Source organism: Pseudonaja textilis, chromosome 2 (genome assembly GCF_049901715.1).
Source record: "Pseudonaja textilis isolate UNSWEBS1 chromosome 2, rPseTex1.2, whole genome shotgun sequence".
In the NCBI taxonomy this organism is placed as follows: Eukaryota; Metazoa; Chordata; class Lepidosauria; order Squamata; family Elapidae; genus Pseudonaja; species Pseudonaja textilis.
In genome coordinates, this window is record NC_141991.1 from 12810186 (window position 1) to 12879365 (window position 69180).

Consider the following 69180-nt stretch of genomic DNA (forward strand, 5'->3'; position numbering starts at 1 on the left):
GCTTTGTGCCCGATAACAGGAATCTTCCATCCAGGCTGGGAGAGACTCATCTCGGTCTTTTTTTTTATTTTTTTATTTTAAACAACAAACATAAACAAACACAAACACAAAACAACAAATAAAACCTTATACAGTGTGTCAGTTGGTACATATCTCATATCTTATCAACAGTCTTTCCTCTTAAGTTTAGATTAAATTAAAGTTTAGATTAAAATTCATATAAATCAGCTATCCATATCATATTATATTATTAAATCATCATTAGACTTTAATTACAAGTGCATATCATCCTTTTTGAGCAAATCTCAGCTTTTACAAATCCTAATTCATATTATAATTCTTTCCATAATAATCAATTGCAACATATCATTTCATTGTATTATCTTTACTATTGTGTTATATTAATATTGTAAATGTGTTTCGTTTCTCTATTTTCCTATCTAACCATTGATAAAAATAAATCCCATATTTTATAATATTCTTTTTCTTCTTGCTTTCTAATTGCCTATATGTGTGTGTGTGTGTGTGTGTGTGTGTGTATGAAAGATCACATCTCACCAACTCAAATCCCCCAGCAACTAAGGCTAACCTGAGCACAACCAAGCCCCCACCTGAACAGAACACGCCTCCAGCCAATCAGAACACGACCAACCCCCAACCAATCAGAACACAGCCAAACCCCACCAATGAGAACACACCCTCACCCAATCAGAACACAGCCAAGCCCCCACCCAATCAAGTCACACCCCCACTAGCAGTTAAAAGGAAGAAGCAGCTGCAACCTCATATCACTCTGAGAAGCACAGAGCCGAAGACACAAGCCTGAAGATGATGAATGAGACTTCATCGAAACGTTGCCTAGATACTTCCAATCTTACGTGGGAGAAAACCCAAATAACCAAAGACCCACATATATATGTGTGTGTGTGTATGTGTGTGTATTTGTTTTTGTAGATTTTCACGGGTACAGGTATGTAGGTCTAGGTGTGTTCGGGTCTTTTCCCATGTAAGATTAAGAGTATCTTGGCGACGTTTCATAACATGAATAGACGGGATGATACTTCCCACCTACCAGACATCTGGAAGCTAGCCCTCACCAACAAATGAGTCCCAGCCACGAAAACCAACACCAGACCCAAAACAACACGGGACACCACCGCCAATCCCCCTCATCAGACCCAGGGCCAAGCCCATCCTATAAATGAAGGACAACCACCATCCAGAAAACAGACCACGGCTGCTTCACCAGCTGTCGCACCCCCCGACCCCAAAACCAAACAAGCTGACACACGCCAAGAACACAGACCCAGACCGCAAACTCAAAGCCAGACTAAAACCCAGAATGCTACATCACAGCTCAGGATATCACATCAGAAAACTCAGGAAATTACACCAGAAGAACTCAAGAAGTTGCAACACAGCAAATGATCCAGGATATCACAGCACAAGACCAAGGATACCACAGCAATAAATCTCAAAAGGTCATTACCCAACCCATTACCCAAACCATTACTACACAGGAGGCTAATGGAAAAGAGATCAAAACACAAAGGACCCAGGAGATTACAATGCAGGACCCAGGATACCACAACAAAAGAACTTGCAACCCTTCACACAACCCATTACTCAAGCCGTTAAAGCACAAAGAGACTAATGGAAAAAAGATCACTACAAATAAACGACCCAGGAGATTACAGCACAAGATCCAGGATATCTCCACAACAAAACTCACAAGGCCATCACACAGCCCATTATACCAACATTAACTCAACCAGATTTTCTGGTCTTTGTATGGAGGTGATTTAATAGGAGGGGAGACTTCATTTGGAAATCCTCTCCCACTGCTCTCTCTCTCTTTCTCTCTTCGTACTTGCCTAGTTGACTTGCGCGTTTCAGTAGGTGTCTTGTCGTCGACCGGTTCGGACGGGCTCCGCGTCGCTCTCAAACGCTTTGATGGAACCGCCTGGAATGGTGAGCCGGGCACATTGCTGCAACTCCCACCCGGTCTACCCGGGTCGGTCAACTTGTCGGCTCCGCCATTCCCACCTGGTCTCTCCGGGCTGGTTGAGCTAGCTCGGCTGCTCCTTCCAGGCGAAGCTCCCGTCTGCAACGGCTCAAGGTCTACTGGTGAGTATGGCTGGTTTATTGTTTGGGTTTGGCTTATTCTGGTTGGGGGGTGTTCTGCTTGCATTTTAGGCCTTTCTTCTTCCCCTTGTCCGGCATTTGGGGTTTCTCCCCTGCCCTCTGATTTCTTCATTAGTGGTTGTTTGCGGGGTGTTGGTGCTGTCAGCGGCTAGTCTTGATCGTAGCTGGTCGATGTGCCACTTCCAGCTCCGTCCATCGGTGGTTTGCTGTTGGTACGACTGGGGGCCTGTTACCTGGGTTATCTGTGCCGGTACCCAGAGTGGGTCTCCCATGAAATTTTTTGCGTAGACGGTATCTCCGATGTTAAATGTTCGGTGTTTACTGGACGAGCCTGGGGGTTTCTCCGGGTTGTACTTGGGGTATAATTGGTCTAGTGGGGACCTTAGTTTTCTACCCATCAGTAGTTCTGCTGGGCTTTTATTTGTAGTTGTGTTGGGTGTGATGTGTTGTATGAGTAGCATTCTATTTATTTTTTCTTGTATGTTGCCGGTTTCTATTTTTTGTATTTCGAGAACGCTGTGGACAGCGTTCTCGAAAAGAAGGCAATGGATGCTTCTTTCCCGTCCGGTAACATGTGGCTGAGGATCGCCCCGATGCCAAAGGGCGATGCATCACATGTTACGGTCAGTGGCAGGGTCTCGCTATATTGAATGAGGACTGCGTCAGACGTTAGTAGGTTTTTGGTCTGTTGGAATGCGTTTTCCTCCTGCTTCCCCCAAGTCCAGGCGGCTGTTTTGTCCAACAGCCTATGCAAAGGTTCCGCCACGGTTGCCTTTTGGGGTAGGAAAACATTATAAAAGTTAATAAGTCCCAAAAACGCCTGCAGTTCAGCCTTGTTTTTTGGTCTAGGGGCTTCCTTGATGGCTCTGAGTTTTTTCTCGGTGGGGTGGATTCCGTGCTTGTCTAGGAGATACCCCAGGAATTCAACCCGCTCGGCCAATCGTGGTAGATTCTTAGCACGCCAATCATGGTCGCTTAGTTGGCCAATCAGGTTGTGGTCCGTGCGGACCAATCAGAATTTAGGATTTGGAGAATGTTAATATAGAACAGTTGCGATCCTTCCTTCCTCTTTGGCTGCTCCCCTCCTGCCTGGGGAGGCTGCAGTGGGGGGAGGAAGAGAGAGCTGAGGGAGGAGAGAAGAAATAGCCCCCCCATACATATGGAGATGTTGACTTTCTTCATTTTCCCCCTCTTTGAAGCACAAGGCATCCTACGGAGTGCACAGGAGTCAGAGTGATCCAGGAGCCTCAGTTTCACCATTGTGCAGGCAAGAAAAGGGGAGTGCAAAGTGGAAAACATGGGATGGGAGCCAGCCAAGCACATCCGTGAACACCAACTGGCAGTCAGAGGACATGATGAAAAGTCCTTACTCTCACAATATAGGGATAGACTCAACCATCGTTTCACCTGGGAAACTGTGAGCAAGCCAAATCCAGAAAACACTAGAGAATTCCTGGAGGCTTGGCACTTACTGTGGACAAATTGGCCATCAACAGGCACATAGAGATAAACAGCATCTACATCCCACTTAAAAGAAACAGTCCAAACAGCCAAGGGAAACAAAAACTTCCTTTTAACCAGCAATCTATATGAGCAGAAATGAACACCAAGATTAACACTAGACCAGCAACCAAGTAAACAGCATCCCAATCGAACAATTACCAATACAGGCAAAGAAGCTAACATTAAACAACAGCTTAATCAAGCAACTCCAAGAGGAGCCCCACCAGCAGTGACAGGGCAAGTCACTAGGATCTAAAAAGAGAGCAAACCCCACTCACTTCTAGCTCTGATGACCTTACCTAAGGGCCCTGGTGGTCCAGTGATTAGAATGCAGTATTGCAGGCTGACTCCACTGACTGCCAGCAGTTCGATCCTGACCGGCTCAAGGTTGACTCAGCCTTCCATCCTCCGGATTGCTGGGGACAATGTGCTGACTCTGTCAACAGCTTAGAAAGAGCTGTAAAGCACCGTGAAGGGGATGTGAGTCAATGTAGGTCAATATAAGTAACAAGAAGTGGGGGTCCTGTGCAGCCCCTCCCAGCCTTGCTGTGTTTGGGGACGTTTACAAAAGAACCTGATTCTTGTCCTTGTATTTCTTCTTGCTGCAGTCAGCATAGATCTCATTAAAGGATGAGGTTTCTTTTGTGTCCTCCCCCCCACCCCCCCAGATTACCCCTAGAAGATCAGCTGTGGTTTCCTTTCAAATCTAAATCCCAAGATTTTTTGCATTCCACTTTCTACACTTTTGTCGTCTTCTATGTGTCCACCGTAGGAGACACCACATTCCTTCTGCCTCATGGCATTTCCAACATCCGTTTCTGTCCCGTTTCTTCATCTTAGAGATCATTAAAGGAGTTGGGTGCCAAGTGTGATGATCCAGGGTAGGATACAAAATAAACACAGTCACAAAAAAACAGGTAAATCCCCTTTTATGCCTTCCCTTTGCTTCCATGCTCCAAATATTCTTGGCTGAAGACAAAAATACTCCCACACAAGCAGTTACAAGGAGGAGGAAATGCCATTTAAATTATACAAATAAAAGACAACACAAACCAGGCAAGATAAGGGCTGGAAGATAAGGGAAGGGGCAGGGTGCAATCGAAAGGAAAGACAGGCGGGGGGGGGTGAGGGGGAGAGCGGTTCAGGTGGAAAGTCACCGTCCCAGGAACAAACAACTCCTGCTCCTCCTCCTGCTGCTCCCCCTGCTCCCCCTCCTACCCATCCTGCTCCTGCTCCTCTTACTCCTCTTCCTCCTCCTCCTGCTGATTCTGGTCCTGAAGTGTTGCTTTTCCCTGCAAGGAGAAACCAAGACCTTCCCCTGGAGATCCACCAGCCTCCCCTCCCCCTTTGGACCTTCCCAAGGACCCTCCTGATCTCCCTGTAGCCCGAAGCGCTGGGTACACTGAAGCCAGAGGAGAAGGATGTGGAGTCTTCTTTTAAAAATTTCCTTTTATTCTTTTTTGGGGGGCTTTTACTGTTTTTCCTTTAGGGGCACGCATGGGGCGTCCTTGACCTATGACCACCATTGAGCCCAACATTTTTGTTGTGAAGTGAAAATGTGTTAAGTGAGTTTTGTGCCATTTTACAACCTTCCTTGCCACCGTTCTTAAGTGAATCACTGCAGTTCAGAAGTCAATAACTCGGTTGTTAAGTGAATCTGGCTCCCGTCCATGGACTTTGCTGGTCAGAAGGTTGCAAAAAGGGATCGTGTGACCCAGTCACAAGTAGGAACCAGTGGCCAAGCACCTGGATTTTGATCCCTTGGCCATGGGGTGCTGACTGTTATAAGTTGAGGACTCCCTGTAGCGCAGGGCGCTGTCCCTTGGGCTCCCCTGAAGCACTAAGCAGAAACAGCAGCTGGGAGTTAGAGAGCCTGGCTCCAAGGGGTCTGGGGCCACCCCTCCAAGGGGCTCTGGCTGGCTTGTCCTAGGGGGAGGGGAGGGGACCGAGGCCCAGAAGTGGTGCTGCTTTCCCAAGCCCTCTGGCATAACCACCCCCCTCCGCCCAGAAACCAACCTGGTTGGCATCCAATTGCTATTCGCGGAAGGGTTGAAGGTAGCAATAGCCCTTAGACTTAGATACAGTTTTATTGCCCTTTCCTAAGCGGTTTATAGAGTCAGCCTATTTGCCCCCTACAATCTGGGTCCTCATTTGACCCACCTGGGAAGGATGGGAGGCTGAGTCGACCTTGGGCCTGGTGGGATTCGAACTGCCAAATTGCAGGCAGCCGGCAGGCAGCAGAAGTGGCCTCCAGTAATGCACTCTAACCACTCCCAGCAGGGCCCAGGATAGAATAAAACACTTGCGGGTTCTCTCCAGTTGTGGCGCCTTTGATTCCCGTGCAAAAGAAAGCAGACGCGGAAACTTTGGACGGGCGGAGAACTTTAGCGGAGCTCTCGGGGCGGGCAGGATAGAGGCCGAGAGGGCGGGCGAAGGAGGGAGGGCGGCGCTGTCCTTGGCGGAGCGAAGGTGCAGGTTGTAAAGGCGTCTCCGTAGTCTCGGCCCTCGCGCTGCTGGAGCGAGAAGCAGGGAAGGCAAACGGGTGCGGCTCCTGTGCGAGTCCACCGGGGCCCCTTGGCGGAAGGAAACTGTGTCCGGGCCGGACGCTGCCCAAACACGCGGCCATCCCCTTCAGATCATCGACGGGCCGCCTTCTGCCTAAAGCTCCCCGAAAGCCCGAAGGGGCGAAGGGGGATCGATCGGAGAGCCTCGGAAGAAGAATGAGCGAGGTGGTGGCTGCGTTCACACAACGGGCGTTTGAGCGCTAACCTGCCGGTTGCGGGCAGCGTCTCCCTTCCTTCCTCCACGGCCCGGGAAGGGCGCAAGGGAGCAGCGCTGTTTTGGTTCTTCGGGGACGGGACGGAGAAGTTCAGCAGAGTTGGGCTTCTTTGCGGATCCGGACGGGACCCGGACCGGGAGAGGCGCCTAAGCGGCTTGTCCTTCGCGAAGGGCGGATAGACGGGGATGCCGCTGAACCGGCCGCTCCTTTTGCTCTTCGGAGTGGCGTTGGGCTCCTTCGGGCCTGGGGCTCTTTGCGGTGAGTTGGCGGCGGCGGGGGTGGGGTGGGCAACAGACGGGGGTGGGGAGCGCATGTCCTGGGTCGGGTCTCTCTCTCCCCCATCCCCCCTCAATGCCAAACTCCATTCGCACAAGGAAAACTCTTCCTTTTCCTCCGTTTCACCGAATCTGGTTTAAAAACGTTGGTATCTGATTTGTAATCGGTTCTCATTTACAGAGAGTAAAAGTAAAAAGCGAAGTTTGGAATTCAGCCCTTCCTTCTCCTTCCTCCTCCTGCCTGGGCATTGGGCCAAGTCCTCGCCATTCAGCTCCCCCCTTATCAGCAAACTTTGCCCTTGCTGGAAAGATGCTCAGCTCCCTTGTTAGCTTCCATGTAAATAGGGCCCAGCTGGCTCTTCCCACTGTGGGGTGTTTGGGGTCACCATGGAGGTCAGGCCCACAAGCAGCTGCCTGGGAATCCCCAGAGCCCAGAGGAGCAGAAGGAGCAGCCAGATGTGGCCCTGCCCAGATGATCCCAGTGTCTTCCGAGGGCTGCTGGGGGCTCTTCCCTCCAATGTATCTTCCCAAGCAGAAGAGAAAAGGGGGAGAACCAATTTCTTCCACTTTAGAGAACTTGTTGGGGAGAGACTGTTTGTGACAATGAACTGTTGAAGGGGGTGGAGCTTCAGGGCTGAACCTCCCCCCAATTCTGCTCTTCTCCTCCCCTTCCTTCTCTAGGCCCTCCCTCACACTCCCTGTCCTACTTCTACCTGAAACTCCCAGAGTCCAGTCAGGGGCTGCCCCAGTTCTTCATTAAGGTCCACCTGGATGACCATCCCATCTTTCGCTTTGAGAGCCTCACCAGGAAGATGGAGCCTCTGGTGCCCTGGATGGAGGAGGCAGGGAAGAAGTTTCTGATCCCTGAGTGGATCTTCAGGGCTGACATGGAGACGTTATCAAAACTGGACCAGGAGGCTGGAGGTGAGCAGAGCCAGGGACATCAATGCCTGCTGGAAAGGAAAGAAGACCCCAATCCCCCCACCCCCCAATTCTCTCTCCCACCCAGAAATTCTTCATGGCCTGACCTCAAACAGGGTTAACTGAAGTAAGAGACATTTCCTCTTGTCTGAAAAAGAGGAGAAAGGGAAACTGGGTTTCTCTCCCCAGGGGGGAAGAGAAGGTAACTCTATTTATTCTCTAAGGAGAGGAATCCTGCATCCTTTTCATTCACCTCCACCTCCTCCGGGTCTCTTTTAGGGCTTCGTACCTGGCAGGTGAATTTGGGCTGTGAGCTCAGGCAAGACGGGAGCAAAGGAGGGTTTTTGCACTATGGCTACGATGGGATGGACTTTATCAGCTTCAACAAGGAGATCCTCTGGTGGGTGCCAGCTCAGCCCCTGGCCCAGAAGGTGAAGGAGGAGTGGGAGGAGGATCCAAGATGGTCCCAGGGAAGTAAAGACTTTCTGGAGGAGACCTGCATTGTCTGGCTGCAGAGATACCTGTCCTACAAGAAGACGACTCTGGAGAAGATAGGTGAGTGGCAAAAAGGGGGCTCCCCTGATCAGGTTTCTATGGGCTCCCCCTCCCCCATTTTATCTCTGTCCTACATAGCCAATCCACCCTCTGCAGAAAAGGGTCAGGAGGTATCTCACATCCTATTACGGGAGGAAAATAATCTTCAATGCCCCCCCAAATAAAGACAAAGAAACTGAGCAGGAAAATAAGATCTAGTCCTATTGCGGTGACGATCACTCCAATGTTGCCATCTTTGTGGGTCTCACAGGTTCAGAGGAGGAGAGGGAAGAGAGGGAGAGGAGGGCCAAGGAGGACTTGATATTTAAATCATCTTGCCAAAAACTCTAGAAATTCTGGGAACTCTGGTCTTGTTGCTGTTTCTGCAGAGCCTCCAGTGGGGAAGGTGACCCATAAAGTGGAGGATGAGAGGCTGGAGGTCCTCACCTGCCAGGCCTTTGGCTTCTACCCCAAGGAGATCTGGGCCACCTGGAGGAGGGACAGAGAGGTCTGCAAGTATGAAGCATTCCATAGGAACATGGCCCCCAACTCAGACGGGACCTATTATCTCAGGCTCAGCATTGAGATCGACCCCAAGGAGAGGGACCATTTTCGGTGTCACCTGGAGCACAAGGGCTTGCAGGAGCCCCTGGACTTGGCTTTCAAGGAGGAAAGAGGTGAGAGGCTGAGAGGGTAGAAATAGATTTTAGAGAAATGTTTGAAAATCTGTGTGTGGGGGGGTAGTTTTCTTCTGCAACATCTCATGTTTTCAGATGAAGAGTGTTAGATCGGTGGATCGAGTCACATAAGAGGCGAGACGCAAAAGTGAACAGTCAGCTCTTTATTGGGACTTCAGAACAAGGACAGCTAAAGCTTGCGAGCCGCTTGGCTTTATACAGCCGGCCGGCGGCTCGGCGGCCAATGGCAGCACTTTGAATCTCCCGTGATGGCTCGGCCAATCGCGGTAGATTCTTAGTGCTCCAATCACAGGCGTTAGGTGAACCAATCGGGTTGCGTTCCTGACGGACCAATCGGAATGCGAGTTTACAAGAATGTTAATACAGAACACCCTCCCCTCATGGTTTCGTCCGATGTCGTGACGTAGTCGCGCAGGTAACTGGGGCTCCGAACCTGCCTAGTTGACCTGCGTGGTTCAGTCTGTGTGTGATCGTTGGCCAGTTCGGACGGGCTCCACGTCACTCTCAACTCTGTTGATGGAACCGCCTGGAAGGGTGAGCCCGGCCTGTTGCTGCAGCTCCTGCCCAGACTACCTGGGTCGGTCGAGTTGCGGTTCCTGTCGCTCCCGCTTGGTCTTTCCGGGCTGGTTGAGCTGGCTTGGCTATACCTTCCAGGTAAAGATCCCGTCTGCGACAGCTCGAGGTCTACTGGTGAGTATGGCTGGTTTATTTGAATGTTGCTGTCTTCTGGTGGGGGGTGTTCGGCTTGCCTTTGGGGGGGTGCCGTTGACGATTCTGGCCTTTTGTCGTTCCCCAGCTTGGTTGTTGGGGCTTCCCCTCCTCCTCTGCTTTCCGCGGTTGTTGTTGCCAAGGCGTCGGGGATGTTGGCGGCTAACCTGGACCGTAGCTGGTCGATGTGCCGCTTCCAGCTTCTGCCATCCGTCGTTTGGAGTCTGTATGATTGGGGCCCGGTTACCTGTGTTATTTGTGCAGGTACCCAGAGGGGGTCTCCAGTGAAGTTCTTCGCGTAGACCGTGTCCCTGGTGTTGAATGCCCGGTACTGGCTGGAGGAGTCCGGGGGTTTCTCCGGGTTGTAGGTGGGGTGTAGCCGGTCCAGTGGAGACCTCAGTTTTCTTCCCATCAGTAGCTCCGCTGGGCTCTTGTTCATGGTCGTGCTAGGTGTGATGTGCTGTATAAAGAGCAGTTTGTTTATTTTTTGCTTGGATGTCGCCGGTTTCGATTTTTTGGATGGTTTTTTTTTGTGTGTATTGAACCATCCGTTCCACCCTACCCTTCGCCGCCAGATGAGCCGTCGAGGTTAAGGCGTGTCTGATGCCCCGTTCGGCCAGGTATCTTTCAAATGCCAGTGCCGTGAACTGCGGGCCATTGTCCGACACTAAGACATCTGGTAGCCCATGCGTTGCAAAGAGTCTGTTGAGCTTATCGACGACCACTTCTGTTGTTGTTGTTGCCCTCATGGTGCTTACCTCCAGCCAGTTGGAGTAGGCATCTACGGTGATGAGGAATGTATGCCCCTTGGTTGGCCCGGCGAAGTCTATGTGTATTCGCGACCATGGTCCTCTGAGGGTTTCCCATTCCAGGACTGGAGCGGCGGCGGGGGGGGGTGGATCTTGTCTCTTGGCACCTGCTGCACCCAGCAACCCATGTCTCGATTTGTTTGTCCATCCCCGGCCACCAAGCGTAGCTTCTGGCCAGGGCTTTCATCTTGACAACCCCCGGGTGTCCCTCGTGCAGCATTGCCAGCACTCTATTTTGTAGTGTCTCTGGTATGACTACCCGGTCTCCCCAGAGTATGCACCCCCTTTGAGTGAACAGCTCAGTTTGGAGGTTTCGGAAGGCTTTGAACTGTTCGCCGCCCTCGTTTTCCGGCCACCCCCGCTCTACCCAACTCAATACCCACGCCAGCCATTTGTCTTTATTTGTTTCACGGGAAATGTCTGGCGCGGTTAAGAGTGGGCTGGGTAGGGTCTCGATTTGCAGGATCGTCATTGTGGGCACTGGGTCGTCGTCTAGGTCTGGTAGTGGTGACCGGCTTAATGTGTCTGCGTGCGGAATGTTCTTGCCGGGCCGGTGTGACAGTTCATATGAGTACGCGGCAAGGAACTTGGACCACCGCGTCATCCGGGGCGACAGGATGTTTGGGGTGGCTTTGTTCCCTGCGAGTATCCCGAGTAGGGGTTTGTGGTCCGTAATGATCGAAAAGGTCCTACCGTAAAGGTACTCATGGAACCTTTTCACTCCGGCGACGATGGTGAGGGCCTCTTTGTCCAGTTGGCTGTAATTTCTTTCCGGTCTGGCCAACGTTCTGGAGAAGAAGGCGATGGGTGCTTCCTTCCCATTGGGTAGGGTGTGGCTGAGGACCGCTCCGATGCCGAAGGTGATGCGTCGCATGTTACCGTGAGTAGTAGGGTCTCGCTATACTGGATCAGGACTGCGTCTGATGTTAGCAGGTTTTTTGTCTGTTGGAACACAGTCTCCTCCCGCTTTCCCCAGGTCCAGGTGGCTGCTTTATCGAGTAGCCGGTGTAGGGGTTCCACCATGGTCGCCTTCTGGGGTAGGAAAACATTGTAAAAATTAAGCAGTCCCAAGAATGCCTGTAGTTCCGCCTTGTTTGTTGGTGTGGGGGCTTCTTTGATGGCTCTGAGTTTCTTTCTGGTTGGGTGTATTCCGTGCCGGTCCAGGAGGTACCCCAGGAATTTGACCCTCTCGGTGTGGAGTTGGCATTTGTTTCTTTTGACTTTAAGGCCGGCGTCTTTGAATTTGCTAAGCACCGCCCTTAAACGGGTTTCCAATTGTTCTCTGTTGGCGGCTGCGACCAGCACGTCATCAAAGTAGGGGACCACTCCTTTTATTCCCTGGAGGAGCCTTTCCATGAGACTTTGGAAAACTCCTGGGGCGACGCTGACTCCGAATTGGAGTCGGTTGCATCGAAAAGCCCCCCGGTGTGTGACAATCGTTTGCGCTTCGGCTGTCTCTGCATCGACCGGCAATTGCTGATAGGCTTGCGCCAAGTCGAGTTTTGCAAAGACCCGGCCACCCCCCAGTGAGTGCAGAAGGTGCTGTACTACTGGGACAGGTAGGCGCTTTGCTGTAGCACGTGATTGAGGGTTGCCTTGTAGTCACCGCAGATTCTTATGGAGCCATCGGGTTTGATGGGGGTGACTATGGGCGTTTCCCAGCGGGCATGGTCGATGGGTTCTAACACCCCTTGCGTGACGAGCTTGTCTAGTTGCTTGTCGATTTTCGGCTTGAGCACAAATGGCACTCGCCGAGGTTTGAGGCGGATTGGGGCGACATTAGGGTTAAGGTTGAAAGAGATAGGGGGCCCTCGGTACTTGCCTAGCGAGTCATCGAAGACCTCCTGGAACTCCTTCACGAGTGTTGCTTCCCAGTCGGCCTCGTCCGTCTGATGGATGCCCGTCACTTCGATTCCCAGTGGGGAGAACCATTGCAGGCCGAGCAAGCTGGGGCGGTCCTTGTCCACGACGGTGAGTGGCAATATTTCGGTGTGGTTTTTGAAGGTGACTTTAAAATGTCCGATGCCGGCCACAGGGATGCGGTTTCCCTGGTAGTCTTTCAGGATTAGCTTCTGGTCGTCTAGTTCGTTGCGGCGGATGGTCGGTACTAGGCGCTTGATTGTGCGCCAAGAGACCATGGAGAGGTAGGACCCCAAGTCCACTTCCATCTCGCAGGGCTGGTCCTCGATACTCAGCACCACGTGTACCTTTCGGGCGTCCATGGTTGATGAATGGCCGATGACGACCGTCTGGTGGGTTTCCTCACGCCACTGTGCTTCGCTGAGTCATCTGCTGCGGCTGTTGCGGCTCTACCAGCTCTCGGTCTGGCGGTCTCAGTGCCTGGGGGGTGTTGTCTCGTTGTCAGGGGCTGTTTCCACGTCATTGTGGGCTGTAATTCTTTTTGTTCCGGCACACCTTGGCGATGTGCCCCCGCTTCTCGCAATGCCAGCAGACGGCGTCGAGAAAACGGCATTCGGAGCGGGGGTGGTCACTGCAGCAGCCAGCGCAATGGAATCCCGACTTATGTCCCCTTCGGTCCCGGCGGTCGCGCTCAGTCTGTAGCCGATGGATCTCCTCATCTTCGTCCTCGGTGTCGGATTGGGGTTCGATGTCACCATGATGCGTGGTTGTTTCTCAGCAGCTGGCTTCTCCGGGCTTCGCTGAGGCTGGGGTCGCTTCGTTGGTTGGTGACCGTTCGGTCGTGTTTGCTTGTCGCATCCGGGCTGCTGATTGGCGGATGGGCTCAAGGTCAGCCCAGTCCATCTCTTTTACGTCGGCGGGCTTGGCCAGCGCCTTGGCCATCTTGAATACCGTGGGGCCACAGTGCGTTAGGAACACTGCCCCTTTCCTCTGGCCGTTGGCGTCCTTGAGGTTGCTGCATTCCAGGAACATCTGGAAGCGATCGGTGTACGACTCCCAGTCCTCGGTGGCTGGGTCGAATGGAGCGGGTGGCGGGGTGCTGCTGGCCATCTTGCAGGTCATTGCGCACCGTTTGCCGCATGCTGGTTGGTCCTCGCCTCACGATCCCACCTTCGTCGCCAGTGTTAGATCGGTGGATCGGATCACATAAGAGGCGAGACGCGAAAGTGAACAGTCAGCTCTTTATTGTGACTTCAGAACAAGGACAGCTAAAGCGTGTGAGCCGCTTGGCTTTATACAGCCGGCCAGCGGCTCAGCGGCCAATGGCAGCGCTTTGAATCTCCCACGATGGCTCGGCCAATCGCGGTAGATTCTTAGCGCTCCAATCACAGGCGTTCGGTGAACCAATCGGGTTGCGTTCCTGACGGACCAATCGGAATGCGAGTTTACAAGAATGTTAATACAGAACAAAGAGCAGGAAAGGTCCTGCATTTAGCAATGGGAGAGAAGTGGTTTCTGTCAGAAGAGTTGGAAATGGTAATTTAATAGCAACAGTATGAAGATATGTGAGATGTTGGTGGTGGCTCCTCCTTCTGCCCTTCAAGGCCATTCCTTCCTCCCTCTTTAGCCTTGGAGGGGAGGGGCTTCCTTCAGGTGGGGGCACTTCCTAGAGGCCAATGAAGGTTGGGAAAGGCTTCCACTCTTCAGCATCTCCACTTCAGGGAACTCTGGATCTGCCTAATGATCGGAACCATCTTTCTCCTTCTTTATCTCTAGGGTGGCTGATTCCTGTGGTAATTGTAGCAGGCTTACTCCCAGTAGCTGCGATTCCCTTCCTGATATGTAAGTGAAACAAACACACCCTCCAACACCCACCCCTGGGTCCTTCTGGGTTCACTGAGTTGGGGTGGATGGGCAAGAGCTTCTCTGAGAGTTGCAGTCAGGGCCCCCACGAGACCCTTCCCCACAAACAGCATTTTGAACAGGAATTGGAAAGGAAGAAGAAACTACGCAGCCCTTTTTTCAACCCTTGTAAGCCTCAAAATGTTCCACATTCCTCATATCTGGGAGGAAGCCTCTTTGGCCTCAATGGACAGAGGAGCAAATATCAGGAGTCCCCTAAATCAGTGATAACCAACTGCTGGGCCACAGCCAACTGGTGGACCAGGAGAAAATTTGGGTGGTCTGCAGAGAAATGTCACCCCAGAGCATCCCTCAAAGCAATTAATCCAGGCTGCATGGGAACACAAGGCTGTGCCACCCACATGGCCCACGGGAACCCTCCCCACCCACTCACTCCTTACCTGGCAAACTTGCCTGCTAAGTTGCTATTTTTCCTTTTTTTTCCCTGACCATCATCCGTTCTGCTTTGCCAGGAGATTTAAATTAGCTAGAAAGCAGGAAATCATTGGATTTCTTGCCTTCTAACTAATCTTAAGGTCTTTGGCTCTGCTTTTAAGCAGAGCTCAACCTTCCTTAGGACTTCCTAATTCCTTAGGAATTAGGCACGTAAATCACATATACAAATTGATGGAAATGATCCCATCCCCCACCCAACATAGTTCAAATGATTCTTCCAATTAAAAGTTGTGAATATGATCATGTGGACATCTTCAGGTGGGGATGAGGCCTCTGTCCGTTGACCTTGGCATACTTTGATAAAAGTTTGCAGTTGCGCAGAGGAAAGAAAGCAAAGCAAGAAATAGAAACCTAAGCAAGAATGTCCTCTTCCCCCTCCTCATTTTTACAACACTAGAATGTAACACCTCCAGCTCACTTCCCAGACTTTTCCCCCCTCCTCCCCCCGTTACTTATGACAGCCAAAAGGTGCATAGCAATAGTAGAAGATCTTGAAGGCTGACACAAGGAGAGTTTCAACTTGGTTATTCCTCAATAACCCCCAGGAGTGCTCCATTTCATTGTCATAACCTGCTGGGAGCACTAAGGCCTCTTTTTCAAGACACGGGGTTATAATCCGGCCACTTGGACCACCTGGAGGCCTTCAGCTTGAGTCCTTCTCTATCCCAGGCAGGAGCTGCTCCCCCAAAATTAACTAGCTGTCCCCTCTTTTTGCAATCTCTCAGATCAGTGGAGGAGGCTCAGGAAAAAATTCCTTTGCAATGTGACAACTTGGCCTGATCAAGTTTCTCAAGAAAAGGTTCCTTCTCCAGCTATCTATGGCACAGAAGATGAGACTCAGTCACAGGCAATGCTCCAGCCTAAAGGGAGCTCAGAGGTGAGCCAGACACTTGCTGAACTCTATTTAAGAGGCAAAACTCCCCACTTGGACAATCCATGGAGGAAAAGACGGTGGGGCTTGTGGGTGGGGGAATCCACCCCCTAGTCCAAGTCGTTCCAAGGTAGCCATGGAGAGATCATGGGGCTCCTCTGGGGCTCAGCCCCTCCTGGTTGGGATCTTCTGATCTGATGCTCTGCAGGGAGGATCCAGGCCAGCTCAGTCTCTCCAGCCCATCAGCTGTGAGGGATGAACGTGGGTCAGGGAAGGGACCAGGAGGACTGAGGGGAGGGCGAGACAACGAATGGGGGCTAGGAAAACATGGGGCCTCCAGGAAAAAAGCTCCTGCATGAGGATGAGCTGGAGGGGTAACAGGAAAGGAACTCTAAAGGGGAGAAGTGAGGATCCCTCCCCCAGAATTCCTGTCTCCAGGGCGGGGCTGAGAATTGTAAGCCTTCTCCAATTTGCTTGCTCCCTATGCCTATCTGGGGGTGGCTGTGGGGGAAAGGGGGAGCCAAGGAGAGGAGAGAAAGTGCCCTTCCTGTTAAGCAACAGGGAAAGCAGAAGGTCCAGGCTGTCCAACGGGGCATAAAGATGTATTGCTCTCTGCAAGAATCTGATGGACTAAAGGTCCAAGCGAATGGGACCTAGATAAGAGACAAATGAATTCAAGGAGGGCTGGACTCTTTGGTCTCTGGTGAAGATGAGGGGCTGGTGATGCGCTTGATCCCCCTCCCTCAGGGTCAGCCTCTCCTACACTCCCCATTACAAATCAGGGCCTTGACTTCCTCCCTTTCCTCCCTCTGCAGCACGAAGCAACCACCCGTGGGGGGCAGAGGCCTGAGGGAGCTCCCAATGACACCGTTTCAACGTTGCCCAATGAAAAAGTGAAGCATTTATTATTGCTGTGGCCGCTGATGCTGCCGGCCGCTGATGTTGCTGCTTCTGCCGCCGTTAATTATGATGGTGGTTATTATTATTATGATGATCACTATGGTTATTATTCTAATTATTATTATTACAGTGATTTTTATTAATTTTTTTTTGTAAATTTTCAGTTTTCACAAAGAGAAAAAAAAATACAAATAAAACATCTTTTTTGAAAGTAGCGTAATCCCGGGTTACATTTCTTTGTACAGACACAAATTCAGATTCATGCTCATTTTTATATTCTACTCCATATATTATTACTATTTTACATTTTCTACATAGCTTCTCCCCTCTTTTAATTTTCTCAATTTTATTTTAATTATCTCATCTCAATTCAAATCTTTGCATTTATATTTTTTGTCTGTCCTGTTTCAATTATCTATTATCTTTTCTCATTAAACAAAATTTCTCCTGTAGTTACTGATTGGAGTATGACGCCTTTATATCTTTTCCCTAAAGTGGTAACATTCAATATAATACATAACTTCCATTCGGATTCTGTTTGGTACATTATTAAAATGCACACTGTATTCTTAAAAAAAGAAAAAATTATAAATGTATATAATTTAAAGAACATTCCATTCCAATTCAATTCTATCATTAATATTAATATTCATTAAAGTCTTAACATTTTTAACATCACTTTTCAATTAGATATCATACTTCTATGGGAACAATTATAAGCTTTCCATAGTTAATTCCCTCCCCTCTTCACTTATATTTTATAAAACATTAACTAATTAAAATGTTCCCGTTCCTTCCTAATTCAATTTTCTCATTTATTTTATTTCACTTATTTTATTCACAAACATTTCACTAAATTACACTATTTTATCCCTCATTTTAATCATAGGTTGTTTCCAATTTTCTAAAGTTATTTCTATTACTAACAATGCAATCTTATGTACCTTTACAGAATCCCTTTTTCAGTTAGATTTTCACCCATTATCTCTAAATAGGTCCTGTGTATCTTGCTCCAGTCCTATGTAACTTCTTTTCCTTTCCGTCTTCCGTCTCTTCTTCTCTCTCCCCTTTTTACCCCTTTGTCTCTCTACCTCTATTTCTCTCTTCTGTATTCCCCTTTTCTGTTGCTTTCCAGTATTATACTTATTTTTCAAATTATTTTTCTTTTCTTTGGTTGTTTTTTTAAGTCTTAAATTCTCCATTCTCTTTCCCCCTTTCCTTTTTCTTCCCCACTTAAAATTGCTTGTTCATTAAAGATGGCTTCTTCTTTGTCCCAGTCTTCTTGTTTTGCAGTCTTTTCTTGTTGTTTCTCATAGTTCCAAATCTCCATTTCTAAGAATTGAAAAAGGAAGCTGAAAGGACCCTTCCCTTCTTGTGCATCTTCTTTGTACTTTTTAACTTCCATTTTCAATTCATCCAGAAGTGGTGCCATTGCATATATTTTTAAACAACCACCCGATTGATTTTAGTCATTCAAATATAATAACCAAGAATCCAAAGATCACCAAATAATACAAATACACACAAGCTGTTTCTCTTCCTGGTGTTACTATTTAGTTGCAAAGTTTCAATTAAAATGTATCTTTTAGAAGTCTTGTTGAAGTTTTACTATAGATTCTTTTCAATTCCCGGCAGTCTCCTCCCTCTTCCAGATCCTGCTGTTATTCTTTTTCTCTCCCTTCCTGCTTATGAGAAACAAAAATTTTAATGCCCAGAAATCTTTATTATCCCTTTGTTTTATCCCATTTTGTTTTATTTTCAGCTTAATTGCCTACTGATGTCAAAGCAGATTTTTCCAATTTCTTATTTAAGTCTCTTAGTTGTCAGTACAGGAAAGGAGAGAGAAGAAAAAAAAACCCAAACCTTTCCCTTTTCACTTTCCTTCACTGCTTCCAACTCTTCTTTGGGAGTGATGTTATTTTTTGTAAGGATCTTTTCTATCAATGGTTAGATAATAAAATACAATAATGAAATATGTAGAATCTTAGAAAATAATAAATATATAATATGTTAATTCCCCCCCCACCCCTTTTGTAGAAATAATCTTTTTCACAGTTTCCCAGGGCACATCTAATTTTCCACCACCTCCTTTTCAGAACGAACTTTTCCAGAGGTTCCCAGGACACATCTCACTGTGGAATTTTTATGGTCTTCTCACCTCCTGGCTGTGCCTCTCAGAGGTGATAGGTTCCGCCACCTGAGTTTCCTCCTCCATTGTATCATGTGTAGGTTATACAAATTCGATATAAGATTGTATATAAGATATATTCAGGTTACATCAAGAAAGGATTTCTTTATCAGTCTCTCCTCGCGCCCTTTTCTTCTTCCACTGAAGAAATAACAGATACACGGATCTGACACCAGGCTTTAGAAGCATAAATGCTGCAAAATATTAAGTAACTAATCTAAAATAAAACCAGATAAAGGATTAGGTCAACCTTCCCTTGTCTTAGAAAAATGCTGACTGGGGACTCCAATCACCATAAATCTGTACCAGCATCAGATTAAGGCAGTGGTGGGATTCAGCCAGTTTGCACCAGTCTGGAAGAACCCGTTGTTAACTTTCTGAGCAGTTTGGTGAACTGGTGGTCGGAAGAAATCATCAGGGCAGAGAACCAGTTGTTAAATTATTTGAATCCCACCCCTGGGCTGGTTATGCAGGCGACCACGGAGAGGATCTGGGGCAGCCCCTGGTTGGGCTCTGACATCCTCCAGAAGGACTAGCACAGGGAGTCCCTGGAGGAGCCTGGAAGGGGAAGAGGGGAAGGGTAGAATTGAGTGGGGTCTGCAGCTCCAGCCCCTCCCTCCATACTGGTGAAAAGCAACTCCTAAGAGAAGTCCAATTGCCTTCACTTCAGAGGATCCCAGTCATGAGATTAACCCTGGAAGAAGTTCTCAAGCAACTCTTGGCTGGCCCTGGAGACAGCTGGACACATCTGGTGGGGGGACCTCCAGGTTCCACAGCTGTTTGTGGAGCTGACCCCCCCCCAAACTCCTATGCTTGGAGTCTTACAGCTGAGTAGAGAGAATGGAGACTTCCGGCTCCCAGGTCAGAGTCTCCTGTAGTTTGGTGATCAGGAAACAGCTGATTAGAGGCTCAGCCTTTACCCAGCTGTGGGGTGGAGAGAAGAAAGGGTCAAAAGGAACCATAAACATTCCTTTTTTAACTTCGACTTCTTCCTCAGATAAGACCCAGAAGGAACAGGTGGAACTTTCCCTGTAAACTTGTTTACTGCTTGCTCAGAAAGTCAGTCAGCATTGAGGCCAAAGTCAACACCAAACATTGTAAAATCAACTGTCTCACAGGAGCCACGACCTTGTATTGTGAACCTGTCCCCATCTCGTTCATAAGTTGATAACAAATGAAAATCAATCAATCAATCAATAAATAAATGAATAAATAGAGGAAGGAAATTTCACTAAAGGAGATGTTGGGGCGTAACTTTGTACATTTATTTTTCACTCAAATGGCCATTGGTCAGTTTTGCTGTTATGAACATTGAACAGTCACTAAAGCAGACTTTGTTGTAAGTTGAGGTCTCCTGTAGCGCAGGGCGCTGTCCCTGGGCTCCCCTGAAGCACTAAGCAGAAACAGCAGCTGGGAGTTAGAGCCTGGCTCCAAGGGCCCTGGGGCCACCTCCAAGGGCTTTGGCAGGCTTGTCCCAGGGGGAGGGAGGGGAGGGGCCGAGGCCCAGAAGTGGTGTTGCTTTCCCAAGCCCTCTGGCATAACCACCCCCTCCCCCAGAAACCAATCTGGTTGGCATCCAATTGCTATTCTCGGAAGGGTTGAAGATAGCAAATGGCCGCCCTTCGACTTAGATACCGCTTTATCGCCCTTTCCTAAGCAGTTTACAGAGTTAGCCTATTTGCCCCCTTCAATCTGGGTCCTCATTTAACCCACCTGGGAAGGATGGGAGGCTCAGTCGACCTTGAGCCTGGTGGGAGTCGAACTGCCAAATTGCAGGCAGCCGGCAGGCAGCAGAAGTGGCCTCCAGTAATGCACTCTAACCACTCCCAGCAGGGCCCAGGATAGAATAAAACACTTGTAGGTTCTCTCCAGTTGTGGCGCCTTTGATTCTCGTGCAAAAGAAAGCAGACGCGGAAACTTTGGACGGGCGGAGAACTTTAGCGGAGCTCTCGGGGCGGGCAGGATGGGGGCCGAGAGGGCGGGCGAAGGAGGGAGTGTGGCGCTGTCCTTGGCGGAGCGAAGGTGCCTGCAGGTGCTGGTTATAAAGGCTCTTTTGCCCGGCGCTCTCGTCCTTTCGCTGCTCAGAGGCTGAGAAGCAAGGAAGGAAGCAGGTTGGCTCTTTGCGAGTCCACCAGGGCCCTTTGGCAGAAGGGAACTGTGTCGGGCGGACGCTGCCCAAACATGCGGCCATCCCTTCAGATCCTCGACGGGCCGCCTTCTGCCTAAAGCTCCCGAAAGCCCGAAGGGCGAAGGGGGATCGATCGGAGAACCTCGGAAGGAGAATGAGTGAGGAGGTGGCTGCGTTCACACAATGGGCGTTTGAGCGCTAACCTGCCGGTTGCGGGCAGCGTCTCCCTTCCTTCCTCCGGAGCCCGGGAAGAGCGCAAGGGAGCAGCGCTGTTTTGGTTCTTCAGGATGGGACAGAGAAGTTGAGCAGAGTTGGGCTTTGCGGATCCGGACGGGACCGGACTGGGAGAGCGCCTAAGCGGCTTGTCCTTCGCGAAGGGCGGATGGACAGGGATGCCACTGAACCGGCTGCTCCTTTTGCTCTTCGGAGTGGCGCTGGGCTCCTTCAGGCGTGGGGCTCTTCGCAGTGAGTTGGCGGCGGCTGCGCGGGGGTTGGGGGGGCAACAGATGGGGAACTCATGTCCTGGGTCGGGTCTCTCTCTCCCCCATCCCCTCAATGCCAAATTGCATTCGCACAAGGAAAACTCTTCCTTTTCCTCCATTTCACCGAATCTGGTTTTAAAACGTTGGTATCTGATTTGTAATCGGTTCCCATTTACAGAGAGTAAAAGTGAAAAGCAAAGTTTGGACTTCAGCCCTTCCTTCTCCTTCCTCCTCCTGCCTGGGCATTGGGCGAAGTCCTCGCCATTCAGCTCCCCCCTTATCAGCAAACTTTGTCCTCGCTGGAAAGATGCTCCGCTCCCTTGTTAGCTTCCATGTAAATAGGGCCCAGCTGGCTCTTCCCACTGTGGGGTGTTTGGGGTCACCATGGAGGTCAGGCCCACAAGCAGCTGCCTGGGAATCCCCAGAGCCCAGAGGAGCTGCAGGAAGAACTTAACCAGATGTGGCCTTGCCCAGATGTTCCCAGGGTCATCCGAGGGCTCTTAGTTGTCAGTAGAGGAAAGGAGAGAGAAGGAAAAAAACCTAAATCTGTCCCTTTTTACTTTCCTTCGCTGCTTCCGACTCTTCTTTGGGAGAGAAGTTATTTTTTGTAAGTTTAAATTCCAGGGTACCTTAGTTGTTGCTTTTACAACTAAACCCAGTCAGCCAAAACTTACACTTCTGGGGACTTCCGGCTTGTGGTGCTGTTTTGTTTGTCTGTGTATTGTTTTGGAAAATCAATAAAATTTGTTCAAAACAACAACAACTTTCACTTCTTATCTTCCTCCTGCACATTCTTTTCCGGTCGAGTTCTTCTTTGTGGTGTCCATTTCTGACCACCGTTGCAACCACCTTCGGGAAAGGGAGTAATGGCCAGCTGAGGAGGAGAGATGTGGCTCTCCTCGATCCTGCTAGTGGTCTCCCCACTCTTCACCACCTGTACGGGGTGGCTTAGCCCCGAAACCAGCCGGCTCGGGGTGCTCCATCAGTGAGGCCAGACAGAAACCATGCACGATCATGGATTTCTGTCGCTGAAGCCCTTCAAACCAGAACATCATTACCATGATTATTGATTATTATTTCACTAATTATTCAGGTGATACAGAACTTCAGACAAAGGCAGAATAACAGAGTTGGAAGGGACCTTGGAGGTCTTCTAGTCCAGCCCCATGCTCAAGTGGGAGATCTTACATCAGGGGTCTCCAACCTTGGCAACTTTAACCCCCAGATTTCCTCAGCCAGCAAGCTGTCCTAAAGTTGCCAAGATTGGAGAGCCGTGCCTTGTACCATTCCGGACAAATGGCTTCCAGTCTCTTCTTAAAAGCCTCCAGTAATGAAGCACACCCACAATGTCTGAAGGCAAAGTTGTTCCACTGGTTAATTGTCCTTGTTAGTAAGTTTCTCCTTAATTCCTGGCTGCTTCTCTTGTGGATTAGTTTCCTTCCATTGTTTCTTGTCTGACCTTCTGGTGCTTTGGAAAATAAATTGAATCTTTTTTGAAATTAAATCTTTGTAGCCCCTCAAATATTGGGACAAAGTTATCATATCACCCCAGTCCTTCTTTTCACTAGACTATCCATACCCAATTCCTGCAACCATTTTTCATAAGTTTTACCTTCCAGCCCGCTAATCATCCTTGTGGCTCTTCTCTATCCTTTTTCCAGTATCTCTACATCTTTTTAAATTCTGGTGACCAAAATTGGACTCAGTATTCCAAGTGTGGTCTTACTAAGGCTTTGTAAAGCTCTACTAATATTTTATATGGTTTTATCCTCTATTAATGCAGCCTACAATTTGGATCAGCTTTTTTTCCTGGAGTGTTGGCTACTCCTGCCAGTTTGGAGTCATCTGCAAATCTGATCAGTTTTCCTTCTATTCACTCATCTAAATCATTTATGAAGATATTAAAAGTACTCGGCCTAAAACAGACCCTCGGGGGTGGTTATACCCACCTCTACGGACTTCCCCTCCATGTGGATGTAGTTCCATTAAGGATTACACATTGAGTATGTTTTGTCAGCCAGTTACAAATCCATCTGGTAGTGGTGCTGTCTGTCTTGTCTTAAGCCATATTTATCTTCCCAAAAAATATCCAAGATAAGCAGTTAAACTCTACAAAGACTTCCATACAAAGATTCTTTAATGGATCATACTAGGCATCCTCAAGGTATAACTCAAGGTTATGTCAAGATTCATCTAATGTCCAATCTTTGCCTAGTTGTCTTCATAGTGTGAAAATATGGTTATCTTCATCCCATAATGGTACAGCAAAGAGATCTGGCACACTGCTGGGTCTCCAGGCAAGGAAAGAACAAAGGCTTTCCCCAACCCAACAGAGGTCAATTCAGTGGCCGATCAGGATTACAGATGTGACCACATGACATGAACTACATTTCCCATGAGGGCATGAACTACATTTTCCATGAGGCATTCCACTTAAGGGGACAGCTCCCTCATTCCCATTTAACTATATGCTGTCTGACCAGCACACTGTCTATCCCACATTCTTGTAGCTTTCCAAGAAGTAGCTCGCCTGGCCTCTGCGGTTTTATTCTTCTTCCATTGAAGAATGGCAGATACACAGATCTGACATCTTGTCTCACGTCGGCAGTAACATTTCACAAGACCTTGAGGCCCTCATCTCCATGCCTGCATCTCCAAGGGACTTGGCTCCATACCTTTGTAAAGAGACTTTTCCCAGGGTTGGGTGTGTGTGTGTGAGAAAGCTGGAGAGAGCCATATGGCATTAACGTCTCTTCTGAACTGGAAGGAGGTCTACCCGCATCATCCAGGCACCCAAGAGCCCTGCAGGGAGAAACGGAACAAGTTGGGGTGACTGTCCAGGACCATCTCAGGGCCCTCGATCTGCTCTTCACTTCACAAGGAGGGTTTTGCCAGGCGCTTACCACCTCCTGCTGCCTTTAGGTCAACCAACATGACAACCGGATTGAGAGTAACATACACGTCACCCGACAGGCACTTGATCTTTTGCACAATTTCAGCCAGGAGACCATCCTGGGCTCCAGTTCCTTCACTCACTGGTTTACTCTGGTTGGTTCTCTAAAATTTTCCTTTTGGCCCAGAAGGCCTGGCTTTTCATTGGCATTTCCATCCTCTTCCTCTTCCTCCTGATCTACTTCCTAATTTTGCTCTGTCTGCATTTGGTGGTCCTGCAGGAAATCAAAGACCTTTGGCTAGTCCTAAAATGGTGGCTGCCTTGAACAGCAAAAGTGTGGAATTGTGATATAAAAATCAATAAATCTGCCAACTCTCCCCCACCCCCTCTCTCCTTCCACCCCATTCCTCTGCAGAGCCTTTCCCCCATTTTCTCTCGGCTGTCGCTGCTCTCTCCCTCCCCTTGCCCCCTAAACTGGAGCAGCCTCAGGGGCTACTGCATAACCAGAACAAATGACCCCGTTTCTTCCGTTATGACAGCCTTTTCCTCCTTTCCCAATGAGAGGCCTTCGCCCAAAGGTTCCTCTGGGAAGCAGGAGGTGAGAAACCACAAATATTGCAGCTCAATACAAATGTCCCACCGTAATCCAGCTGATGGTCTCAGCATCCCATCCGCTTCAGCACGGGATCCTTATCAACTTTTCCTTCTAATAGAAAATGCACTTTCCTTTGTTTAAACTTCTACCTCACTTGCTCCAACTGTGTCCCTGAATCAGGCCCTTTAGATTTCCTGGCCCCTGTTATGTCTGGGCGGTGGGTCCCAAGGAGAGACGAGACTCGAAGGAGTGACAACAGCTCTTGATTAGGAAACCAGATACTGAGACAAGACTCCCAGCCGAGGCAGCTCCTTTTATAGAGCTGGCTGTGGCTAGGCAGCCTATGACATGCATTTGAGCTTGCCGCACTTGGTTTTACCCAATCGCGGCAGCCGAATAAGAACCAATCAGAATGCTTGAGTTTTGTCCAATCACGGCCCGGCTTTTCCGGACCAATAGGAATGCAGGCCTACAATGCTGTATGGAACAGCCCCAAACCACAAATATTGCACCTTAATACAAATATCCCATCTTAATCCAGCTAGCATCCCATCCACTTCAGCACAGGACTTATCAACTTTCCTTCTAATAGAAAATGCACTTTCCTTTGTTTAAACTCTACTTGCCCAACTGTGTCCTGAATCAGGCCCTTTAGATTTCCTGGCCCCAAACCCAAAGCGTATAAAAACACGTCCATCGTTCAAGGTCCCTCTTTCTTCCCACGTCCGCCTTCCCACTCCTTTCTCTTGCTCTGAGTCAAAGCCGAGGAAAGAATGGCTCTATCAGGGCTCTGGTACTTTCCCCATTTAAATCATGAGTCTCAGGCCGGATTTTCAAAGCTCAAAGATTATTTATTAGGAGAGGACATGCCGGTGCTGCCTGGGTGTAGCCGACTCTGAGACACATCGTATCATTGTCACCCTTGACCCTGGTTTCCCCCACCCCTGGGTGTCTCATCATTCATATTCTCCAATGGGACACATCCATAGCCAAAAGTCATCAATCATGTTCTCCAGTTAGAATTTTGTGGGGAGAAACTTCAGTCGCCTGGAAACTATGAAAACATTTATGGAATCCAGTTTCATTTTTGCAAGCTCCTACACTGCTCCCTCCTCCCTTTCTGTTGGCAACTCTAAAAGACCAGAGAAATATTTTCTGAGGTGACAGGCTCCTTCCTCTGCTGACCCTCTTTTTCTCTGTCCCCAGGTGTGACTGCAATGGGGGCCAGAGGACCCAGGACCCTCCCTCCATGGTCCCCATCTTCATATCGAGCTTCCCTGAAGGTATCTCTTGCCAGGTGAGATGGCCCATGGATCTTCTCCAGGGCAGGATTACAGATTGTCTAGGGCGTCCCAGGTGGTTTATGGGACATTTTATTTTTATTATGGAGCCCTTGATATCTGTTCCTTTACTTCAGATGGTCTACTTCAACGGCCTATTAAGGCCAAAGAGACTTCCTCTCAGACAAGAGGAAGGTGGAACCTTCTGAGATATACAGGAATTGGGAAAGTGGCTGCACACTTTCTCCTTCCTCTCTGACTCCTGTTCAAAATGTTTTTTGTGGGGATGTTCTGCCACCCATACCAGCTCAGCCAACACAGAAAGACCCAGGGGTGGATGTCAGTGGATATGTTGGTTTCACTTACTTATCAGGAAGAGAATCCCAGCTCCCAAGATTACGGCAGCCGCGATTCCAATAAGAATTTCCCACCCTGTATCTAAAGAAGGAGAAACATGGTTCTGGTTAGAGAGATGCTGAGTTCCCTGAAGTGGAGCTCTTGCACGGACACCCCACCCCAGGCAGTGTCCCCCCCGCGAAGGAAACCCCACCAAGTTTGAAGAAGGAAGAGCAAATGGCCTTGGAAGGGCAGAAGGAAGAAGAGCCACAACCAAGGCATTGGTTAGATGGAGCTTCAGCCTGGGCCATGCAATCAGGGTAAGGAAACATGTCCAATAGATTCCCTCCTGGGTGTCCCGGAAGATCAATGGAGGGAGGGGAAGCATGTCCAGACTTCTTCTCCCCAACCTTTCCCACACTGGTGAAAAATCTACTTCTGCATGTCCAACCCCTCAGGCTCTCACCTCTTTCCTCCTTCCAGGCCAAGACCAGGGGCTCCTGCAAGCCCTCGTGCTCCAAGTGACACCAAAAACGGTCCCTCTCCATGGGGTCGATCTTAATGCTGAGCCAGACATAATAGGTCCCGTCTGAGTTGGGGGCCACGTTTCTATGGAATGCTTCATACTTGCAGACCTCTCTGTCCTTCCTCCAGGTGGCCCGGATCTCCTTGGGGTAGAAGCCAAAGGCCTGGCAGATGAGGACCTCCAGCCTCTCATCCTCCACTTATGGGTCACCTTCCCCACTGGAGGCTCTGCAGAAACAGCAAAAGAGGAGTTCTGGGGAGTTTCTGGCCAGGTGTCTGAATAGGTAGGAAGACCTCACCTGGCCATCCTCTCTCTGGTTCTCTCCTCTCCTGAACCTCCGGGACCCTCAATGATTAGAGGCACTGAAGCCCTTGAGATTGATTTTTGAAAGGGGTACATAGAAATTGGGTCAAGTTCTCATTCTGACAAAACAATTGTACTGCTTGGAGCTTCGTCCAAATTTGACCACCAGCCTGAATTGGTAGTTTGGAATTGAAATTGTTCAAGTTGCCCCAGGTACAAATTGGGAAAAGTTTCATATTTTGATTCGGACTCAAACCCGAGAGGTTCGAATGAGTTTCTTCTGCTTTGCAATCTTTTTTTTTCCAGGGAACTAGAACTGGGTCTTCCAGCATGAATATATTGTTCAGTTATTTTCATCTTTGAAGTCCTTATTTTGGGGGCATTGAGGGTTATTTTCTTCTGTAATTGGACATGGGATACTTCCTGACCTTTTTCTGTGGTGACCTTAAATGGGGTCATGGCTATGCAAAAGGTAACGGTAAAAGGAGTCGGATTTTACTCTGCTACTCATTGCTGCCACTAGGGGGCAGGGTTCACCCTATTTCAAGGGAGCCAATGCTGTCCTGAGAAATTTCTGTGCTCTGGTGGCCAGCGTGACATCACATAGCGCTGTGTGTGCCCATTGATTCCCACTTGCAGGCTTTTGAACTGCTAGCTTGGCAGGAGCGGGAGGAGAATGGGAACTCGCCCCGTCATGTGGTGCTCAGATCTTGAACCTGGACTGTTGAGACAAGCCCAGCATCTTAACCACTGAGACCCCAGGCTGCTCCCTTGCCTATTTAAGACAGAAATAATATGGGGAGGGGAGCTGATGGACACATGCTCCAAAGTGCCACTCACCTCTCATCTCCAGAGCCCACCTCCTGTAGGACTGGTATGTCTGCAGCCACTCAATGCAGGTCTCCTCCAGGTAGTTTTTCTTCCCTGGGACCACTCTAGATGGTCCTCCCATTTCTCCTTGACCTTCTCAGCCTGGGGATGAGCTGCCACCCATCGGAGGATCTCTTCATCAAACTTGAGGAAGTCCATCCCATTGTAGCCGTAGTGCAAAAACCCTCTTTTGCTCCCGTCTTCCCTGAGCTCACAGCCCCACATCACCTGCCAGGAGTGAAGCCCTGAAAGAGACCCCGAGGGGTGGTGAGAAAGGCCCAAGATTCTTCTCCCTGAACACGTGAAAGTCTACCTCCCACCCCTCCTAGGGAAGGAAACTATCAGGCTACAGAACTTTTCCCATTCAATCAACTAGGATGAACGTATCAAAAGGAATCCTTTATTGAGATGAGACAATTCATGTAGTGGTTAAAAGCAGCATCTAAGGTCTCTCAGGCATACAGAGATAGATAGGGGAGTTTAAAACCCCTCCCCTTATCTCGATGTGTATTTAGTAAAACAAAGAGCCAACCTGTTAATTCCCCCTCACCCCCTTTTTAGAATGATCTTTTCCAGAGTTTCCCAGGACACATCTCACTGTGGAATTTTTATGGTCTCTTCATCTCCTGGCTGTCTCTCTCAGAGGTGATAGGTTCCGTCCACCTGGGTTTCCTCCCTCCATTGTATCATGTGTAGGTTATACAAATTTGATATAAGGTTAAATATATCCAGGTTACATCAAGAAGGATTTCATTATCAGTCTCCCGCCTCCTTTTCTTCTTCCATTGAAGGAATGACAGATACACGGATCTGACAGAAACCTGATTTCTCTTTCCCTTCTTTATCCCGCTAGGAGAAAAGTCTTTTAACAGAATAACAGAGTTGGAAGGGACCTTGGAGGGCTTCTAGTCCAACCTCTTGCTTAAGTAGGAGATCTTATACCATTCCAGTCAAATCATTGTCTAATCGCTTCGTAAGAACCTCCAGGGTTGGGGCATTCACAACTTCTGAAGGCAAGTTGTTCCACTGTGATTAATTGTTCTCACTGTGAAGACATTTCTCTTTAATTCTATGTTGCATCTGTCTTGGATGAGCTCCCATCCCTTGTTTCTCCTCATGCCTTCAGGTACTTTGGAGCAGTGGTCGCCAACCAGTGGGCCAGGGACCACTAGTGGTCCATGAGAAAACGTTGGTGGTCCACAGAGAAATGTCACCCCAAAGCAATTAATCCAGGCTGCGCAGGAACACAAGGCTTGCGTCGCTTGCATTGCGAACAACATGAGGGAGTGAAAGGAGGGAGGAAAGGGCGGAGGGGGAACTTGCCCCACTCGCCTCACGCACCTGGCCTGGCCACCGGGCTGCTTCTTTCTTCTGATTTTGGCTGCACACAAGGAAAGCAGCAAAGTCTTTCTTTCTCTCCCCCAACTCCTGCCAGAAATGAGTCTTTGGGACCCTCCAAGGCCTCCTGCTCCAAGAGGCTGCGCCGGCATGACAAGTCTCACAAAGACTCATTTATGGCACAGATTGGGGAGAGAACAAAAGACTTCTGCTGCTTCTGCTGCTTTCCTTGCATGAAGCCAAAAGTCTCTCTCTCTCCCCCTCCCAAGAATGGAGCTGGAGACAGTATCCTACTATCCCAAATAAAGAATGATTGATCGGTAGGAAAATGGGGTGGGGAATTTTCCTGCAGACATTTTGGGAGATTTTCCCAGGATCTTTGGCCCCTGGGATTTAAAATTATGAGTTTGGTGGTCTTTGAGGTCCAAAAGGTTGGCGACCCCTGCTTTGGAGAATAGCTCAATGCCCTTCTTTCTGCGACAGCCCCTCAAATAACAGGAGACCACTACATGTCAGCCTGAGCCCCTCTCTTTCTTAAACCAGATATACCCAGGTCCCCATCATATGTTTTAGCCTCTTTTTTATAGGACTAAAACTGGACATAGTATCACAAGTGTGGCCTTATTGTGCAGTAGTAACACCAAACGCGATCTTCATACTTTTGCATTTTAATTAACTTGCATTCAAGTTACTTAACACTTCATGTGATCTTGAAAGTGATCTGCTATTGCAATTAGCCCTTGTTGGGTGGAGCCACGCCCGGGAGAAATTATAGGTTAGGAAAAAAATTGTGTGTGTGTGTGTTTGTGTGTTTTCCACTGCAGAATAAGACCTCACCATTGTGGCCTTTTCTGTCCCTGAAGGCCACAGGTGGCACTGCTTCTGCTCACCTCCAGTCTGATGGCTGAGGTTTGATAACTTCTCCAGGCCAACCCCAAAGACCCACTCGAGAGTCTGGAGCCTCTCCTTCTCCGCCTCCTGCATCCAGGGCACCAGGGGCTCCATCCTCCTGAGGAGGCTCTCATAGCGGACGATGGGCTGGTCATCCAGGTAGCTCTGAATGAAAGGCTGAGGCAGCTTCTGGCTGGGCTTTGAGTCTTGCGGGTACAAATACCACAGGGAGTGCCTGAGGGAGCCTGGAGAGGAGGAGCAGGAGGAGGAGGGAAGAGGGCAGAATTAGGGGCTCTGGACTACAGCTTCATTTCTTCCTACATCCGGTCATCCAGCAGGCCCCCACCCACCCAACCCATGGGCCACCCCCTTTCGGCCCTTCATCTAAGGATTGATGCCTTGAAGCTCAAACCCGCCTTTAAACTTGAAACCAGCATCCCTTGGTGGACCCTGGAAACAGCTACAAAGCCCACATCTGGTTACGGTGCAGCTCCTCTGGGTTTCTGGGTTCCCAGCCAGTTGCTGGTGGGTGTGACCCAGATCGCAACCCCCTTGGTAACTGTGGGGAGAGTCAGTGGGGCCCAATTCACATGGAAAGTAACCCGTGAGTTGGACAACTGGCTCCTCCCCAATTGCCATTTTCCCCCAGGGCTTTTCCAGGAGACCAGGAGGGCTGCTGACCAGGGTGCAGCTCTAGTGCAGGCGGTTGTCCTTCGGTCGCCTCGGACTCTTTGCAGCCTCATGAACCACACAGCAGGCCAGCCTTTGGATATACTACGGCTTCTCCCCCCGAAAACAAACTGAGCAGCCTCATATCATCAATTCATGGCTCTGCCTTCCAACGGAAGCTAGGATTGAAGGCAAGGCTTGTCTTCCAACTTGGCAAGTTCAAGACTCGTGGACTTCAACTCCCAGAATTCCCGAGCTAACATGACTGGAGGAGGAATGCTGGGAGTTGAAGTCCCCAAGTCTTCAAGCTGGCAAGTTGGAAGAGCCCTGATTTGGGGGAAGGTCCCTAATTGACTGCAGAAGAGATCACTGCCTGCCTTACCTAGAAGCTTCCTTTTGGTTATTCAGCTAAGTTGTTTCTGACTCTCCGCGGCCCCCACGGACCACAGCACCCCAAGCTCCTCCCCCCTCCCATCCTCCACTGTCTCCTTTGCCCCAACTCATGTCCCTAACCCTCCCCTCCTCTGCCGACCCCTCCTCCTTTGGCCTTTCCCCAAGGAGTCCTGGTCTCTTCTCCTTAGGGGGCCAAAGGATTGGAGCTTCAACGTCAGGATCTCTCCTTCCAAAGAGCAACTGGGGCTTGTTTTAGGACCAGTGCAGGCTGCTCCCTCCTTTGTTCGGGCAGGAGAGAGGAGGAACTCCGGACCTTCTCTCTTTTTGCTTCCAGGCCTTATTTTCTCATAAATACAACGAAATACTTAAAAAAACATAACTCAGTGAAACCTGGGGTAAAGAAGGCAGAAGAGAACCGAGTTGCAAGAGACCTTGGAGGTCTTGTCCAAGCAGGAGCCCCTCTACCCTTTCAGACAAACGGTTGTCCAACCTCTTCCCAGTGTGGGAGCGTTCACAGCCTCTGGAGGCAATTCCACCGATTCGTTGTCTCAGTTGCTAAGACCCGGGCAATGGAGCTTGAAGGAGGGAGGAGAGAAAGAGAGAGACGAATCCCAAACGCTCCTCTTCCCTTTGTGCTTCATCCCCCACCTAACCCCGGCCAGGAACTCACCGCAGCCGGCCCCCTCCGGCACCAAGGCCCCCAGCGCCGCCCCAAGGACCAAGAGGGGCGTCCAACTGGGCGACATCGCCCTCCAGCCTTGCGGCTCTTTCCAGCTCCGCCGGAGGGCTCCAAAGTGCGGCTCCTCCGGGAAAGAGGGAAGCCAACGCTTTCGCTTTCCATTTCTCCCGGGCCAGGGCGGAGGGGAGGGGAGGGGAGGGGGTGTCCTAGCCAGATCCTGCCCACCACCCTCAGCGGTCACCATCCGCCAGTGCCCGTTGCGTGGAGGCGGCCACCGCGATGCCCCCTCGCTTCACCGTCCTCGCGAAGCCCCTGCGGGCGATCCCCCCTCATCCGGAGGCTTCTGGGCAACTTTGGGCGGAATCTGCTTGGGGCTTTCGGTCGCTGTCTGAGTTACAGCTACGGCGGTGTTGAAGGAAGGGATTCGAAGGGCGGATAGCCAGGCTCTTGGGCGTCCGGTTAAAGATCCGTGTTTGTTCCTGGGACGGTGACTTTCCACCCGAACCGCTTTCCCCCTCACACACACACACCCCGCCTGTCTTTCCTTTCGACTGGACCCTCCCCCTTCCCTTCCCCCTCCCCCTTTCAGTTCCCGTTCCTTTCCCTTCCTCCCCTTCTTTCTCTCCCACCCTCTCTCCTCTCCTCTCCCACGCCCACCCCTCCCTTTCCCCAGCCCTCCGCTCTCCTCTCCCTCCTTCCTCTTCTCTCCCCTCCCCTCCCCTTTATCACCCCCTCCCTTCCATCTTCCCTCCCTCTCCTCTCCTTTATCACCCCCTCCCTTCCCCTCCTCTTCCCGCTCCTTTCCTCTCTCTTGCCCTCCTCCAATCTTCTCCCCTTCCCTCCTCTCCCTTCCCACTCTTCCCCTCCCCTTTCTCTTTCCCATTCCTTTCTTCTTTCTCTCCTCTCCTCTCTCTGCCCACCCCTCCCTTCCCCTCCCCTCCCCTCCTCTCTTCCCCTTTCCTCTCCCCTCCCCTTTCCGTTCCCATTCCTTTCCCTTCCTCCTCTTCTTTCTCTCCCACCCTCCCTTTCGTTGGAGAATCTGATCTATGACACATCCAGGGGGCTGGGGGGAAACAGGGTCATAGGTGGTAGTAAATTACGTGTCTCAGAATTGGCTTCATACAGGTTAATGCTGGACATGTTGCTCCTAATAAATCTTTTGGATTCCTTTGAAGCTTGGCTCATGATTTAATTAGGGCAATTGTCGGAACCCTGACAGTTAACTTCCACGCAGTTGCTAACCACGGCTGTTCTCAGAAGCTCTGGAGATGAACATCTGGCACCATCGCTCCATCCGTTGCCCTTTCATCCCTCTTTAGGAGCCTCTCTCGGGCTCTGAGGTTGGTGCAGCAGCAACAGAAATGAAATTGTGCAGGTGTGTAAGTCGGGGGAAAGAAGTACAGTGGCCCCCCCAGGCAGTGCATGAAGCAAAGGACATGAAACATCACAGCCTCTGGGGCTACAAAGATGAGCAGGTCAATTTATTTTCCAAAGCACCAGAAGGTCAGACAAGAAACAATGGAAGGAAACTAATCCACGAGAGAAGCAACCTGGAATTAAGGAGAAACTTACTAACAGGACAATTAACCAGTGGAACAGCTTTGCCTTCAGACATTGTGGGTGTGCTTCGTTACTGGAGGCTTTTAAGAAGAGACTCGAAGCCATTTGTCCGGAATGGTACAAGGCAGGGCTCTCCAATCTTGGCAACTTTAAGACAGCTTGCTGGTTGAGGAATTCTGGGGGTTAAAGTTGCCAAGGTTGGAGACCCCTGGTGTAAGATCTCCCGCTTGAGCATGGGGCTGGACTAGAAGACCTCCAAGGTCCCTTCCAACTCTGTTATTCTGCCTTTGTCTGAAGTTCTGTATCACCTGAATAATTAGTGAAATAATAATCAATAATCACGGTAATGATGTTCCCGTTTGAAGGGCTTCGGCAACAGACAGAAATCTGCAATCGTGCGCAGTTTCTGTCTGGGCTCGCCGCTGGAATGCCCCGAGCCGCCTGGTTTCAGGGCTAAGCCACCCCGTAGAGGTGGTGAAGAGGGGGGAGACCACCAGCAGGGTTGAGGAGAGCCGCATCTCTCCTCCTCAGCTGGCCATTACTCCCTTTCCCGAAGGCAGTTGCAGCGGTGGTCAGAAATGGACACCACAAAGAAGAACTCGATCGGAAAAGAACGTGCAGGAGGAAGATAAGAAGTGTAAGTTGTTGTTGTTGTTTTGAACAAATTTTATTGATTTTCCAAAACAATACACAGACAAACAAAACATAAAATATAATAATATAAGAGTTTTTCTTTCTTAAAAAGCCAATACAACATCTTATTTAAAGACAGAATTGTTCCAAGTTATCACATTTTCAAACAAGCACAATTTGATATATATATTTACCTTATCTGTTCATCCTCATATCTTATCCCAAACTTCTCTTTATTACTTCCTTTCCTTCTATTTATTCAAATTATATCTCTTTAACTTTAGATTGTGTACATTTTTTATATCCATCTGTCTTATACATTTTCATTATTCTCTTCCAATAAAAAAACAAACAAGACATAAAACATAAAAACATAAACAACTTTTCTGAAAGTTGCTTGATCCCGGGTTAAAACTCATCACACAGGCACCTCTTCAAAAATCATATTCCTTTTATATATCATTCCATATCTTATTACCGTTTTCCATTTTCTATATAGCTTCTTCCTTTTTTTAACTCTCTTAGTTTTATTCTACTTATCTCAGTTCAAGTCATAATACTTAACATTCTTTGTCTGTTCTCAACTATCCATTCATTTTTTCTCTTTAAACAAAACCTCTCCTGTACACTAATTAGAGTATGACGCCTTTAACTCTTTCCCCTAACCTAATAATACTTAATATCACACATAACTTGTATTGGGATTCTGTTTAGCACATCCTAAAGTCACACAATATATTATATAAAGAGAAAAAGAAAAAGAAAGAACGACAATAACAAAGAAATTTATAGATATATAATATAGGTAGTACCCCTGTCAAGACCATTTTAATCGTACCTATTGATACTTATTTATATATTTATATCTTAAACATTTTATTCTATAAATGCCTATAATAACACAATCTTATGTACCTTACAGAATCCCTTTTTCAATTAAATTTACCCATTGTCTCTAAATAAATTTTGTTTCTTCAAATCTTGCTTCCCATCATTGAGACTTCTCACCCCTTCCTTTCTCCCTTGCTTATTCTTTTCCTTACCCTGTTTACCCCTTTGTCTTTCCACCTCCCTTTTCTTCTTGTGCTTTCCCCCTTCCTGTTGTTTTCTAACCTTATATCTACCCTTCAACTCATTTTTATCTGTTTTGGTTGTTTTTTTAGGTTTTAAAATCCCTTTTTCCTTTTCCTCTTCCTCCTTCTTCTCCCCCAATAGGGTCACATGTTCATCAAAAATAGTTCCTTCTTTGTCCCAATTATCCTGCTGCGCAATCAATTCTCCATAGGAATGCACCGCCATTTCTAGAGATTGAAAAAGAATGTCCAAGGTATCTTTCCAGTCTTGTTCTTCTTTTTTATATTTTAGATATTCAATTTTAAATTCATCCAAAAGTGGATGAATTTAAAGTGCATTATATGAAGTGGATTATAAAGAGGAAAAATTTTTCCCAACACAACCACCCGAGTGTTTTTAAACAAAGAAAAAAAAGTTTCCCAAAAGATGCAAAGTCACCAAACAATCCAGATAGACTATTTCATTTAGCACTTTTTCCCCTTCTTCCATTTCTTTTTCTGGGGTTGCTATTAAATCACAAAATTCCAATTATAATATGTCTTTTGAAGTCTTATTAATGTTCAAATGGCTCTTTAAAATTCTAGGCAGTCTGCTCCTTATTTTCAACTTCTACTTCAAGTTTTTTCCTCTTCCTTCCCACTCACAGCAGAAGAAAAAATTTTCTTTAAATATTTAGAAATCCATATCCCTTTGGCATTAGCACAGTCTTTAGCATTTAGCATACCTTCAATGCGGGTTTCGATTTCTCTCAAAGCTGTTCCGTTTGGAAGGAGAGTGAAAAGAAAAAAGTTTTCCTTTGATATCCATTCGCTGCTTACTCAGTCTGGGAACAATGTGTCTTTAGTAGGTGTTAAATACCAGGATACTTTCACTGTTCCTTTGTCCCGGTCAGCAAAATCAGGTTCATTTCTTCACAAACCCCTCCAGCACATTCCTTTTCCCGGCTGGGCTCTTCTAAATGGCGGCCATTAGAGACCGCCGTTCAGTTGCCATTGGAGAGGGAGATTTAGCTGGCTAGGGAAGAGAGATGCGATGTCTCTCGTCCCTGCCAGAATCCCCAGTCTTCACCACCTTCTACAAAGGTGGCTTAGCCCCAAGCCAAATGGCTCGAGGCACTCAGGCAGTGAACACAGGCAGAAACCGTGCACAGTCACGTATTTCTGCCTGCACCGAAGCACCACAAGCCGGAAGTCCCCAGAAGTGTAAGTTTTGGCTGACTGGGTTAAGTTGAAAAAGCAACAACTAAGGTACCCTGGAATTTAAACTTATAAAAAACAACATCGCTCCCAAAGAAGAGTCGGAAGCAGCGAAGGAAAGTGAAAAGGGAAAGGTTTGGCTTTTTTTCCCTTCTCTCTCCTTCCCTATACTGACAACTAAGAGACTTAAATAAGAAATCAGAAAAATCTGCTTTGACATCAATAGGCAATTAAGCTGAAAACAAAACAAAATGCCAAAGGGATAATAAAGATTTCTGGACATTAAAAATTTTCTTTTTCATAAGCAGGAAGGGAGAGAAAAAGAATAAGGGCAGGATCTGGAAGAGGGAGGAGACTACCTGGAATTAAAAAGAATCTACAATAAAATTTCAACAAGACTTCTAAAAGATACATTTTAACTGAAACTTTGCAACTAAATAGTAACCCCAGGAAGAGAAAGTGAAAAAAAAGAGCAAAAGAGAAACAGCTTGCATGTTTTTGGATTATTTGGTGATCTTTGGATTCTTGGTTATTATATTTGAATGACTAAAATCAATCGGGTGGTTGTTTAAAAATTTATACAATGGCACCACTTCTGGATGAATTGAAAATGGAACTTAAAAAGTACAAAGAAGATGCACAAGAAGGGAAGGGTTCTTTTGGCTTCCTTTTTCAATTCTTAGAAATGGAGATTTGGAACTATGAGAAACAAGAAAAGACTGCAAAACAAGAAGACTGGGACAAAGAAGAAGCCATTTTTAATGAACAAGCAATTTTATGTGGGGAAGGAAAAGGAAAGGGGGGAAAGAGAATGGAGAATTTAAGACTTAAAAAAACAACCAAAGAAAAGAAAAATAATTCAAAAAATAAGTATAATACTGGAAAGCAACAGAAAAGGGGAATACAGAAGAGAGAAATAGAGGTAGAGAGACAAAGGGGTAAAAAGGGGAGAGAGAAGAAGAGATGGAAGAAGGAAAGGAAAAGAAGTTACAAAGGACTGGAGCAAGGTATAGAGAAACAGGACCTATTTAGAGATAATGGGTGAAAATCTAACTGAAAAAGGGATTCTGTAAAGGTACATAAGATTGTATTGTTATATCAGTAATAGAAATAACTTTAGAAAATTGGAAAAGACGTATGATTAAAATGAGGGATAAAATAGTTAGTGTAATTTAGTGAAATGTTTGTGAATAAAATAAGTGAAATAAAATAAATGAGAAAATTGAATTAGGAAGGAACGGGAACATTTTAATTAGTTAATGTTTTATAAAATATAAATGAAGAGGGGAGGGAATTAACTATGGAAAGCTTATAATTGTTCCCATAGAAGTATGATATTTAATTGAAAAGTAATGTTAAAGATGTTAAGACTTTAATGAATATTAATATTAATGATAGAATTGAATTGGAATGGAATGTTCTTTAAATTATATACATTTATAATTTTTTCTTTTTTTAAGAATACAGTGTGCATTTTAATAATGTACCAAGCAGAATCCGAAAGGAAGTCATGTATTAAATTGAATGTTACAACTTTAGGGAAAAGATATAAAGGTGTCATACTCCAATCAGTAACTACAGGAGAAATTTTGTTTAATGAGAAAAGATAATAGATAATTGAAACAGGACAGACAAAAAATATAAATACAATGATTTGAATTGAGATAATTAAAATAAAATTGAGAAAATTAAAAGAGGGGAGAAGCTATGCAGAAAATGTAAAACAGTAATAAGATATGGAATAGAATATAAAAATGAGCATGAACCTGAATTTGTGTCTGTTCGAAGAAATATAACCCGGGATTACGCTACTTTCAAAAAAGCTGTTTTATTTGTATTTTTTTTTCTCTTTGTGTAAAACTCAAATAAAATTTACAATTTTTTTTAACAATAATCAGGGTAATGATAATCATAATAACCACCATCATAATTAATGGCAGCAGAAACAGCAACATCATCGGCCGGCAGCATCAGCGGTCACAGCAATAATAAATGCTTCCATTTTTCATTGGGCAATGTTGAAACAGAGCTGATGGGCTGGAGAGACTGAGCTGGCCTGGATCCTCCCTGCAGAGCATCAGGTCAGAAGATCCCAACCAGGAGGGGCTGAGCCCCAGAGGAACCCCATGATCTCTCCATGGCTACCTTGGAAAGACTTGGACTAGGGGGTGGATTCCCCCACCCCACAAGCCCCACCGTCTTTTCCTCCATGGATTGTCCAAGTGGGGAGTTTTGCCTCTTAAATAGAGTTCAGCAAGTGTCTGGCTCACCTCTGAGCTCCCTGTAGGCTGGAGCATTGGCTGTGACTGAGTCTCATCTTCTGTGCCATAGATAGCTGGAGAAGGAACCTTTTCTTGAGAAACTTGATCAGGCGAAGTTGTCACATTGCGAAGGAATTTTTTACTGAGCTTCCTCCACTGGTCTGAGAGATTGCAAAAAGAGGGGACAGCTAGTTAATTTTGGGGGAGCAGCTCCTGCCTGGGATAGAGAAGGACTCAAGCTGAAGGCCTCCAGAAGGCCCAGATGGTCCAAGTGGCCGGATTATAACCCAGTGTCTTGAAAAACAGGCCTTAGTGCTCCCAGCAGGTTATGACAATGAAATGGAGCACTCCTGGGGGTTATTGAGGAATAACCAAGTTGAGAAAGAGAAAGAGAGAGAGAGAGAGAGAGAGAGAGAACTCTGATCTAACCTCTCTCTCTACCCCCCACCCCCACACAATCACACAGAGGCAGGGATGGGATTCAAATTTCTTAACAAATTTCTTAACCAGTTCTGTGGGCATGGCCTAATTTGTGGGTGTGGCTTGGTGGTCATGCGCCTGGCTGGGCATGGCTTGTATGTAAATATTATAAATATTTTTGTAAATATTGAATTTTTTATTTAAAAAGAGCAACTTTTACCCAACATCAGGCAAAGCAGGCAGGCAGATTGAGTTGCTCACAGAATCACAGACTCATTTAGAGATCTGTGTTTCTGCCACTGGCTACCTGAGTCTGCACTGAATAAAAGAAGCTTCAGTCCTAAGGAAGGTTCGGCTCTGCTTAAAAGCAGAGCCAAAGATCTTAAGATTAGTTAGAAGGCAAGAAATCCAATGATTTCCTGCTTTCTAGCTAATTTAAATCTCCTGGCACAGCAGAACGGATGATGGTCAGGGAAAAAAAAAGGAAAAATAGCAACTTAGCAGGCAAGTTTGCCAGGTAAGGAGTGAGTGGGTGGGGAGGGTTCCCATGGGCGATGTGGGTGGCACAGCCTTGTGTTCCCATGCAGCTTGGATTAATTGCCTTGAGGGATGCTCTGGGGTGACATTTCTCTGCAGACCACCCAAATTTCCTCCTGGTCCACCAGTTGGCTGTGGCCCAGCAGTTGGTTAGCAATGATTTAGGGAACTCCTGATATTTGCTCCTCTGTCCATTGAGGCCAAAGAGGCTTCCTCCCAGATATGAGGAATGTGGAACATTTTGAGGCTTACAAGGGTTGAAAAAAGGGCTGCGTAGTTTCTGCTTCCTTTCCAATTCCTGTTCAAAATGCTGTTTGTGGGGAAGGGTCTCATGGGGGCCCTGACTGCAACTCTCAGAGAAGCTCTTGCCCATCCACCCCAACTCAGTCAACACAGAAAGTCCCAGGGGTGGGTGTCAGTGGATGTACTGGTTTCACTTACAGTTCAGGAAGAGAAAACAAACTCCCAGGATTATGCCTATAACAATTACGCCTGGAAAAATTCCCACCATGAGAATCCACCACATTGCACCTAAAGAGGGAGAAAGAGGGCTCTGATTAGAGAGATGCTGAGTTCCCCAAAGTGGAGATGCTGAAGAGTGGAAGCCTTTCCCGACCTGCATTGGCCTCCAGGAAGTGCCCCCACCTGAAGGAAGCCCCTCCCCTCCAAGGCTAAAGAGGGAGGAGGGAATGGCCTTGAAGGGCAGAAGGAGGAGCCACAACCAAACATCTCATATATCTTCGTACTGTTGGTATTAAATTACCATTTCCAAATCTTCAGACAGAAACCACTTCTCTCCCATTGCTAAATGCAGGACCTTTCCTGCTCTCCATCTGAAAACATGAGATGTTGCAGAAGAAAACTACCCCCCAACCACAGATTTTCAAACATTTCTCTAAAATCTACTTCAACCCTCTCAGCCTCTCACCTCTTTCCTCCTTGAAAGCCAAGACCAGGGGCTCCTGCAAGCCCTTGTGCTCCAGGTGACACCGAAAATGGTTCCTCTCCTTGGGGTCGATCTCAATGCTGAGCCTGAGATAATAGGTCCCGTCTGAGTTGGGGGTCACGTTCCTATGGAATGCTTCATACTTGCAGACCTCTCTGTCCCTCCTCCAGGTGGCCCAGATCTCCTTGGGGTAGAAGCCAAAGGCCTGGCAGGTGAGGACCTCCAGCCTCTCATCCTCCACTTTATGGGTCACCTTCCCCACTGGAGGCTCTGCAGAAACAGCAACAAGACCAGAGTTCCCAGAATTTCTAGAGTTTTTGGCAAGATGATTTAAATATCAAGTCCTCCTTTGGCCCTCCTCTCCCTCTCTTCCCTCTCCTCCTCTGAAGCTGTGAGACCCACAAAGATGGGAACATTGGAGTGAACGTCACTTCAATAGGACTAGATCTTATTTTCCTGGTCAGTTTCTTTGTCTTTATTTGGGGGGGCATTGAAGATTATTTTCCTCCCGTAATAGGATGTGAGGTACCTCCTGACCCTTTTCTGCAGAGGGTGGATTGGCTATGTAGGACAGAGATCAAATGGGGGGGGGAGAGCCCGTAGAAACCTGATCAGGGGAGCCCCCTTTTTGCCACTCACCTATCTTCTCCAGAGTCTTGTTCTTGTAGGACAGGTATCTCTGCAGCCACGCAATGCAGGTCTCCTCCAGGAAGACTTTACTTCCCTGGGACCATCTTGGATCCTCCTCCCACTCCTCCTTCACCATCTGGGCCAGGGGCTGAGCTGTCACCCATCTGAGGGTCTCCTTGTCGAAGCTGATGAAGTCCATCCCATCGTAGCCATAGTGCAAAACCCCTCCTTTGCTCCCGTCTTGCCTGAGCTCACAGCCCAAATTCACCTGCCAGGTACGAAGCCCTAAAAGAGACCCGGAGGAGGTGGAGATGAATGAAAAGGGTGCAGGATTCCTCTCCTTAGAGAATAAATAGAGTTACCTTCTCTTCCCACCTGGGGAGAGAAACCCAGTTTCTCTTTCTCCTCTTTTTCAGACAAGAAGAAATGTCTCTTACTTCAGTTAACCCTGTTTGAGGTTAGGCCATGAAGAATTTCTGGGTGGGAGAGAGAATTGGGGAGGGGGGGATTGGGGTCTTCTTTCCTTTCCAGCAGGCATTGATGTCCCTGGCTCTGCTCACCTCCAGCCTGGTGGTCCAGTTTGGGTAGGGTCTCCAGGTCAGCCCTGAAGATCCACTCAGGGATCAGAAACTTCTCCTTCCCTGCCTCCTCCATCCAGGGCACCAGAGGCTCCATCTTCCCGGTGAGGTTGTCAAAGCGGATGATGGGCTGGTCATCCAGGTGGACCTTAATGAAGAACTGGTGCAGCCCCTGACTGGGCTCTGGGAGTTTCAGGTAGAAGTAGGACAGGGGGTGTGAGGGAGGGCCTAGAGAAGGAAGGGGAGGAGAAGAGCAGAATTGGGGGGAGGTTCAGCCCTGAAGCTCCACCCCCTTCAACAGTTCATTGTCACAAACAGTCTCTCCCCAACAAGTTCTCTAAAGTGGAAGAAATTGGTTCTCCCCCTTTTCTCTTCTGCTTGGGAAGATACATTGGAGGGAAGAGCCCCCAGCAGCCCTCGGATGACCCTGGGAACATCTGGGCAAGGCCACATCTGGTTAAGTTCTTCCTGCAGCTCCTCTGGGCTCTGGGGATTCCCAGGCAGCTGCTTGTGGGCCTGACCTCCATGGTGACCCCAAACACCCCACAGTGGGAAGAGCCAGGTAGGCCCTATTTACATGGAAACTAACAAGGGAGCTGAGCATCTTTCCAGCGAGGGCAAAGTTTGCTGATAAGGGGGGAGCTGAATGGCGAGGTCTTGGCCCAATGCCCAGGCAGGAGGAGGAAGGAGAAGGAAGGGCTGAAGTCCAAAGTTAGCTTTTCACTTTTACTCTCTCTAACCAGATTCGGTGAAACGGAGGAAAAGGAAGAGTTTTCCTTGTGCGAATGGAGTTTGGCATTGAGGGGGGATGGGGGAGAGAGAGACCCGACCCAGGACATGCGCTCCCCACCCCCGTCTGTTGCTCCCCCCCCAACCCCCGCCGCCGCCAACTCACCGCAAAGAGCCCCAGGCCCGAAGGAGCCCAGCGCCACTCCGAAGAGCAAAAGGAGCGGCCGGTTCAGCGGCATCCCCGTCCATCCGCCCTTCGCGAAGGACAAGCCGCTTAGGCGCCTCTCCCGGTCCGGGTCCCGTCCGGATCCGCAAAGTAGCCCAACTCTGCTGAACTTCTCCGTCCCGTCCCCGAAGAACCAAAACAGCGCTGCTCCCTTGCGCTCTTCCCGGGCCGTGGAGGAAGGGTGGGAGACGCTGCCCGCAACCGGCAGGTTAGCGCTCAAACGCCCGTTGTGTGAACGCAGCCACCTCCTAGCTCATTCTTCTTCCGAGGTTCTCCGATCGATCCCATTTCGGGCTTTCGGGGAGCTTTAGGCAGAAGGCGGCCCGTCGATGATCTGAAGGGGATGGCCGCGTGTTTGGGCAGCGTCCGGCCTGGACACAGTTCCCTTCCGCCAAGGGGCCCCGGTGGACTCGCACGGGATCCGCACCCGTTTCCTTCCCCGCTTCTCACCCCCGCAGCGCGGGGGCCGAAAGGACGGAGGCGCCGGGCAAAAGGAGCCTTTATAACCTGCACCTGCAGGCACCTTCGCTCCGCCCAGGACAGCGCCGCCCTCCCTCCTTCGCCCGCCCTCTCGGCCCCTATCCTGCCCGCCCCGAGAGCTCCGCTAAAGTTCTCCGCCCGTCCAAAGTTTGCGCGTCTGCTTTCTTTTGCACGGGAATCAAAGGCGCCACAACTGGAGAGAACCTGCAAGTGTTTTATTCTATCCTGGGCCCTGGTGGCAGTGGTTAGAGTGCATTACTGCAGGCCACTTCTGCTGCCTGCCGGCTGCCTGCAATTTGGCAGTTCGACTCCCACCAGGCCCAAGGTCGACTCAGCCTCCCATCCTTCCCAGGTGGGTCAAATGAGGACCCAGATTGTAGGGGGCAAATAGGCTGACTCTGTAAACCGCTTAGGAAAGGGCGATAAAGCGGTATCTAAGTCTAAGGGCTATTGCTACCTTCAACCCTTCCGCAAATAGCAATTGGATGCCAACCAGGTTGGTTTCTGGGGGGAGGGGGGGGTTATGCCAGAGGGCTTGGGAAAGCAGCACCACTTCTGGGCCTCGGCCCCCTCCCCTCCCCCTGGGACAAGCCAGCCAGAGCCCCTTGGAGGGGTGGCCCCAGGGCCCTTGGAGCCAGGCTCTCTAACTCCCAGCTGCTGTTTCTGCTTAGTGCTTCAGGGGAGCCCAAGGGACAGCGCCCTGCGCTACAGGGAGTCCTCAACTTACAACAGTCTGTTTAGTGACTGTTCACAGTTCGCAACAGCAAAACTGACGAATGGCCATTTGAGTGAAAAATAAAAGGGAATGTACAAAGTCGCCCCAGCATCTCCTTTAGTGAAATTCCCTTCCTCTATTTATTATTCATTTATTGATTGATTGATTTATTTATTTTCATTTGTTATCAACTTATGAACAAGGGACAGGTTCACAATACAAGGAGGGTTTGAATAATTCGTGGCTCCTGTGAGACAGTTGATTTTATAATGTTTGGTGTTGACTTTGGCCTCAATGCTGACTGACTTTCTGAGCAAGCAGTAAACAAGTTTACAGGGAAAGTTCCACCTGTTCCTTCTGGGTCTTATCTGAGGAAGAAGTCGAAGTAAACAAAAGAATGTTTATGGTTCCTTTTGACCCTTCCTTCTCTCCACCCCACAGCCGGGCAAAGGCTGAGCCTCTAATCAGCTGTTTCCTGATCAACAAACTACAGGAGACTCTGACCTGGGAGCCTGAAGTCTCCATTCTGTCTACTCAGCTGTAAGACTCCAAGCATAGGAGTTTGGGGGGGGGGTCAGCTCCACAAGCAGCTGTGGGAACCTGGAGGTCCCCCCACCAGATGTGTCCAGCTGTCTCCAGGGCCAGCCAAGAGTTGCTTGAGAACTTCTTCCAGGGTTAATCTCATGACTGGGATCCTCTGAAGTGAAGCAGGCAATTGGACTTCTCTTAGGGAGTTGCTTTTCACCGTAGTATGGAGGGAGGGGCTGGAGCTGCAGACCCCACTCAATTCTACCCTTCCCCCTCTTCCCCTTCCAGGCTCCTCCAGGGACTCCCTGTGCTAGTCCTGCTGGAGGGTGTCAGAGCCCAACCAGGGGCTGCCCCAGATCCTCTCCGTGGTCACCTGCATAACCAGCCCAGGGGTGGGATTCAAATAATTTAACAACCGGTTCTCTGCCCTGATGATTTCTTCCGACCACCAGTTCACCAAACTGCTCAGAAAGTTAACAACGGGTTCTTCCAAACTGGTGCGAACTGGCTGAATCCCACCACTGCATTAATCTGATGCGGGTACAGATTTATGGTGATTGGAGTCCCCAGTCAGCATTTTTGTAAGACAAGGGAAGGTTGACCTAATCCTTTATCTGGTTTTATTTTAAATTAGTTACTTAATATTTTGCAGCATTTATGCTTCTAAAGCCTGGTGTCAGATCCGTGTATCTGTTATTTCTTCAGTGGAAGAAGAAAAGGGCGCGGGGAGAGACTGATAAAGAAATCCTTTCTTGATGTAACCTGAATATATCTTATATACAATCTTATATCAAATTTGTATAACCTACACATGATACAATGGAGGGAGGAAACCCAGGTGGCCGGAACCTATCACCTCTGAGAGGCACAGCCAGGAGGTGAGAAGACCATAAAAATTCCACAGTGAGATGTGTCCTGGGAACCTCTGGAAAAGTTCGTTCTGAAAAGGAGGTGGTGGAAAATTAGATGTGCCTGGGAAACTGTGAAAAATATTTCTACAAAAGGGGTGGGGGGAAATTAACATATTATATATTTATTATTTTCTAAGATTCTACATATTTCATTGTTATGTCTCCTCTTGGAAATTCAAACAAACAAACATAAAGCAGCCATTTCACAATCAAATCAAACTGAAGGAAATAACAAGATAACGACTTGCAGAAACTGTTAGGACTCCCCTTGAAATTCAAACAAACAGAGAGCTCTTTGATGTAACGTCCTCATTCAAAATAGTCATTTTGTTCCTGGCGAGATGCACCAGCTCAGCTGTGTCCTTTTATACCCATTAAGGCAACATGCTAATTAACTGGCTTGCCCTTCAGATTAACATTTCCTGGTTCTGACGTCAATCCACGATCTAACAGTCATCAGAGTCAAAACTCCCAACAGGACCGATCCTTCCAATCACAACACTATCCCCCACCGCAGGGAGCCTTCCCCGAGTCTGATGATTAACTTGGCGATGTTTTGTTGACAACCCCACTCTGTCTCCCACAGCCAATGGAGCGTCGCTCGTTCCAATTGTCTCAGGTGGTCTACACATTGGAGACTTGGAAAAGAAATACCGTTCTGCGACCAAGCCACCAACGGATTGTGCAAACGCAACCAGGACATTCCGAGCACCAAAGGGAGATGAAGGTTCGAAGTGATATAAAAACTTATCGCGATCCCCAATGATCATACGCACTGGCTGGGTGGCGAAACAAATGGGCCCAGACTTGAGCTCACACCCATCCATGGTTTCCACCTTAATGGGTGGATGTACAGCAACCAATGGGATCCCATAGTGCGTAGCAAAAGCTCGGTCCATAAAGCTGGTTGTAGCCCCTGAGTCCACCAACGCAACAGCGGGAATTCCCTGCTTCTGTGACTGTAGAAAAATTCGAGTGTCCAAAAGTAAATGCCGAGGAGGGCCAGGATTTACTTCAGCAATTTGAGGTGGGGATGTGAAATGTGTCTGACCTAGGGTTTCCTTGAGGTCAGGTCTACCCTGTTTTCCTGATGATCCAAGAGTGGTTTCAGGTACGGGTCTGCGGGTCCCTCTCCATTTGCAGGAATTAACAAAATGTCCCAGACCCCCGCAATACAGGCACAAGCCTTCCTGGAACCTTCTCGAACGTTCTCGCACCGTTAAGCAAGGGCGGAGTGTGCCTAACTCCATCAGCTCCTCAACATTAACCGTGGGTTGGAAAACTCTCGGTGGCGTGGGTTGTGCACAAGAAAACGAAGATGGTTCCATACCGAGCCGTTTGCGTCCACGTTGCTGTAAACGAGCTTCAATTCGTAAGCACTGAACTATCAATGCATCCAAAGTTAAAGCCCTCTCTGCATGGACCAGCTCATCTTTGATGGCATCAGACAAGCCTTCCTGGAATGCAGCCATATGAGCCAGTTCGTTCCAGTTAGAGTCCAAACACAGCAAACAAAATTCTGCAACGTATTCCTGCAGGGAACGTTTCCTCTGATTAATGTCCCATAACCGTCTGTCCACAGTTTGTATCTTAATTGGGTTCTCAAACATCACTCTCATTTGTTGAAGAAAACCCTGGAAATCATTCAACAATGGGCTATCTTGAACTAACAAGGAGTAGCCCAATTAGCAGCCTGCCCAGATAAAAGGCTAAGAATAAATCCTGTCTTAGCCCGATCATTTGGAAAGTTTTCAGGCCTCAAGGACATAAATAATTGACACTGCCCCAGAAATGCCGGAAACATGTCCATTTGTCCTGAAAATTTCTCCGGCATGGATACTGGGCTTTTCCTCTCAGGAGGGGCAGGGGGAACAGCAGCAGGGCTTGGTAAGCTGGAAACATAATTCAGCAATTGTGTTACCTGATTCTGAAGCGTCACATTGCTTTGCAGTAGCTGATTAATTTGTTGTTGCTGCTCTACCAAACGCTGCAGTTGATTTAAATCCATCTTGCTTGAAAGATGGTTTGTTTGGGCCAGGAACAATAATGTTATGTCTCCTCTTGGAAATTCAAACGAACAAACATAAAGCAGCCATTTCACAATCAAATCAAACTGAAGGAAATAACAAGATAACGACTGGCAGAAACTGTTAGGACTCCCCTTCGAAATTCAAACAAACAGAGAGCTCTTTGATGTAACGTCCTCATTCAAAATAGTCATTTTGTTCCTGGTGAGATGCACCAGCTCAGCTGTGTCCTTTTATACCCATTAAGGCAACATGCTAATTAACTGGCTTGCCCTTCAGATTAACATTTCCTGGTTCTGACGTCAATCCACGATCTAACAGTCATCAGAGTCAAAACTCCCAACAGGACCGATCCTTCCAATCACAACACTATCCCCCACCGCAGGGCCCTTCCCCCGAGTCTGATGATTAACTTGACGATGTTTTGTTGACAACCCCACTCTGTCTCCCACAGCCAATGGAGGCGTCGCTCGTTCCAATTGTCTCAGGTGGTCTACACATTGGAGACTTGGAAAAGAAATACCGTTCTGCGACCAAGCCACCAACGGATTGTGCAAACGCAACCAGGACATTCCGAGCACCAAAGGGAGATGAAGGTTCGAAGTGATATAAAAACTTATCGCGATCCCCAATGATCATACGCACTGGCTGGGTGGTGAAACAAATGGGCCCAGACTTGAGCTCACGCCCATCCATGGTTTCCACCTTAATGGGTGGATGTACAGCAACCAATGGGATCCCATAGTGCGTAGCAAAAGCTCGGTCCATAAAGCTGGTTGTAGCCCCTGAGTCCACCAATGCAACAACGGGAATTCCCTGCTTCTGTGACTGTAGAAAAATTCGAGTGTCCAAAAGTAAATGCCGAGGAGGGCCAGGATTTACTTCAGCAATTTGAGGTGGGGATGTGAAATGTGTCCGACCTAGGGTTTCCTTGAGGTCAGGTCTACCCTGTTTTCCTGATGATCCAAGAGTGGTTTCAGGTACGGGTCTGCGGGTCCCTCTCCATTTGCAGGAATTAACAAAATGTCCCAGACCCCCGCAATACAGGCACAAGCCTTCCTGGAACCTTCTCGAACGTTCTCGCACCGTTAAGCAAAGGCGGAGTGTGCCTAACTCCATCAGCTCCTCAACATTAACCGTGGGTTGGAAAACTCTCGGTGGCGTGGGTTGTGCGAGAAAATGAAGATGGTTCCATACCGGCCGTTTGCGTCCCACGTTGCTGTAAACGAGCTTCAATTCGTAAGCACTGAACTATCAATGCATCCAAAGTTAAAGCCCTCTCTGCATGGACCAGCTCATCTTTGATGGCATCAGACAAGCCTTCCTGGAATGCAGCCATATGAGCCAGTTCGTTCCAGTTAGAGTCCAAACACAGCAAACAAAATTCTGCAACATATTCCTGCAGGGAACGTTTCCTCTGATTAATGTCCCATAACCGTCTGTCCACAGTTTGTATCTTAATTGGGTTCTCAAACATCACTCTCATTTGTTGAAGAAAACCCTGGAAATCATTCAACAACGGGCTATCTTGAACTAACAAGGGAGTAGCCCAATTAGCAGCCTGCCCAGATAAAAGGCTAAGAATAAATCCTGTCTTAGCCCGATCATTTGGAAAGTTTTCAGGCCTCAAGGACATAAATAATTGACACTGCCCCAGAAATGCCGGAAACATGTCCATTTGTCCTGAAAATTTCTCCGGCATGGATACTGGGCTTTTCCTCTCAGGAGGGGCAGGGGGAACAGCAGCAGGGCTTGGTAAGCTGGAAACATAATTCAGCAATTGTGTTACCTGATTCTGAAGCGTCACATTGCTTTGCAGTAGCTGATTAATTTGTTGTTGCTGCTCTACCAAACGCTGCAGTTGATTTAAATCCATCTTGCTTGAAAGATGGTTTGTTTGGGCCAGAAACAATAATGTTATGTCTCCTCTTGGAAATTCAAACGAACAAACATAAAGCAGCCATTTCACAATCAAATCAAACTGAAGGAAATAACAAGATAACGACTGGCAGAAACTGTTAGGACTCCCCTTCGAAATTCAAACAAACAGAGAGCTCTTTGATGTAACATCCTTATTCAAAATAGTCATTTTGTTCCTGGCGAGATGCACCAGCTCATCTGTGTCCTCTTATACCCATTAAGGCAACGTGCTAATTAACTGGCTTGCCCTTCAGATTAACGTTCCCTGGTTCTGACGTCAATCCACGACCTAACAGTCATCAGAGTCAAAACTCCCAACAGGACCGATCCTTCCAATCACAACATTTCATTATTGTATTTTATTATCTAACCATTGATAGAAAAGATCCTTACAAAAAATAACATCACTCCCAAAGAAGAGTCAGAAGCAGTGAAGGAAAGTGAAAAGGGAAAGGTTTGGGTTTTTTTTCCTTCTCTCTCCTTCCTTATACTGATAACCAAGAGACTTAAATAAGAAATCGGAAAAATCCGCTTTGACATCAATAGGCAATTAAGCTGAAAATTAAACAAAATGCCAAAGGGATAATAAAGATTTCTGGACATTAAAATTTTTGTTTCTCATAAGCAGGAAGGGAGAGAAAAAGAATAAGGGCAGGATCTGGAAGAGCAGGAGACTGCCTGGAAGAGAAGGACCTATTTAGAGATAATGGGTGAAAATCTAACTGAAAAAAGGATTCTGTAAAGGTACATAAGATTTTATTGTTAGTAATAGACATAACTTTAGAAAATTGGAAACAACGTATGATTAAAATGAGGGATAAAATAGTGTAATTTAGTGAAACGTTTGTGAATAAAATAAGTGAAATAAAATGAGAAAATTGAATTAGGAAGGAACGGGAGTATTAATTAGTCAATGTTTTATAAAATATAAGTGAAGAGGGGAGGGAATTAACTATGGAAAGCTTATAATTGTTCCCAAAGAATTGTTCCAATAACAACCATAGTGATAATCATCATCATCATCATGATAACCAGCAGAATAATTAATAGCGGCAGAAGCAGCAACATCTTCGGCCGGCAGCAGCGGCGGCCACAGCAATATTAAACTGCTTCCATTTTTCATTGGGCAACGTTGAAACGGTGTCATTGGGAGCTCCCTCAGGCCTTTGCCCCCCACGGGTGGTTGCCTCGTGCTGCAGAGGGAGGAAAGGGAGGAAGTCAAGGCCCTAATGTGTAATTGGGAGTGTAGGAGAGGCTGACCCTGAGGGAGGGGGATCAAGTGCATCACCAGCCCCCCATCTTCACCAGAGACCAAAGAGTCCAGCCCTCCTTGAATTGCTTTGTCTCTTATCTAGGTCCCATTCGCTTGGACCTTTAGTCCTTCAGATTCTTGCAGAGAGCAATACATCTTTATGCCCCGTTGGACAGCCTGGACCTTCTGCTTTCCCTGTTGCTTGACAGGAAGGGCACTTTCTCTCCTCTCCTTGGCTCCCCCTTCCCCCCCCACAGCCACCCCCCAGATAGGCATAGGGAGCAAGCAAATTGGAGAAGGCTTGCAATTCTCAGCCCCGCCCTGGAGAGAGGAATTCTGGGGGAGGAATCCTCACTTCTCCCCTTTAGAGTTCCTTTCCTGTTACCCCTCCAGCTCATCCTCATACAGGAGCTTTTTTCCTGGGTGCCCCATGTTTTCCTAGCCCCCCATTGGTTGTCTCTCCCTCCCCTCCAGTCCTCCTGGCCCCTTCCCTGACCCACGTTCATCCCTCAGAGCTGATGGGCTGGAGAGACTGAGCTGGCCTGGATCCTCCTTGCAGAGCATCAGATCAGAAGATCCCAACCAGGAGGGGCTGAGCCCCAGAGGAACCCCATGATCTCTCCATGGCTACCTTGGAAAGACTTGGACTAGGGGGTGGATTCCCCCACCCCACAAGCCCCACCGTCTTTTCCTCCATGGATTTTCCAAGTGGGGAGTTTTGCCTCTTAAATAGAGTTCAGCAAGTGTCTGGCTCACCTCTGAGCTCCCTTTAGGCTGGAGCATTGCCTGTGACTGAGTCTCATCTCCTGTGCCATAGATAGCTGGAGAAGGAACCTTTTCTTGATCAGGCCAAGTTGTCACATTGCAAAGGAAATTTTTCCTGAGCCTCCTCCACTGGTCTGAGAGATTGCAAAAAGAGAGGACAGCTAGTTAATTTTGGGGAAGCAGCTCCTGCCTGGGATAGAGAAGGACTCAAGCTGAAGGCCTCCAGAAGGCCCAGATGGTCCAAGTGGCCGGATTATAACCCAGTGTCTTGAAAAAGAGGCCTTAGTGCTCCCAGCAGGTTATGACAATGAAATGGAGCACTCCTGGGGGTTATTGAGGAATAGCCAAGTTGAAACTTTCCTTGCTTCTCTCTGAGCTCCTAGAGATAGATAGATAGACTCCTCCTTTCCACCACAAGAAAATCAGAGCTGGTTTTGTTTCTTAAGGACCAATATGGTGTATCCAATAAAGTTTTGCTTTTGGGAATTCAAAGCTGCCGAGAGTGTTTCCTTGATTTGGGTTCACTAGTTGAACATTTAACGCCTTGTCCTAAAGCAACATGAATTTATTTTAAACAATGATGCTAGATCACCGGGGCCTGATGGATTACATCGTAGAGTGTTAAGAGTCTCAGAACCACTGCACCATATCTTTCAAAAATCCTGCAGCATCAGGGAACTACCAGAGGACTGGAAAAGAGCTGATGTGGTTCCCATCTTCTAAAACGGGGAAAAAAAACAGACCCAGGAAACTAGACCAATCAGCCTAACATCAACACCTGGGAAGATACTGGAAAATATAATAATAATAAAAAAAAAACAGATCTGCCAACATCTAGAAACAAGTAAAGTATTAACTAGCAGTCAGCACGGGTTTGTTAAAAACAGATCATGCCAAACCAATCTTATTTCATTCTGCAACACAGGGACTAAATGAATAGACCAGCAAAACACTGTGGACATAATATTTTTAGATTTCAGCAAGGCTTTCGACAAAGGAGACCACAACCCACTTCTTAGTAAGCTAGAAAAAACGTGGAATAGACAGCATCACCACTAGATGATTCCCAACTGGCTGACAAACCATACTCAATAACTTGTCCCTAATGGGTCTAAGTCTACATAGAGGAAAATAAGCAATGGGGTGCCACAAGGTTCCATCTTAGTACTTACTCTTTAATACTCTTCAATATCTTCATTAATGACTTAGATGAGGGAATGGAAGGGGAACTTACCAAATTTGCAGATGATACTAATCTGGCAGGAATAGCTAACACCCTGTTGGACTCTGTTGTTGTCCCCAGATGGGATTGCAAGCAGGGCAGAGGACAGGGGCCCCATCCTCCATGGCCCCACCTTCCATTAGAGCTTCCCTGAAGGTCCCCATTCCCAGATGAAGAGGCATATGAATCTTCTCAGGGGCAGGATTGTGGCTCTTCTAGTGCTTCCCAGACCATTTAGGGCAGGGGTCACCAACCTTTTGGACCTCAGGCATCACCAAACTCATCATTTTAAATCCTGGGGTCCACTAATATGAATTTTGACTGACGGTGGCTTGCTGACATTGGTGGGAGAAAGAGAGAGAGAGAGAGAGAGAGAGAGAGAGAGAGAGAGAGAACTCTGATCTAACCTCTCTCTCTCTACCTCCCCTCTCTCACACACACAATCACACAGAGGCAGGGGTGGGATTCAAATTTCTTAACAAATTTCTCAACCAGTTTCAAATTTCTTAACCAGTTCTGTGGGCATGGCCTAAATTGTGGGTGCCAAAGATTATTAAGATTAGTTAGAAGGCAAGAAATCCAATGATTTCCTGCTTTCTAGCTAATTTAAATCTCCTGGCATAGCAGAACGGATGATGGTCAGGGGAAAAAAAGGAAAAATAGCAACTTAACAGGCAAGTTTGCCAGGTAAGGAGTGAGTGGGTGGGGAGGGTTCCCGTGGGCCATGTGGGTGGCACAGCCTTGTGTTCCCATGCAGCCTGGATTAATTGCTTTGAGGGGTGCTCTGGGGTGACATTTCTCTGCAGACCACCGAAATTTTCTCCTGGTCCACCAGTTGGCTGTGGCCCAGCAGTTGGTTAGCAATGATTTAGGGGACTCCTGATATTTGCTCCCCTGTCCATTGAGGCCAAAAAGGCTTCCTCCCAGATATGAGGAATGTGGAACATTTTGAGACTTACAGGGGTTGAAAAAAGGGCTGCATAGTTTCTTCTTCCTTTCCAATTCCTGTTCAAAATGCTGTTTGTGGGGAAGGGTCTCCTGGGGGCCCTGACTGCAACTTTCAGAGAAGCTCTTGCCCATCCACCCCAACTCAGTCAACACAGAAGGACCCAGGGGTGGGTGTCAGTGGATGTGCTTGTTTCACTTACAGATCGGGAAGAGAATCCAAACTCCCAGGATTACGCCTGTAACAATTACACCTGTAAAAATTCCCACCACGGGAATCCACCACATTGCAGCTAAAGAAGGAGAAAGAGGGCTCTGATTAGAGAGATGCTGAGTTCCCCGAAGTGGAGATGCTGAAAAAAATGGAAGCCTTTCCCGACCTGCACTAGCCTCCAGGAAGTGCCCCCACCTGAAGGAAGTCCCTCCCCTCCAAGGCTGCAGAGGGAGGAGGGAATGGCCTTGAAGGGCAGAAGGAGGAGCCACAACCAAACATCTCACATATCTTCATACTATTGCTATTAAATTACCATTTCTAACTCTTCTCACAGAAACCACTTCTCTCCCATTGCTAAACGCAGGACCTTTCCTGCTCTCCATCTGAAAACATGAGATGTTGCAGAAGAAAACTACCTCCCCGCCCCCCCAGATTTCTCTAAAATGTACTTCTACCCTCTCAGCCTCTCACCTCTTTCCTCCTTGAAACCCAAGACCAGGGGCTCCTGCAAGCCCTCGTGCTCCAGGTGACACCGAAAATGGTCCCTCTCCTTGGGGTCGATCTCAATGCTGAGCTGGACATAATAGGTCCCGTCTGAGTTGGGGGCCACGTTCTTAAGGAGGGTCTCGTACTTGCAGGCCTCTCCATCCCTGGTCCAGATGGCCTGGATCTCCTTGGGGTAGAAGCCAAAGGCCTGGCAGGTGAGGACCTCCAGCCTCTCATCCTCCACTTTATGGGTCACCTTCCCCACTGGGGGCTCTGCAGAAACAGCAACAAGACCAGAGTTCCCAGAATTTCTAGAGTTCCTGGCAAGATGATTTAAATATCAAGTCCTCCTTTGGCCCTCCTCTCCCTCTCTTCCCTCTCCTCCTCTGAACCTGTGAGACCCACAAAGATGGCAACATTGGAGTGAACGTCACTACAATAGGACTAGATCTTATTATCCTGGTCAGTTTCTTTGTCTTTATTTGGGGGGACATTGAAGATTATTTTCCTTCCGTAATAGGATGTGAGATACCTCCTGACCCTTTTCTGCAGAGGGTGGATTGGCTATGTAGGACAGAGATAAAATGGGGGAGGGGGAGCCCATAGAAACATGATGAGTGGAGCCCCCTTTTTGCCACTCACCTATCTTCTCCAGAGTCGCCTTCTTGTAGGACAGATATCTCTGCAGCCACGCAATGCAGGTCTCCTCCAGGAAGACTTTACTTCCCTGGGACCATCTTGGATCCTCCTCCCACTCCTCCTTCACCATCTGGGCCAGGGGCTGAGCTGTCACCCATCTGAGGGTCTCCTTGTCGAAGCTGATGAAGTCCATCCCATCGTAGCCATAGTGCAAAAAACCCCCTTTGCTCCCGTCTTCCCTGAGCTCACAGCCCAAATTCACCTGCCAGGTACGAAGCCCTAAAAGAGACCCGGAGGAGGTGGAGGTGAATGAAAAGGGTGCAGGATTCCTCTCCTTAGAGAATAAATAGAGTTACCTTCTCTTCCCACCTGGGGAGAGAAACCCAGTTTCCCTTTCTCCTCTTTTTCAGACAAGAAGAAATCTCTCTTACTTCAGTTAACCCTGTTTGAGGTCCGGCCATGAAGAATTTCTGGGTGGGAGAGAGAATTGCGGGGGAGGGATTGGGGTCGTCTTTCTTTTCCAGCAGGCATTGATGTCCCTGGCTCTGCTCACCTCCAGCCTGGTGGTCCAGTTTTGATAAGGTCTCCAGGTCAGCCCTGAAGATCCACTCAGGGATCAGAAACTTCTTCCCTGCCTCCTCCATCCAGGGCACCAGAGGCTCCATCTTCCCGGTGAGGCTCTCAAAGCGGATGATGGGCTGGTCTTCCAGGTGGACCTTAATGAAGAACTGGGGCAGCCCCTGACTGGACTCTGGGAGTTTCAGGTAGAAGTAGGACAGGGAGTGTGAGGGAGGGCCTAGAGAAGGAAGGGGAGGAGAAGAGCAGAATTGAGGGGAAGTTCAGCCCTGAAGCTCCACCCCCTTCAACAGTTCATTGTCACAAACAGTCTCTCCCCAACAAGTTCTCTAAAGTGGAAGAAATTGGTTCTCCCCCTTTTCTCTTCTGCTTGGGAAGATACATTGGAGGGAAGAGCCCCCAGCAGCCCTCGGACGACCCTGGGAACATCTGGGCAGGGCCACATCTGGCTGCTCCTTCTGCTCCTCTGGGCTCTGGGGATTCCCAGGCAGCTGCTTGTGGGCCTGACCTCCATGGTGACCCCAAACACCCCACAGTGGGAAGAGGCAGGTAGGCCCTATTTACATGGAAGCTAACAAGGGAGCTGAGCGTCTTTCCAGTGAGGGCAAAGTTTGCTGATAAGGGGGGAGCTGAAAGGCGAGGTCTTGGCCCAACGCCCAGGCAGGAGGAGGAAGGAGAAGGAAGGGCTGAAGTCCAAAGGTCGCTTTTCACTTTTACTCTCTGTAAATGGGAACCAATTTACAAATCAGATACCAACGTTTTTAAACCGGATTCGGTGAAACGGAGGAAAAGGAAGAGTTTTCCTTGTGCGAATGGAGTTTGGCATTGAGGGGGGAATGGGGAAGAGAGAGACCCGACCCAGGACATGAGCTCCCCCGCCCCGTCTGTTGCTCCCCCCCCCCAACCCCCGCAGCCGCCGCCAACTCACCGCAAAGAGCCCCAGGCCCGAAGGAGCCCAGCGCCACTCCGAAAAGCAAAAAGAGCGGCCGGTTCAGCGGCATCCCAGTCTATCCGCCCTTCGCGAAGGACAAGCCGCTTAGGCGCTTTAGGCAGAGGGCGGCCCGTCGAGGATCTGAAGGGGATGGCCGCGTGTTTGGACAGCGTCCGGCCCGGACACAGTTCCCTTCCGCCAAGGGGCCCCGGTGGACTCGCACGGGAGCCGCACCCGTTTCCTTCCCCGCTTCTCAGCCCCGCAGCGCGGGGGCCGAAAGGACGGAGGCTCCGGGCAAAAGGAGCCTTTATAACCCGCACCTGCAGGCACCTTCGCTCCGCCCAGGACAGCGCCGCCCTCCCTCCTTCGCCCGCCCTCTCGGCCCCCATCCTGCCCGCCCCGAGAACTCCGCTAAAGTTCTCCGCCCGTCCAAAGTTTGCGCGTCTGCTTTCTTTTGCACGGGAATCAAAGGCGCCACAACTGCAGAGAACCCGCAAGTGTTTTATTCTATCCTGGGCCCTGGTGGGAGTGGTTAGAGTGCATTACTGGAGGCCACTTCTGCTGCCTGCCGGCTGCCTGCAATTTGGCAGTTCGACTCCCACCAGGCCCAAGGTCGACTCAGCCTCCCATCCTTCCCAGGTGGGTTAAATGAGGACCCAGATTGTAGGGGGCAAATAGGCTGACTCTGTAAACCGCTTAGGAAAGGGTGATAAAGCGGTATCTAAGTCTAAGGGCTATTGCTACCTTCAACCCTTCTGCGAATAGCAATTGGATGCCAACCAGGTTGGTTTCTGGGGGGAGGGGGGGTTATGCCAGAGGGCTTGGGAAAGCAGCACCACTTCTGGGCCTCGGCCTCCTCCCCCCCTCCCCCTGGGACAAGCCAGCCAGAGGCCCTTGGAGGGGTGGCCCCAGGGCCCTTGGAGCCAGGCTCTCTAACTCCCAGCTGCTGTTTCTGCTTAGTGCTTCAGGGGAGCCCAAGGGACAACGCCCTGCGCTACAGGGAATCCTCAACTTACAATAGTCTGCTTAGTGACTGTTCAACGTTTGCAACAGCAAAACTGACCAATGGCCATTTGAGTGAAAAATAAAAGGGAATGTACAAAGTCACTCCAGCATCTCCTTTAGTGACATTCCCTTTATTTATTCATTCATTTATTGATTGATTGATTTATTTATTTTCATTTGTTATCAACTTATGAACCAGGGACAGGTTCACAATACAAGGAGGGTTTGAATAATTCGTGGCTCCTGTCAGACAGTTGATTTTATTATGTTTGGTGTTGACTTTGGCCTCAATGCTGACTGACTTTCTGAGCAAGCAGTAAACAAGTTTACAGGGAAAGTTCCACCTCTTCCTTCTGGGTCTTATCTGAGGAAGAAGTCGAAGTAAACAAAAGAATGTTTATGGTTCCTTTTGACCCTTCCTTCTCTCCACCCCACAGCCGGGCAAAGGCTGAGCCTCTAATCAGCTGTTTCCTGATCACCAAACTACAGGAGACTCTGACCTGGGAGCCGCAAGTCTCCATTTTCTCTATTCAGCTGTAAGACTCCAAGCATAGGAGTTTGGGGGGATCAGCTCCACAAGGAGCTGTGGGAACCTGGAGGTCCCCCCACCAGATGTGTCCAGCTGTCTCCAGGGCCAGCCAAGAGTTGCTTGAGAACTTCTTCCAGGGTTAATCTCATGACTGGGATCCTCTGAAGTGAAGCAGGCAATTGGACTTCTCTTAGAGAGTTGCTTTTCACCGTAGTGTGGAGGGAGGGGCTGGAGCTGCAGACCCCACTCAATTCTACCCTTCCTCCTCTTCCCCTTCTAGGCTCCTCCAGGGACTCCCTGTGCTAGTCCTGCTGGAGGGTGTCAGAGCCCAACCAGGGGCTGACCCAGATCCTCTCCGTGGTCACCTGCATAACCAGCCCAGGGGTGGGATTCAAATAATTTAACAACCGGTTCTCTGCCCTGATGATTTCTTCCAACCACCAGTTCACCAAACTGCTCAGAAATTTAACAACGGGTTCTTCCAAACTGGTGCGAACTGGCTGAATCCCACCACTGCATTAATCTGATGCGGGTACAGATTTATGGTGATTGGAGTCCCCAGTCAGCATTTTTCTAAGACAAGGGAAGGTTGACCTAATCCTTTATCTGGTTTTATTTTAAATTAGTTACTTAATATTTTGCAGCATTTATGCTTCTAAAGCTTGGTGTCAGATCTGTGTATCTGTTATTTCTTCAGTGGAAGAAGAAAAGGGCACAGGGAGAGACTGATAAAGAAATCCTTTCTTGATGTAACCTGAATATATCTTATATATAATCTTATATCGAATTTGTATAACCTACACATGATACAATGGAGGGAGGAAACCCAGGTGGCCGGAACCTATCACCTCTGAGAGGCACAGCCAGGAGGTGAGAAGACCATAAAAATTTCACAGTGAGATGTGTCCTGGGAACCTCTGGAAAAGTTTGTTCTGAAAAGGGGGTGGTGGAAAATTAGATGTGCCCTGGGAAACTGTGAAAAAGATTATTTCTACAAAAGGGGTGGGGGGGAATTAACATATTATATATTTATTATTTTCTAAGATTCTACATATTTCATTATTGTATTTTATTATCTAACCATTGGTAGAAAAGATCCTTACAAAAAATAACATCACTCCCAAAGAAGATTCAGGAGCAGTGAAGGAAAGTGAAAAGGGAAAGGTTTGGGGGTTTTTTCCTTCTCTCTCCTTCCCTATACTGACAACTAAGAGACTTAAATAAGAAATCGGAAAAATCCACTTTGACATCAATAGGCAATTAAGCTGAAAATAAAACAAAATGCCAAAGGGATAATAAAGATTTCTGGACGTTAAAATTTTTGTTTCTCATAAACAGGAAGGGAGAGAAAAAGAATAAGGGCAGGATCTGGAAGAGGGAGGAGACTGCCTGGAATTTTAAAAAAACTACAGTAAAATTTCAACAAGACTTCTAAAAGATACATTTTAACTGAAACTTTGCAACTAAATAGTAACCCCAGGAAGAGAAAGTGAAAAAAAAAGAGCAAAAAAGAAACACTTGTGTTTTGGGGGATTATTTGGTGATCTTTGGATTCTTGGTTATTATATTTGAATGATGAAAATCAATTGGGTGGTTGTTTAAAAATTTATACAATGGCACCACTTCTGGATGAATTGAAAATGGAACTTAAAAAGTACAAAGAAGGTGCACAAGAAGGGAAGGGTTCTTTCGGCTTCCTTTTTCAATTCTTAGAAATGGAGATTTGGAACTATGAGAAACAACAAGAAAAGACTGCAAAACAAGAAGACTGGGACAAAGAAGAAGCCATCTTTAATGAACAAGCAATTTTATGTGGGGAAGAAAAAGGAAAGGGGGGAAAGAGAATGGAGAATTTAAGACTTAAAAAAACAACCAAAGAAAAGAAAAATAATTTGAAAAATAAGTATAATACTGGAAAGCAACAGAAAAGGGGAATACAGAAGAGAGAAACAGAGGTAGAGAGACAAAGGGGTAAAAAGGGGAGAGAGAAGAAGAGACAGAAGAAGGAAAGAAAAAGAAGTTACAAAGGACTGGAGCAAGATACAGAGAAACAGGACCTATTTAGAGATAATGGGTGAAAATCTAACTGAAAAAGGATTCTGTAAAGGTACATAAGATTTTATTGTTAGTAATAGACATAACTTTAGAAAATTGGAAACAACATATGATTAAAATGAGGGATAAAATAGTTAGTGTAATTAGAGAAATGTTTGTGAATAAAATAAGTGAAATAAAATGAGAAAATTGAATTAGGAAGGAACGGGAACATTAATTAGTCAATGTTTTATAAAATATAAGTGAAGAGGGGAGGGAATTAACTATGGAAAGCTTATAATTGTTCCCATAGAAGTATGATATTTAATTGAAAAGTAATGTTAAAGATGTTAAGACTTTAATGAATATTAATATTAATGATAGAATTGAATTGGAATGGAATGTTCTTTAAATTATATACATTTAATTTGAATGTACCAAGCAGAATCCGAATCCAAAGTTATGTATTATATTGAATGTTGCAACTTTAGGGAAAAGGTATAAAGGTGTCATACTCCAATCAGTAACTACAGGAGAAATTTTGTTTAATGAGAAAAGATAATAGATAATTGAAACAGGACAGACAAAAAATATAAATACAATGATTTGAATTGAGATAAGATAATTAAAATAAAATTGAGAAATTAAAAGAGGGGAGAAGCTATGCAGAAAATGTAAAATAGTAATAATATATGGAATAGAATATAAAAATGAGCATGAACCTGAATTTGTGTCTGTACGAAGAAATATAACCCGGGATTACGCTACTTTCAAAAAAGATTTTTTATTTGTTTTTGTTTTTTCTTAGTGAAAATTCAAATAAAATGTACAATTTTTTTTAACAATAATCAGGGTAATGATAATCATAACAACCATAGTGATCATCATAATAATCATAATAACCACCATCATAATTAACGGCGGCAGAAGCAGCAACATCATCGGGTGGCAGCATCAGTGGCCACAGCAATAATAAATGCTTCCGTTTTTCATTGGGCAACGTTGAAACGGTGTCATTGGGAGCTCCCTCAGGCCTCTGCCCCCCACGGGTGGTTGCGTCATGCTGCAGAGGGAGAAAAGGGAGGAAGTCAAGGCCCTGATTTGTAATGGGGAGTGTAGGAGAGGATGTTTTCCTAGCCCCCCATTCGTTGTCTCTCGATCCCCTCCAGTCCTCCTGGCCCCTTCCCTGACCCACGTTCATCCCTCAGAGCTGATGGGCTGGAGAGACCGAGCTGGCCTGGATCCTCCCTGCAGAGCATCAGATCAGAAGATCCCAACCAGGAGGGGCTGAGCCCCAGAGGAACCCCATGATCTCTCCATGGCTACCTTGGAAAGACTTGGACTAGGGGGTGGATTCCCCCACCCCACAAGCCCCACCGTCTTTTCCTCCATGGATTTTCCAAGTGGGGAGTTTTGCCTCTATTTAAGAGTTCAGCAAGTGTCTGGCTCACCTCTGAGCTCCCTTCAGGCTGGAGCATTGCCTGTGACTGAGTCTCATCTTCTGTGCCATAGATAGTTGGAGAAGGAAGCTTTTCTTGAGAAACTTGATCAGGCCAAGTTGTCACATTGCGAAGGAATTTCTTCCTGAGCCTCCTCCACTGGTCTGAGAGATTGCAAAAAGAGGGGACAGCTAGTTAAATTTGGGGGAGCAGCTCCTTCCTGGGATAGCGAAGGACTCAAGCTGAAGGCCTCCAGAAGGCCCAGATGGTCCAAGTGGCCGGATTATAACCCAGTGTCTTGAAAAAGAGGCCTTAGTGCTCCCAGCAGGTTATGACAATGAAATGGAGCACTCCTGGGGGTTATTGAGGAATAACCAATTTGAGAAAGAGAAAGAGAGAGAGAGAGAGAGAGAGCTCTGATCTAACCTCTCTCTCTACTCCCCACTCCCACACAATCACACAGAGGCAGGAGTGGGATTCAAATTTCTTAACAAATTTCTTAACCAGTTTCAAATTTCTTAACCAGTTCTGTGGGCATGGCCTAATTTGTGGCTATGTCTTGGTGGTCATGCGACTGGCTGGCCATCGCTTGTATGCAAATATTATAAATATTTTTGTAAATATTGAATTTTTTATTTAAAAAGAGCAACTTTTACCCAAAATCGGGCAAAGCAGGCAGGCAGATTGAGTTGCTCACAGAATCAGATTCATTCAGAGATCTATATTTCTGCCATTGGCTACCTGAGTCTGCACTGAATAATAGAAGCTTCAGTCCTAAGGAAGGTTCTGCTCTGCTTAAAAGCAGAGCCAAAGATCTTAAGATTAGTTATAAGGCAAGAAATCCAATGATTTCCTGCTTTCTAGCTAATTTAAATCTCCTGGCATAGCAGAACGGATGATGGTCAGGGGAAAAAAAGGAAAAATAGCAACTGAGCGGGCAAGTTTGCCAGGTAAGGAGTGAGTGGGTGGGGAGGGTTCCCATGGGCCATGTGGGTGGCACAGCCTTGTGTTCCCATGCAGCCTGGATTAATTGCTTTGAGGGATGCTCTGGGGTGACATTTCTCTGCAGACCACCAAAATTTCCTCCTGGTCCAACAGTTGGCTGTGGCCCACCAGTTGGTTAGCAATGATTTAGGGGACTCCTGATATTTGCTCCTCTGTCCATTGAGGCCAAAGAGGCTTCCTCCCAGATATGAGGAATGTGGAACATTTTGAGGCTTACAAGGGTTGAAAAAAGGGCTCCGTAGTTTCCTCTTCCTTTCCAATTCCTGTTCAAAATGCTGTTTGTGGGGAAGGGTCTCCTGGGGGCGCTGACTGCAACTCTCAGAGAAGCTCTTGCCCATCCACCCCAACTCAGTGAACCCAGAAGGACCCAGGGGTGGGTGTTGGAGGGTGTGTTTGTTTCACTTACATATCAGGAAGGGAATCGCAGCTACTGGGAGTAAGCCTGCTACAATTACCACAGGAATCAGCCACCCTGGAGATAAAGAAGGAGAAAGATGGTTCCGATCATTAGACAGATCCAGAGTTCCCTGAAGTGGAGATGCTGAAGAGTGGAAGCCTTTCCCAACCTTCATTGGCCTCCAGGAAGTGCCCCCACCTGAAGGAAGCCCCTCCCCTCCAAGGCTGCAGAGGGAGGAGGGAATGGCCTTGAAGGGCAGAAGGAGGAGCCACAACCAAACATCTCATATATCTTCATACTGTTGGTATTAAATTACCATTTCAGACTCTTCTGACAGAAACCACTTCTCTCCCATTGCTAAATGCAGGACCTTTCCTGCTCTCCATCTGAAAACATGAGATGTTGCAGAAGAAAACTACCCCCCCACACACAGATTTTCAAACATTTCTCTAAAATCTACTTCTACACTCTCAGCCTCTCACCTCTTTCCTCCTTGAAAGCCAAGTCCAGGGGCTCCTGCAAGCCCTCGTGCTCCAGGTGACACCAAAAACGGTCCCTCTCCTTGGGGTCGATCTCAATGCTGAGCTGGACATAATAGGTCCCGTCTGAGTTGGGGGCCACGTTCTTAAGACGGGTCTCGTACTTGCAGGCCTCTCCATCCCTGGTCCAGATGGCCTGGATCTCCTTGGGGTAGAAGCCAAAGGCCTGGCAGGTGAGGACCTCCAGCCTCTCATCCTCCACTTTATGGGTCACCTTCCCCACTGGAGGCTCTGCAGAAACAGCAACAAGACCAGAGTTCCCAGAATTTCTAGAGTTTCTGGCAAGATGATTTAAATATCAAGTCCTCCTTTGGCCCTCCTCTCCCTCTCTTTCCTCTCCTCCTCTGAACCTGTGAGACCCACAAAGATGGGAACATTGGAGTGAAGGTCACTTCAATAGGACTAGATCTTATCTTCCTGCTCAGTTTCTTTGTCTTTATTTCGGGGGGCATTGAAGATAATTTTCCCCCCGTAATAGGATGTGAGATACCTCCTGACCCTTTTCTGGAGAGGGTGGATTGGCTATGTAGGACAGAGATAAAATGGGGGAGGGGGAGCCCATAGAAACCTGATCAGGGGAGCCCCCTTTTTGCCACTCACCTATCTTCTCCAGAGTCGCCTTCTTGTAGGACAGGTATCTCTGCAGCCACGCAATGCAGGTCTCCTCCAGGAAGACTTTACTTTCCTGGGACCATCTTGGATCCTCCTCCCACTCCTCCTTGACCTTCCGGGCCAGGGGCTGAGCTGTCACCCACCTGGGGGTCTCCTTGTTGAAGCTGATGAAGTCCATCCCATCATAGCCATAGCGCAAAAACCCTCCTTTGCTCCCGTCTTGCCTGAGCTCACAGCCCAAATTCACCTGCCAGGTATGAAGCCCTAAAAGAGACCCGGAGGAGGTGGAGATGAATGAAAAGGGTGCAGGATTCCTCTCCTTAGAGAATAAATAGAGTTACCTTCTCTTCCCCCCTGGGGAGAGAAACCCAGTTTCCCTTTCTCCTCTTTTTCAGACAAGAGGAAATATCTCTTACTTCAGCTAACCCTGTTTGAGGTCCGGCCATGAAGAATTTCTGGGTGGGAGAGAGAATTGGGGAGGGGGGGTCTTCTTTCCTTTCCAGCAGGCATTGATGTCCCTGGCTCTGCTCACCTCCAGCCTCCTGGTCCAGTTTTGATAATGTCTCCATGTCAGCCCTGAAGATCCACTCAGGGATCAGAAACTTCTCCTTCCCTGCCTCCTCCATCCAGGGCACCAGAGGCTCCATCTTCCATGTAAGGCTGTCATAGCGGATGATGGGCTGGTCTTCCAGGTGGACCTTAATGAAGAACCGGTGCAGCCCCTGACTGGGCTCTGAGAGTTTCAGGTAGAAGTAGGACAGGGAGTGTGAGGGAGGGCCTAGAGAAGGAAGGGGAGGAGAAGAGCAGAATTGGGGGGAGGTTCAGCCCTGAAGCTCCACCCCCTTCAACAGTTCATTGTCACAAACAGTCTCTCCCCAACAAGTTCTCTAAAGTGGAAGAAATTGGTTCTCCCCCTTCTCTCTTCTGCTTGGAAAGATACATTGGAGGGAAGAGCCCTCAGCAGCCCTCGGATGACCCTGGGAACATCTGGGCAGGGCCACATCTGGTTAAGTTCATCCTGCAGCTCCTCTGGGCTCTGGGGATTCCCAGGCAGCTGCTTGTCGGCCTGACCTCCATGGTGACCCCAAACACCCCACAGTGGGAAGCAGCAGGTAGGCCCTATTTACATGGAAGCTAACAAGGGAGCGGAGCATCTTTCCAGTGAGGGCAAAGTTTGCTGATAAGGGGGGAGCTGAATGGCGAGGTCTTGGCCCAATGCCCAGGCAAGAGAAGGAAGGGTTGAAGTCCAAACTTCGCTTTTCACTTTTACTCTCTGTAAATGGGAACCAATTTACAAATCAGATACCAACGTTTTTAAACCAGATTCGGTGAAATCTGTGTGAATGGAGTTTCGCATTGAGGGGGATGGGGGGAGAGAGACCCGACCCAGAACATGCGTTCCCCACCCCGTCTGTTGCCCCCAACCCCCGCAGCCGCCGCCAACTCACCGCAAAGAGCCCCAGGCCCGAAGGAGCCCAGCCCCTCTCCGAAGAGCAAAAGGACCGGCACCGGCCGGTTCAGCGGCATCCCAGTCTATCCGCCCTTTGCGTAGGACAAGCCGCTTAGGCGCCTCTCCCGGTCCGCGTCCCGTCCGGATCCGCAAAGTAGCCCAACTCTGCTGAACTTCTCCGTCCCGTCCGCGAAGAACCAAAACAGCGCTGCTCCCTTGCGCTCTTCCCGGGCCGTGGAGGAAGGAAGGGAGACGCTGCCCGCAACCGGCAGGTTAGCGCTCAAACGCCAGTTGTGTGAACGCAGCCACCTCCTCGCTCATTCTTCTTCCGAGGCTCTCCGATCGATCCCCCTTCGCCCCTTCGGGCTTTCGGGGAGCTTTAGGCAAAAGGCGGCCCGTCGATGATCTGAAGGGGATGGCCGCGTGTTTGGGCAGCGTCCGGCCCGGACACAGTTCCCTTCCTCAAGGGGCGCCGGTGGACTCGCACAGGAGCCGCACCCGTTTCCTTCCCCGCTTCTCATCCCCGCAGCGGGGGGTCCGAAAGGACGGAGGCGCCGGGCAAAAGGAGCCTTTATAACCTGCACCTGCAGGCACCTTCGCTCCGCCCAGGACAGCGCCGCCCTCCCTCCTTCGCCCGCCCTCTCGGCCCCCATCCTGCCCGCCCCGAGAGCTCCGCTAAAGTTCTCCGCCCGTCCAAAGTTTGCGCGTCTGCTTTCTTTTGCACGGGAATCAAAGGCGCCACAACTGCAGAGAACCCGCAAGTGTTTCTTCTATCCTGGGCCCCGGTGGGAGTGGTTAGAGTGCATTACTGGAGGCCACTTCTGCTGCTTGCCGGCTGCCTGCAATTTGGCAATTCGAATCCCACCAGGCTCAAGGTCGACTCAGTCTCCCATCCTTCCCAGGTGGGTCAAATGAGGACCCAGATTGTAGGGGGCAAATAGGCTGACTCTGTAAACCGCTTAGGAAAGGGCGATAAAGCGGTATCTAAGTCGAAGGGCTATTGCTACCTTCAACCCTTCCGCGAATAGCAATTGGATGCCAACCAGGTTGGTTTCTGGGCGGAGGGGGGTGGTTATGCCAGAGGGCTTGGGAAAGCAGCACCACTTCTGGGCCTCGGCCCCCTCCCCTCCCCTCCCCTCCCCCTGGGACAAGCCAGCCAGAGCCCCTTGGAGGGGTGGGGGGTGGGCAGGGCCCTTGGAGCCAGGCTCTCTAACTCCCAGCTGCTGTTTCTGCTTAGTGCTTCAGGGGAGCCCAAGGGACAGCGCCCTGCGCTACAGGGAGACCTCAACTTACAACAGTCTGTTTAGTGACTGTTCAACGTTTGCAACAGCAAAACTGAGGGATGGCCATTTGAGTGAAAAATAAAAGGGAATGTACAAAGTCGCCCCAGCATCTCCTTTAGTGAAATTCCCTTCCTTTATTTATTTATGTATTTATTTATTTATTTATTTTCATTTGTTATCAACTTATGAACAAGGGACAGGTTCACAATACAAGGAGGGTTTGAATAATTCGTGGCTCCTGTGAGACAGTTGATTTTTTAATGTTTGGTGTTGACTTTGGCCTCAATGCTGACTGACTTTCTGAGCAAGCAGTAAACAAGTTTACAGGGAAAGTTCCACCTCTTCCTTCTGGGTCTTATCTGAGGAAGAAGTTGAAGTAAACAAAAGAATGTTTATGGTTCCTTTTGACCCTTCCTTCTCTCCACCCCACAGCCAGGCAAAGGCTGAGCCTCTAATCAGCTGTTTCCTGATCACCAAACTACAGGAGACTCTGACCTGGGAGCCGGAAGTCTCCATTCTCTCTACTCAGCTGTAAGACTCCAAGCATAGGAGTTTGGGGGGTCAGCTCCACAAGCAGCTGTGGGAACCTGGAGGTCCCCCCACCAGATGTGTCCAGCTGTCTCCAGGGCCAGCCAAGAGTTGCTTGAGAACTTCTTCCAGGGTTAATCTCATGACTGGGATCCTCTGAAGTGAAGCAGGCAATTGGACTTCTCTTAGAGAGTTGCTTTTCACCCTAGTATGGAGGGAGGGGCTGGAGCTGCAGACCCCACTCAATTCTACCCTTCCCCCTCTTCCCCTTCCAGGCTCCTCCAGGGACTCCCTGTGCTAGTCCTGCTGGAGGGTGTCAGAGCCCAACCAGGGGCTGCCCCAGATCCTCTCCGTGGTCACCTGCATAACCAGCCCAGGGGTGGGATTCAAATAATTTAACAACCGGTTCTCTGCCCTGATGGTTTCTTCCAACCACCAGTTCACCAAACTGCTCAGAAAGTTAACAACTGGTTCTTGTATCTGTCATTTCTTCAGTGGAAGAAGAAAAGGCGGGCGGGGAGACTGATAAAGAAATCCTTTCTTGATGTAACCTGAATATATTTAATCCTATATCGAATTTGTATAACCTACACATGATACAATGGAGGGAGGAAACCCAGGTGGCCGGAACCTATCACCTCTGAGAGGCACAGCCAGGAGGTGAGAAGACCATAAAAATTCCACAGTGAGATGTGTCCAGGGAACCTCTGGAAAAGTTCGTTCTGAAAAGGGGGTGGTGGGAAATTAGATGTGCCCTGGGAAACTGTGAAAAAGATCATTTCTACAAAAGGGGTGGGGGGGAATTAACATACTGGCTTTTGTTTCACTAAATAAACATCGAGATAAGGGGAGGGGTTCTAAACTCCCTTATCTCTCCCTGTATGCCTGAGAGACCTCAGACGCTGCTTTGAACTCCTACATGAATTGTCTCATCTCAATAAAAGATACCTTTTGATACGTTTGGTTTTCAGAAGTTCATTCTTTTTAAAAAATTTTATTGGTTTTTAAAAACAAACATAAACAAACAAAATATAAAAACATCAAGCCATCTTCCATAGGTGTACATACAGTGTGCCGGTTGGTTTACGAATTGTTTTGTTCTTCCATTTCATAGTCTTCAATTACAGTTACATTACATATAATCTCATATTGTCAATCAAAAATTAAATACCTTAGTATCATTATTAATCAATCATTTGACTATACTTTTATTCATTCATGTTTTACAAGATAACCATAATTTACTTAATTTATTTTATAACAGTTCATATTATCATCCCAAATCTATCCTAAAATCATTTTGTAGTTATAATAATAAGGAAGTACATCTTTATATATTTATTATTTTCTAAAAATCTACATATTTCATTACTGTACTTTCTTGTCTAACCATTGATAGAAAAGATCCCAAATTTTATAATATTGTTTATCCTCTTGTTCTCTAATTTCAAATGTCAATCTACTCATTTCAGCACATTCCAATATTTTCTTAATGATTTCCTCCTGTGATGGCATTTTCTCATTTTTCCAGTTTTTAGAAAAAAATAATCCTAGCCGCTGTTAATACATTTACAATCAGGTATTTCAAGACTTTACTATATATTTCAGGTAAAATTCCCAATAAAAATATCTCTGGTTTCAAGTCTATATGTTTTTTCGTCATTTTTTCCAACCACATGTGGATTTTAGCCCAGTATTTTTTAGCATCCTCACAAGTCCACCACATATGGTAAAATGAGCCAGGTGTCTGATGACATTTCCAACATTTTTTGGATTTATTCTTGAACATTTTTGCTATTCTTGTCAGGGGAAAATGTCACCTGTAAAACATCTTATACAAATTTTCTTTATATGCTGTTGACATTGTCATTTTATAATTTTGAGATCACAATTGTTGCCATTTCTCTAAATCAATCCCATATCCAAAATTCTTCCCCCAAGCAATCATAGTTTCTTTAACTTGTTCTTCTTCTAGTTTAATTTCTAATAGATATCCATACAATTTTTTAATCACCTTTTCATCAGT

At 47.9% G+C, this 69180-nt stretch overlaps 3 protein-coding genes and 1 pseudogene across 6 annotated transcripts; 1 reads left to right on the top strand and 3 right to left on the bottom strand.

Moving 5' to 3' along the window:
* Positions 1-6099: 6099 nt before the first annotated feature.
* Positions 6100-16581, top strand: LOC113453531 (zinc-alpha-2-glycoprotein-like). The gene is made up of 7 exons (XM_087928332.1): positions 6100-6685; positions 7384-7626; positions 7903-8178; positions 8547-8834; positions 14009-14074; positions 15316-15467; positions 16277-16581. Exons 1-7 carry the CDS (start codon positions 6613-6615, stop codon positions 16502-16504), a joined length of 1326 nt encoding a protein of 441 aa, XP_087784458.1. The 5' UTR covers positions 6100-6612; the 3' UTR covers positions 16505-16581.
* A 7036-nt stretch (positions 16582-23617) lies between these two features.
* LOC148126737 (zinc-alpha-2-glycoprotein-like) lies at positions 23618-32467 on the bottom strand (annotated as a pseudogene). Its single transcript, XR_015742465.1, has 6 exons — positions 31924-32467; positions 30191-30436; positions 27933-28207; positions 26730-27016; positions 26294-26365; positions 23618-23961 (listed from the first exon to the last, which is right to left on the bottom strand). The product of XR_015742465.1 is annotated as a zinc-alpha-2-glycoprotein-like (transcript).
* Positions 32468-38207: 5740 nt separating this feature from the next.
* LOC113454963 (uncharacterized) lies at positions 38208-56639 on the bottom strand. Its single transcript, XM_087923129.1, has 12 exons — positions 56331-56639; positions 55380-55622; positions 54830-55105; positions 54173-54460; positions 53691-53780; positions 51312-51454; positions 50350-50496; positions 42663-42975; positions 41750-41995; positions 40542-40829; positions 40055-40144; positions 38208-38817 (listed from the first exon to the last, which is right to left on the bottom strand). Exons 1-12 carry the CDS (start codon positions 56401-56403, stop codon positions 38537-38539), a joined length of 2478 nt encoding a protein of 825 aa, XP_087779255.1. The 5' UTR covers positions 56404-56639; the 3' UTR covers positions 38208-38536.
* Positions 56640-60672: 4033 nt separating this feature from the next.
* Positions 60673-65953, bottom strand: LOC148126738 (zinc-alpha-2-glycoprotein-like). Of its 3 annotated transcripts, XM_087928329.1 has the most exons (7): positions 65342-65953; positions 64426-64671; positions 63882-64157; positions 63225-63512; positions 62752-62817; positions 61353-61504; positions 60678-60964 (listed from the first exon to the last, which is right to left on the bottom strand). In XM_087928329.1, exons 1-7 carry the CDS (start codon positions 65418-65420, stop codon positions 60740-60742), a joined length of 1332 nt encoding a protein of 443 aa, XP_087784455.1. In that variant the 5' UTR covers positions 65421-65953; the 3' UTR covers positions 60678-60739. The 3 variants fall into 3 exon arrangements, with proteins under 3 accessions (XP_087784456.1, XP_087784455.1, XP_087784457.1); XM_087928330.1 differs by lacking the exon at positions 62752-62817 and having other exon boundaries at positions 60673-60964; XM_087928331.1 differs by lacking the exons at positions 60678-60964; positions 61353-61504; positions 62752-62817 and adding an exon at positions 62909-63128.
* Positions 65954-69180: the final 3227 nt, after the last annotated feature.

Coding starts and splice junctions, on each gene's coding strand:
- LOC113453531 (XM_087928332.1), top strand. CDS start 6,613: ATGCCGCTGAACCGGCCGCTCCTTTTGCTCTTCGGAGTGGCGTTGGGC. Junction 7,627..7,902: donor ACTGGACCAGGAGGCTGGAG/GTGAGCAGAGCC, acceptor GGTCTCTTTTAG/GGCTTCGTACCTGGCAGGTG. Junction 15,468..16,276: donor AGCCTAAAGGGAGCTCAGAG/GTGAGCCAGACA, acceptor CTCCCTCTGCAG/CACGAAGCAACCACCCGTGG.
- LOC113454963 (XM_087923129.1), bottom strand. CDS start 56,403: ATGCCGCTGAACCGGCCGCTCTTTTTGCTTTTCGGAGTGGCGCTGGGC. Junction 55,623..56,330: donor CGGGCCTGGGGCTCTTTGCG/GTGAGTTGGCGG, acceptor TTCCTTCTCTAG/GCCCTCCCTCACACTCCCTG. Junction 51,455..53,690: donor TTGGATTCTCTTCCCGATCT/GTAAGTGAAACA, acceptor GCAATCTCTCAG/ACCAGTGGAGGAGGCTCAGG.
- LOC148126738 (XM_087928329.1), bottom strand. CDS start 65,420: ATGCCGCTGAACCGGCCGGTGCCGGTCCTTTTGCTCTTCGGAGAGGGG. Junction 64,672..65,341: donor CGGGCCTGGGGCTCTTTGCG/GTGAGTTGGCGG, acceptor TTCCTTCTCTAG/GCCCTCCCTCACACTCCCTG. Junction 63,513..63,881: donor GGCGACTCTGGAGAAGATAG/GTGAGTGGCAAA, acceptor CTGTTTCTGCAG/AGCCTCCAGTGGGGAAGGTG.